This window comes from Chiloscyllium plagiosum, unplaced genomic scaffold (genome assembly GCF_037043375.1).
Source record: "Chiloscyllium plagiosum isolate Xiang-an unplaced genomic scaffold, Cpla_swu_hap1 HiC_scaffold_17, whole genome shotgun sequence".
Taxonomy (NCBI): Eukaryota; Metazoa; Chordata; class Chondrichthyes; order Orectolobiformes; family Hemiscylliidae; genus Chiloscyllium; species Chiloscyllium plagiosum.
Genome location: NW_028270155.1, coordinates 29,884,847 through 29,939,967, shown reverse-complemented (window position 1 = coordinate 29,939,967; position 55,121 = coordinate 29,884,847). Strand labels below are relative to the sequence as shown.

At 41.0% G+C, this 55,121-nt stretch overlaps 1 protein-coding gene across 1 annotated transcript; it reads left to right on the top strand.

Annotated features, from left to right (window-relative positions):
* Positions 1 to 15,171: 15,171 nt before the first annotated feature.
* terf2 (telomeric repeat binding factor 2) lies at positions 15,172 to 54,210 on the top strand. Its single transcript, XM_043706704.2, has 10 exons — positions 15,172 to 15,382; positions 25,273 to 25,350; positions 27,616 to 27,728; positions 32,650 to 32,736; positions 35,292 to 35,426; positions 36,396 to 36,547; positions 40,718 to 41,131; positions 45,491 to 45,585; positions 47,764 to 47,819; positions 52,044 to 54,210. Exons 1-10 carry the CDS (start codon positions 15,172 to 15,174, stop codon positions 52,200 to 52,202), a joined length of 1,500 nt encoding a protein of 499 aa, XP_043562639.2. The 3' UTR covers positions 52,203 to 54,210.
* Positions 54,211 to 55,121: the final 911 nt, after the last annotated feature.

Below are 55,121 nucleotides of genomic sequence, written 5' to 3'. Positions count from 1 at the left end.
ACTGACGTCACCATGTTTCTCCTTTGTCTGTTCTTCTCCCTTTTAAAAGTGCTATTGTTTTGACTTTCTTCTCCAAAGTTCCAAAACAATGCAATAGCATGTAAAAAAATAATTGCTGCTCCTGGAATTCAAGGAAAACACCTCCAACACCTAACATACCTCAAAAAAGGAGCAGCTGTTACGGCCAGAAGTAAGTTAATGAAACATGATTTCTCCATTGAAAATCATTGTCAACTGTGCCTGATTACCTTAATTTATCTAAATGCCCTGCTATAACTAATTTAATAATAGCTTTTCACACTTTCCAACAACAGATGTTAAGCTAACTGGCCTGTTTTCTGTCTCTCTCCTTTTTTTAATTAAGGACCTACACTCACTATTTCCAATCAAATAAAAATTTCCCTAAATGAAGAAAATTTTGGAAAATTGATGAGTGAATTGTCCTCCAGGGAGACATTCTACAGATGAACCCTATATTCCCTCACAGTCAGAAGAACCAACAATGATCTTATCAAAACTTAAAAAATTCTTAAGGGACTTGACAGGGTAGATGCTGAGAAAATATTTTCCCTGGCTGTGGAAATTAGACCAAACATTCTAGATTGATGGAAAGGGGTGTTGATAGGACCTGTTTACTGAAACTGCATGGTCAGCATCGGAAGTTGTGAGATGGATGCAGAGATTTTCAAGATTAACTTCCATGTGACAGGCTGTGGGCTGGAAGGGAAGGTTAACAAGTGAGAAGCACTGCCAGTTTTCTATTCCTGTATCCAAGTCTTTGACATATCTGGTGAGAAGCTGATGTCTCAACACAGAACTCTGGGGAATACCAACTGTCACATGCCACCAATACCTCTGGATTTTGTTGATGTATATTGCTGACTCATGACTCTCAACCATTACCAATCCCATTCCACAAAACACCTGAAAGTCACGAGATTTCTCAACATTTGTGTATTTGTTGGCTTGTTGCTCTCTCTAGGTGATTCTCCTTTTAGCTTAACACAGGCAGAACATCACTGCCGACCAATTATCCACCTGCATGCATGACCAACATTGATACATTCAAGTAAAGTTAATTGAGCTAATTCACCTACAAATAACATAACTTGGGGAAATCTACCTTTGAAGATAACTTTGAAACTTCACACACTATCTGCCCTTCACACACGCTCTTACAGAGAGGTCAAGCGAACAAATATCATAAATGTGTAACATATTATTTTGAGACAGGCATACTTGAAAGCCTGCTAACTCAGAAGAAAGTGTAAACAAAGGAAAAAGAAGCAAAACCAAGTGAATTATTTTTTAAAAAGCATTGAGCTTCAAATAATTTAAATGAAACAATATACTATGAAAATGTTTGTTATGATACTTTTTGAAGGAAGGGAATATTCCTGATGCCAATGGAAAGAAAATTGATGTACATAATTTTCCTTCTTAAAACATTCACAATAATAAGCTAATTAAAATTAACATATTCAAATAAAAAGATGAATTTCACTTTAAATAAAAAAACTTGTTTTACAAAGATAACCCTCACATAGTAACAAATCACTTGCACACAGATGTGGCACCGCATGCAATCCCACAGTCTTTCCAACTCAACCTCTGGCATGGACAATCGATCACTTTCCACTCAATGGAATGACCTTTGAGTCAAATTCACAAGTACTTACATTCTATCTGAGATCCCCAGATACAATTAACATTGACAATGTGCATATAGCTGGACCTTCTTTCAAACGGATCATAACAGTATTGGTTTTCACAATTTTGTTTTCAACTGATGAACCAAAAGCCTGGTTTATAGTCTGGTTTCCGATAGAACCACTTTGTCTGTTAACAACCCTGAGCTATCCACACCACTTCTAGCATTTCGTTCCTTTTGGTTTGCTTGTACTTTGTTTCACCAGAAGTTTTTTGAGATGTATTTTCCTGGAAAAAGAAAATTGATCTATATGCAGAGCTTTGCTTGCATCCTGTCACACAAGTTCTCTGTGGTAAACTGTCCAACTCTTCTCCCCATTGAACATTGTACACCAGGAAAAGAAGTGTAATTTGATTTCCAATTACCTTTCTACATACTTCTCCAAAACAAAGTTCATCCCAGTAGTGATCTCCGGTCACCTCGGCATTTCCTGTAACAAATCATGTTCATTCGGAAGTCCAATTATGGTGCTTTCAAAATACTCCCCAGCTTGACTTTGGAATTAAAATGACATTTCTGAAAAAAAAAGATTTTCTCCAAAGCACACAGGATGCCAAGTTATAACTTAAAACAGAACAGATCTCCAAAGATTATTTCATGTTCTAAAACAGGGATGAACATCCTCTTTTGTGCTGAAAAAATATCTAAAAAGAACCTTATATAAAATTATCAGGAATCGCAAACCAAAACTTTGACATTTCTAAATTTGACATAGGCAAATCGGCAAATAAAATGCATAAGTTGCATGCATAATAAATAAATTGCGTGGACCGAATTTATGTCCTAATAGATAAAAAAATTAAAACAAAACTTGACCAACTATGAATTATCAGTGTTTTTGACTTTTTTAACTATAATTTGTCAGTAAATATAATTCTGCAAATACAAACTCACCCCATAGACTTATATGTGTATGTCTGTGTGTGTGTCTGTGTGCAAGCATGAGAGAGAGTGAGTGTGTGCACGTGAGTGTGAGTGCACGTGAGTGAGTGCGTATTTGCTTGTGTGAAAGCTTGGTAAAGTGTGTGTGTGGATGTGATGGAGTATAAGCCTGTGAGAGGGTGTGTGACATTGGTGAGAGTTTGGGGGTATATGTGTGTGAGAAAGAAGTTCTGCATGAGTGTGTGAGTATGTAAGAGTGTGTGTGTGAGAGAGAGTATATAGTGTAGTAGGGTCACCTGTCGTGTGACATGAACCCAAGGTCCTGGTTGAGGCCATCTTCATGGGTACCGCACCTGGCTATCAGCCTCTGCTTGACCACTTTGCGTTGTTGCCTATACCCAAAGACCCGAGGCTGAATGTCCCTGACAGCTGAAGTGTTCTCCGACTGGGAGGGAATACCCCTGTATGTTGATTGTTGTGCGGTGTCCATTCATCCATTGCCGTAGCGTCTGCTTGGTCTTGCTAATGTACCATGCCTCAGGGCATCCTTGCCTGCAGCGTGTGAGATAGACAACATTGGTCAAATCACATGAGTACATGCCGCGTACACAGTGGATGGATGGTGACCCCACGAGTAATGGTGGTATCCATGTCAACACTTTGACACGTCTTGCAGTGGTTGATATGACAGGATGGTACAGTGTTGTCCTGAAGGCTGGGAAGCCATGAGGATGGCCTCAACGGGGTCCTTTGGGTTCATGTCACACTACAGGTGACCCCGCTACACTATACACTCTCTCTCGCACACATACACACATACTCTTACATACTCACACATCCATGCAGACCCTCTATCATACGCATGTACTTTCTCATACACACACACACACACACCCAAACTTACAGCCACACGGACACCCTCTCACAGGATTATATTCTATCACACATACACTTTACCAAGCTTTCACACACGCAAATAAACACTCAGGTGCACTCACACTCACATGCACACACTCACTCTTTCTCATGTATGCATGCATGCATACACACACAAACACATATAAATCTATGGGGTGAATTTGTATTTGCAGAATTATATTTGCAGATATATTCTATTTTGCTCAAAAATGCACAATCTGCAGGCAGTCAATGCATGTAATATTTTGTAAATTCCACTTTGGAAATAGAGCTGAAAATGTGTTGCTGGAAAAGCGCAGCAGGTCAGGCAGCATCCAAGGAACAGGAGAATTGACGTTTCGGGCATAAGCCCTTCTTCAGGAATGAGGAAAGTGTGTCCAGCAGGTTAAGATAAAAGGTAGGGAGGAGGGACTTGGGGAGGGGCGTTGGAATTGCGATAGGTGGAGGGAGGTCAAGGTGAGGGTGATAGGCCGGAGTGGGGTGGGGGCGGAGAGGTCAGGAAGAAGATTGCAGGTTAGGAAGGCGGTGCTGAGTTTGAGGGATTTGACTGAGACAAGGTGGGGGGAGGGGAAATGAGGAAACTGGAGAAATCTGAGATCATCCCTTGTGGTTGGAGGGTTCCCAGGCAGAAGAGGAGGCGCTCTTCCTCCAACCGTCGTGTTGCCATGGTCTGGCGATGGAGGAGTCCAAGGACCTGCATGTCCTTGGTGGAGTGGGAGGGGGAGTTAAAGTGTTGGGCTACGGGGTGGTTGGGTTGGTTGGTCTGGGTGTCCCAGAGGTGTTCTCTGAAACGTTCCGTAAGTAGGCGGCCTGTCTCCCCAATATAGAGGAGGCCACATCGGGTGCAGCGGATGCAATAGATGATGTGTGTGGAGGTGCAGGTGAATTTGTGGCGGATATGGAAGTGACCCTTGGGGCCTTGGAGGGAAGTAAGGGGGGAGGTGTGGGCGCAAGTTTTGCATTTCTTGCGGTTGCAGGGGAAGGTGCCAGGAGTGGAGGTTGGGTTGGTGGGGGGTGTGGACCTGACGAGGGAGTCACGAAGGGAGTGGTCTTTTTGGAACGCTGATAGGGGAGGGGAGGGAAATATATCCCTGGTGGTGGGGTCCGTTTGGAGGTGGCGGAAATGACGGCGGATGATACGTTGTACATGGAGGTTGGTGGGGTGGTAGGTGAGGACCAATGGGGTTCTGTCCTGGTGGCGGTTGGAGGGGCGGGGCTCAAGGGCAGAGGAGTGGGAAGTGGAAAAGATGCGGTGGAGGGCATCGTCGACTACGTCTGGCGGGAAATTGCGGTCCTTGAAGAAGGAGGCCATCTGGGTTGTACGGTTTTGGAACTGGTCCTCCTGGGAGCAGATGCGGCGGAGACGAAGGAATTGGGAATATGGGATGGCGTTTTTACAGGGGGCAGGGTGGGAGGAGGTGTAGTCTAGGTAGCTGTGGGAGTCGGTCGGTTTGTAGTAGATGTCCGTGTCGATTCGGTCACCCAAGATAGAAATGGAAAGGTCTAGGAAGGGGAGGGAGGAGTCTGAGACGGTCCAGGTGAATTTGAGGTCGGGGTGGAAGGCGTTGGTAAAGTGGATGAACTGTTCAACGTCCTCGTGGGAGCACGAGGCAGCGCCGATATAGTCATCGATGTAGCGGAGGAAAAGGTGGGGTGTGGTGCCAGTGTAGCTGCGGAAGATGGACTGTTCCACATATCCTACGAAGAGGCAGGCATAGCTGGGGCCCATGCGGGTGCCCATGGCTACTCCTTTGGTTTGGAGGAAGTGGGAGGATTGGAAAGAGAAGTTGTTCAGGGTGAGGACCAGTTCAGTCAGTCGAAGGAGGGTGTCGGTGGAAGGGAACTGGTTGGTACGGTGGGAAAGAAAGAAGCGGAGGGCTTTAAGTCCTTCGTGATGGGGGATGGAGGTGTACAGGGACATCCAGTCCCTGTGGAGGTGTACCGGGACATCCAGTCCCTGTACACCTCCATCCCCCATCACGAAGGGACATCCAGTCCCTGTACACCTCCATCCCCCATCACGAAGGGACATCCAGTCCCTGTACACCTCCATCCCCCATCACTAAGGGACATCCATTCACTGTACACCTCCATCCCCCATCACGAAGGGACATCCAGTCCCTGTACACCTCCATCCTCCATCACGAAGGACTTAAAGCCCTCCGCTTCTTCCTTTCCCGCCGTACCAACCAGTACCCTTCCACCGACACCCTCCTTCGACTGACTGAACTGGTCCTCACCCTGAACAACTTCTCTTTCCAATCCTCCCACTTCCTCCAAACCAAAGGAGTAGCCATGGGCACCCACATGGTCCCCAGCTATGCCTGCCTCTTCGTAGGATATGTGGAACAGTCCATCTTCCGCAGCTACACTGGCACCACCCCCCACCTTTTCCTCCGCTACTTCGATGACTGTATCGGCGCTGCCTCGTGCTCCCACGAGGAGGTTGAACAGTTCATCCACTTTACCAACACCTTCCACCCCGACCTCAAATTCACCTGGACCGTCTCAGACTCCTCCCTCCCCTTCCTAGACCTTTCCATTTCTATCTCGGGTGACCGAATCGACACGGACATCGACTATAAACCGACCGACTCCCACAGCTACCTAGACTACACCTCCTCCCACCCTGCCCCCTGTAAATACGCCATCCCATATTCCCAATTCATTCTCCTCCGCATTTGCTTCCAGGAGGACCAGTTCCAAAACCGTACAACCCAGATGGCCTCCTTCTTCAAGGACCGCAATTTCCCGTCAGATGTAGTCGACGATGCCCTCCACCGCATCTCTTCCACTTCCCGCTCCTCCGCCCTTGAGCCCCGCCCCTCCAACCGCCACCAGGACAGAACCCCACTGGTCCTCACCTACCACCCCACCAACCTCCATGTACAGCGTATCATCCGCCGTCATTTCCGCCGCCTCCAAACGGACCCCACCACCAGGGATATATTTCCCTCCCCTCCCCTATCAGTGTTCCGAAAAGACCACTCCCTCCGTGACTCCCTCGTCAGGTCCACACCCCCCACCAACCCAACCTCCACTCCCGGCACCTTCCCCTGCAACCGCAAGAAATGCAAAACTTGCGCCCACACCTCCCCCCTTACTTCCCTCCAAGGCCCCAAGGGATACTTCCATATCTGCCACAAATTCACCTGCACCTCCACACACATCATCTATTGCATCCGCTGCACCGATGTGGCCTCCTCTATATTGGGGAGACAGGCCGCCTACTTGCGGAACGTTTCAGAGAACATCTCTGGGACACCCAGACCAACTAACCCAACCACCCCGTAGCCCAACACTTTAACTCCCCCTCCCACTCCACCAAGGACATGCAGGTCCTTGGACTCCTCCATCGCCAGACCATGGCAACACGACGGTTGGAGGAAGAGCGCCTCCTCTTCTGCCTGGAAACCCTCCAACCACAAGGGAAGAACTCAGATTTCTCCAGTTTCCTCATTTCCCCTCCCCCCACCTTGTCTCAGTCAAATCCCTCAAACTCTGCACCGCCTTCCTAACCTGCAATCTTCTTCCTGACCTCTCCGCCACCACCCCACTCTGGCCTATCAACCTCACCTTGACCTCCCTCCACCTATCGCAATTCCAATGCCCCTCCCCCAATTCCCTCCTCCCTACCTTTTATCTTAGCCTGCTGGACACACTTTCCTCATTCCTGAAGAAGGGCTTATGCCCGAAACGTCAATTCTCCTGTTCCTTGGATGCTGCCTAACCTGCTGCGCTTTTCCAGAAACACATTTTCGGCTCTGATCTCCAGCATCTGCAGTCCTCACTTTCTCCACTTTGGAAATAGAAACAGTCTGACTAAAGATTGGGATACAGACAGACTTTAACCTCACACCATTAATGCATTGCCTGAGTTGAGATGTCATCTTTTCTTATAAAAGCTTAAGTTATCTTGAAAAGGTGACTTAAAAGAAGTTCTGGGATTCACATATTAATGAACGGACACCTGCAACTCATTCTAAAAAATGAAAGATTTAACTATCATACATCATGCTTCAATATGTCATTTCAGTTTAAATCTTTTGTTATAAATTCTGTGTCTTATGATCTCATACTGATGAAGGAGCAGCGCTCCAAAGCTAGTGCTTCCAAATAAATCTGTTGGACGATAACTGATGTTGTGTAATTTTTAACTCTTTCAATATTGATTCTCATAATCCAAAAGCTTCTAATAGGCCATTCAGCTACATTAGAAATAATAATGATCACAATCAGAAAACTTTGCCTTGAGCTAAATAGTTCATAATCACGGTTGGACACACATTGTGAATTATTTGGAAAGGGTTGACAACTCTCAGGAATGGTTGAGAGTTTGCTAGAATCAGCATTGGTCAACTGGTGGCCAAAGAAAGCAATGCAGGAGATTTAAAAGTAATATTTTAAGCACATCATCTAAAAAAATTCATACAGAAGATCAGAGCTTCAAGGTCATCAAACTGTACATTCTTACATTACAAGATTACATTTAAGTCAGTGAAATCAAACATTATTACATAAACTAGCACTGATGCATATGTACTGCATTCATACTGCATTTCTGAATTTCACTTAGTTTTCTCTTTGGTGCCAAGCTTCAAGGGAATGAAATGAAAAGTGCAGTGGCAGGCATTTGAAGGAAAATTGAGGTAAAAAGTGGTGCTGTCATGGCTCCAAATCGAGGCAGTAGTGACCATAATTCGGTTATGTTTACAATAGTAATGGGCAGGGATAGGTATATACCACAGGGAAAGAGATATAATTGGTGGAAAGGCAACTTTAATGTGATTAGAACAAAGAACAGAGAAAATTTACAGCCCAGGAACAGGCCCTTCGGCCCTCCAAGCCTGAGCCGATCCAAATCAACTGGCTAAACCTATTACCCAATTCCTAAACATCTGTATCCCTCTGCTCCCCACTTACTCATGCATCTGTCCAGACGCATCTTAAATGAATCTACCGTGCCTGCCTCTACCACCTCTGCTGGCAACGCGTTCCAAACACCCACCACCCTCTGTGTGAAGTATTTGCCGCGTACATACCCCTTAAACTTTCCGCCTTGAAAGAGTGACCTCTTGTTATTGAATCCTTCACCCTGGAAAAAAGTTTGTCTCTATCCGCCCTGTCTGTACACTTCATGATTTTGTAAACCTCAATCAGGTCCCCCCTCAATCTCCTTTTTTATAATGAAAATAAACCTAACCGACTCAAACCTTCTTCATAGCTAGCACCTTTCATACCAGGCAACATCCTCATAAACCTTCTCTGCACCCTCTCCAAAGCGCCCACATCCTTTTGGTAATGTGATTAGGCAAGATTTAGGATGCATTGGATGGGGAAAGAAACTTCAGGAGATGAACACTCTTGAAATGTGGAGCTTATTCAAGGAACAACTACTGAGGATTCTTAATAAGTATATACCGATCAGGCAGGGAGGTAGTTGTCGAGAGAGGGAGCCATGGTTTACTAAAGAAGTTGAAGCTCTTGTAAAGAGGAAGAAGACTTATGTGAGGATGATTTGGAGATGCCAGTGTTGGACTGGGGTATACAAAGTTAAAAATCACACAACACCAGGTTATAGTTCAACAGGTTTAATTGGAAGCACACTAGCTTTCGGAGCGTCACTCCTTCATCAGGTGATAGTGGAGGGCTCAATCCTAACACACAGAATTTATAGCAAAAATTTACAGTGTGATGCAATTGAAATTATACATTGAAAAATTGATTGTTAAGTCTTTCATCTGTTTGATAACCATGATAGTTTCACTTCTTTCATGTGTAAATCACAAAACCTTATTTTTAAAAGTTGCATTCTCAGGTTAGCTGTTAACAATGGGTGATAGCTAGACAATATGTTGAAGGTGTTAGCCCCCCGGTGTTCTCTGTCTATGCCATGATGTTTAGATTGATTCTAATCTAAAAAGTGAGATAATGGAGTTTTACATGAATGCATGCAGTTTTTAAGCAAAGTACAATGTAATCCTGCAAGTACAAATTCATCCCACAAAATATATATGTCTGGGTTGGGGGTTGTGAGTGTGACAAAATGTGTGTGTGTATGTAGTGAGTGTAGAGTGTCTTAAGTCTGTGAGGGGGTGCATGTGTGAGTGTGGGTCAGGCCTCACTAACTTTACTGAGTTCTTCGAGAAGGTGACAAAACAGCTGGATGAAGGTAAAGCGGTTGATGTGCTGTATATGAACTTGAGTAAGGCAATTGATAAGATTCCACATCGTAGCCTATTGCACAAAATACGGAGTTTCGGAATTGAAGGTGATTTACTGGGTTGTACCAGAAATTAGCTAGCTGAAAGAAGACAAAGGGTTGTGGTTGATGGGAAATGTTCATCCTGGAGCTCAGTTACTCATGATGTGCCGCAAGGATCTGTTTTGTGGCCACTGCTGCTTATCATTTTTATAAATGATCTGGAAATGGGTGTAGAAGGATGGGTTAGTAAATTTGCAGATGACACTAAGGTAGGCAGAGTTGTGGATAGTGCCGAAGCATGATGTGGGTTACAGAGGGACATAGATAAGATGCAGAGCTGGGCTGAGAAGTGGCAAATGAAGTTCAATGCAGAAAAGTGTGAGGTAGTTCAGTTCGGAAGAAGTAACAGCAATGCAGAGAACTGGGCTAATGGTAAAATATTTGGCTGTGTAGATGAACATAGAGATCTCGATGTCCAGGTGCATAAATCCCTGAAAGTTGCCACACAGGTTGATAGGGTTGTTAAGAAGGCATATGGTGTGTTGGCGTTGATTGGTAGGGGGATTAAGTTTCGGAGCCACGAGGTCATGCTTCAGCAGTACAAGACATTGGTAAGGCCGCACCTGGTGTATTATGTGCAGTTCTGGTCACCGCATTATAAGAAGGATGTGGAAGCTTTGGAAAGGGTTCAGAGGAGTTTTACTGGGATGTTGCCTGGTATGTAAGGAAGGTCTTACGAAGAAAGGCTGAGGGAACTGAGACTGTTTTTGTTGGAGAGAAGAAAGTTGAGAAGTGACTTAATCGAGACGTATGAGATAATCAAAGGGTTAGACAGGTGGACAGTGAGAGCCTTTTTCCTCGGATGGTGAAAGCTAACACAAGGGAACATAGCTTAAAATTGAGGGGTGATAGATATTAGGAGTAATTTCTTCACTCAGAGTAGTATAGGCATGGAATGGCCTGCTTGCAACAGTAGTAGACTTGCCGACGTTAAGGGTATTGGTCATCCATATAAATAATAATAGAACGGTGTAGGTTAGATGGGCATCAGATTATTTTCACAGGTCAGCGCAACATCGAGGGCCGAAGTGTTTGTACTGTGCTGTAATTTTCTACGTTCTGTGAAGTTCTTTTGTTGTGCATTGATTAAACTGATATATCAATTAATTAGATCAACATTTTCAGGGTTAAAAAACACCTGGAATGACTTCCCACAATTGGCATCCCTTTTTCAGCATAACACTGGTTTTCAATTTAATAATTGGTGGAATACCAGCAATAAAGGAGTAATAACTTGGCAGACACGGCCTAAAAGACAGCCAAGAAAGAGGAAATGCATATAGTCCAGGTGGTTGCATTTGGCCCAGAAGAGATAAATGTACAACAGTTTAGGCAGATAGAAACTGCAAAGATAAAATAAAATAAGACTGGGGCTACTATGGGCAAATACATAATTTGGAGAAAGGGTTGTCAGCAATGGTCCCAAATTGTATACAGAACACACTGTTGAAACTGTATCATGAACCAGACAACAACAAGCTTGGCTGTATGGTCAGTAAACAGCTTCAGAACGGGTAGTAATCTAGCATTGGGAGGGATGTACCAAATAATGTTAGAGATGTATCATTTCTGCCCAGTATAATCCTGGCAAACCAATCAAAGTAAGATTATCACACCAGCCATATCCCAAAGGTTCATGAGAAAACCTACAGATATATTTTATAGGTTTCCTTCTCAATAGTACAGGAAAGTACTGTTTGGTTATAATCAATCAGTTAGAATTAGAATCCCTACAGTCTGGAAGCAGACCCTTTGGCTCAACAAGTCCACACTGACCCTCTAAAGAGTAATCCTGAACCATTCCCCTATCGTATCATCCTATATTTACCCCTGACTAATGCCCCTAACCTACATATCCCTGAACATTATGAGCGACTTAGCATAGCCAATTCACCTAACCTGCACATCTTTGGATTGTGGGAGGAAACCGGAGCACATGGAAGAAACCCATAAAGACATGGGGAGAATGTGCAAACTCCACACAGTCACCCAAGGCTGGAATCAAACCTGGGTCCTTGGCACTGAGGCAGCAGTGCTAACCACTGAGCTAACATGCCACCCAATTCACCAGGTAGGCGGAAGCTTTCTTCACCAGAGACAGCAGTGCCAACATGGTTGCAAATATGCTTGTTTTTGGTGGGGAAGCCCTTTACAGATGGAATTGGATCATGGAACATATTTTACAAGCAGTATTATGAAAAAGATATCATACACTAAAGTTTAGGGAGCTGCTGCCAAAGTGCAGTGAGGAAAGACCACACCCTAAGGTCTTTCTGCCAAAATATAACTTTTGAGGTACCCTTATAACCATAACAAAAATGTAAATAGTTTCCCTTCATGATTCGAAAGTGCGCTTTGGTAACAACTGGATTGAAGCTCTAATGTAGAAAGTCAAAATTTCACAATATTTTCTGCAAAGTCTGTACAGACCTGTGATGTATTTGTTTTATTTACTTATAAATTTATGAATAAAACATATTTTTTAAGTAAAATTAAAATTATGAAAAGAATGTGTGAGCTTCTCAGGATGAAACAGAAATTCCATGCACCTTACCTCCCATAAACTTCAGGAATGATAGAATGAGTATATGAACTACACATTAAAAATGCTATTGGGTAAGCAAACAAGTAGAGGATGGATGGATGTACTCCCCTACATATTAATGCAACTGAGGGTTACCTCTAACCAGACAACAGGGTTAATTCCTTATGAGTTAATGACCAGAAGGGCAATGCATCTGCTGAAGCTATAACCAATATAAGTGAAGAAATAGGATCCATTTGAGATAAAATTAAAACTATATTAAACAATTAGATGCACAGCTGAAGGAATTATGATAAAAAATGAAGGACCAATAGACTATTAAAGATTCAGAAGAGAGGACAAAAGGGGCATGTCACCACTGGCTAAGGTTGGGGGGAAATTGTTTATTTAAATTGTCCAAAAATGAACCACAATGTACAAGTTACTTTAACCGGTAATTCATGTTCTTGAGTTGATGTGAAGGAAAAGGTAGGTGGAAACATTAGTTGCAATTGAAGAGACATGATATGAGTAAGAAAGACTGAATTACAGGGCAGGATGGAAAACGGATGACAAGCAGTCTACGCTGTGTTAGCCATGTGGTTAGAACCCCCGGACAGATGATATCTCACTGTCATAAATCAGAACAAAATATCCTGGAGATGATCTTGTCCGGACATGACCCTGGACCACTATATACAAACAGTGAATTATCATATGATAATGTTAAACATGAAATTGTACCTGTAATTGTGAACTTGGCAGAGATACAAATGCCTGAGTATTGCAGTAATCAAGTGTCCTATGAAAATTACACAAATTATTAAATTAAAAATCACACAACACCAGGTTATAGTCCAACAGCTTTATGTGGAAGCACTAGCTTTTGAGGCGGTGCCTCTTCATCAGGTGGTTGTGGAGCAGGATCAAAAGACACAGAAATTATCGTAAAAGGGTCATGATGGGGAGATGCTGGTGTTGGACTGGGATGTACAAAGTTAAAAATCACACAACTCCAGGTCATAGTCCAACAGATTTAATTGGAAGCACTAGCTTTCGGAGCGGCGCTCCAAAAGCTCGTGCTTCCAATTAAACCTGTTGGACTATAACCTGGTGTTATGCGATTTTTAACTTAGTAAAAGGGTTACAATGTCACAGAGTTGTAATGATATATTATCAAATAGATTAAATCTTGCACCTTTTAGGATAGCATATGCTGGTTTAGGCTCTTTAATACGGAAATTCGAAAACTGGTTTTAAGTTACATTCTCAAGGTGGTTTCAGTTTATCTAACAATATGTATTATTTTAGCTGAGACAATGTATGAAAGGAGTAAACGTAACGTCTGCCCCAATGTTGAGTCAATTTTATTTCTAAAGTAGGACTGTCAGAATCTTACATGGATTTATGTAGTCTTTGAGCAAAATAAAATGGAATCTTTCAATTTTGCATTCTATTTTGCTCAAAAACTATATAAATCCATGTAGGATTCTGAAAGCTCCACTTCAGAAATAAAACTGACTCAACATTAGGGCAGACTTTATGTTCACATCTTTAATACATTGTCTGAGCTAAGGTAACACCTATTGTTAGATAAACTGAAGCCACCTTGAAAAGGTAACTTAAAAACAGTTTGTGAATTTACATATTAAAGATCCGAAAGCAGCATATCCCATCCTAAAAGATGCAAGACTTACATAAGTTTGGTTAGTATATCATTACAACTCTGTGGCCCTGTAACCCTTTTGCTATAACTTCTGTCTTCTGGTGCTGCTCGACAGCTACCTGATGAAGAGACAGCTTCTTGAAAGCTAGTGCTTCCAAATAAACCTGTTGGACTATAACCTGGTGTTGTGTGATTTTTAACTTTGCCCACATCAGTTCAACACCAGCACCTCCAAATCACAAATTATTAAGTAAGGCTGTGATTAAGCAGCCAATTATTCAGCCGATGACACAGGCACCTTTAAATTTAGGTACAGACGTAGAACAGGGCAAGTCTCAGTAAAGCCTTCAAAGCATAGGTTTAGGGTGAGAGGGTAATGATTTGAAAGGGTCAATGTTTTCATGCAAATAGTGGTGTGTGTGTACACAGAGTGAGCTGCCAGAGGAAGTGGTGGAGGCTGGTACAATTACTAAATTTAAAAGTCGTCTGATTAGGTGTACAAAAAGGAAGGGTTTAGAGGGATATGGGCCCAGTGCTGGCATATTGGACTAAATTAAGATTAGGTATCGGCTTGGACGGGTTGGATTGAAAGGTCTGTTTCCATGCTCTACATCTCTATGACTCTATATAGGGTGCACGATTGCAAGGCAGGAAAGGGCACTAAGTCAAAATATTGAGAGAGCTGGTGCAAAAAACGACAGACTGGCCTCCTTCTATGCTTTGACAATGCTCTAGTTTTTGTTAATATCAACCAATAGAAAAAAAAAGTTGGGAGCCGCAAATGAGATGCTGAAGAATTATTCTTTCACAAGCAAGAACATTTTCTCCTAACACCTATATTTAGACTCCTCAAAATTTTGAAAACTATCAAACTTCCCCTCATATTTTTATCTGTTCTGCATTCCATCAGTAAACTAAGCAACAGTAATGTATAAATGTTTTACATATTGCATAATGCAGCTATACTTAATATAATGCAACTAGTTCAATAAATAATAAGTGCGAAACGAAAATGCAGTTATTTGTCCAAAAATTGAAATGGTATGAGGAGAGTAATACACATCAAAGATCTATTCTTCAGTTGAACCCTCCGTTTGAACTTTTCACCTTCACAAGATGGCGGTACATTAGCCAGGTGCATCATGGGTTGAGGGGCAGCAGACTGCCCGTGGAAACGCCATTTCCGGTCTATTTTGTTTGAGGAAATGGCGGCGTTTTCGAGATCGCCGCAGACGGAGGTGAGACCGAAGCTGTTATGCACGAGGGACCAAGTGGGTGATGGTACTGAAGCTGCTTTCCCGGATCTCGAACGAGTAGTGAATGGTTGGACACTCGAGTTTAACTTGCACTGTTCGTTCAATGCACTCCGAGCTGGGCAACATGAGCAGTTTTGCGCCATTCTGAATGTGATAACAGGTGAGGAGAAGGATGGAGTTGTAGGCACACTTTCGTTGTCTACTAAAAACCCAATGCAAACGTGGCCAGGGTTGTCAAAGAGGTATTGCCGGTAGAACCGTTGAACGAATAAGAGCCTTGAACATTTTGTGTGAAGTATTTGGGAGTAAATACTGTTTAAGCTGTTAAGTATCGTAATTTTATGATCGGAATCTCCAGAAAAAGTGAAATCGTCAAAAAGTAAGCAAAAATCCTTTTTATTTTGAAGTATTCTTATATTAATGTTTGAAGCGGAACATTAGTTTCGAACGACAGGCTGGATAGCTGCCAGTGCTTCTCATTCACAGTTTGAAAACTCCTGAGAGTTCTGAGCAATCTTAACAAACTGCAGGAATCTGGCTAACAGTGGTTTGTTGGCGCTGTTGTAGTGAGCAGTTGTATAACGCCAGTTAACTGAGTTGGTTGACGGCTGCTTTGCAATGCAGAATGACGACAGTAGCGTACACTCAATTACCGGCTGAGGTTGCTACCTTACCAACCTCTTCCCCCGCCTGAGGCATGGTGACCCTCTGGTTAAACCACCACTAGTCGTCTCTATCATATGAGAGAGCAGAGCTGTCGTCCTCTGGGACTATGGCAACTTTATCTTTAAACCCAACGTGATTGAGCTCCCCCAAAAAAATTTTTCTAAGCGAGGAAGTGTGTTTCCAAGTCTCTCTCCACTGGAAAAAAAAGTGAGTGGAGGTAAGGCAGGATAACAAGAGTTGCATGGTTCCAGTGAGTGCTTTATTATTTCTGTAGTTTGTCACCTTCCATGAATTAGAGTCATAGAGATGTACAGCATGGCAACAGACCCTTCGGTCCAACCTGTCCACGCTGACCAGATATCCCAACCCAATCTAGTCCCACCCGCCAGCACCCGGCCCATATCCCTCCAAACCCTTCCTGTTCATATACCCATCCAAATGCATCTTAAATGTTGCAATTGTACCATCCTCCACCACATCCTCTGGCAGCTTATTCCATACACGTACCATCCTCTGCGTGAAAAAGTTGCCCCTTAGGTCTCTTTTATATCTTTCCCCTCTCACCCGAAACCTATGCCCTCTAGTTCTGGACTCCCTGACCCCAGGGAAAAGACTTTGTCTATTTATTCTATCCATGCCACTCAATTTTGTAAACCTCTAAAGTCACCCTCAGCCTCTGCTCCAGGGAAAACAGCCCCAACCTGTTCAGCCTCTCCCTATAGCTCACATTCTCCAACCCTGGCAACATCCTTGTAAATATTTTCTGAACCCTTTCAAGTTTCACAACATCTTTCTGCTAGGAAGGAGACCACAATTACATGCAATATTCCAACAGTGGCCTAAGCAATGTCCTGTAAAGCTGCAACATGACCTCCCAACTCCTGTGCTCAATACTCTGACTGATAAAGGAAAGCATACAAAACGCCTTCTTCCCTATCCTATCTACCTGCGAATTCACTTTCAAGGAGCTATGAACCTGCACTCCAAGGTCTCTTTGTTCAGCAACACTCCCTTTGAACTTACCATTAAGTGTATAAGTCCTGCTAAGATTTGCTTTCCCAAAATGCAGCACCTCGCATTTATCTGAATTAAACTCCATCTGCCACTTCTCAGCACATTGGCCCATTTGATCCAGATCCTGTTGTAATCTGAGGTAACCTTTTTCGCTGTCCAATTTTGGTGTCATCTGCAAACTTACTAACTGTGCCTCTTATGCTCACATCCAAATTATTTATATAAATGACAAAAAGTAGAGGACTCAGCACCGATCCTTGTGGCACTCCACTGGTCACAGGCCTCCAGTCTGAAAATCTACTCTCCACCACCACCCTCTGTCTTCTACCTTTGAGCAAGTTCTGTATCCAAATGGCTAGTTCTCCCTGTATTCCATGAGATCTAACCTTGCTAATCAGTCTCCCATTGAAGTCCATGTAGATTACATCCACTGCTCTGCCCTCATCAATCTTCTTTGTTATTTCTTCAAAAAACTGAGACATGGTTTCCCACGCACAAAGCCATGTTGACTATCCCGAATCAGTCCTTGCCTTTCCAAATACGTGTACATGCTGTCCCTCAGGATTCCCTCCACCAACTTGCCCATCACTGAGGTCAGGCTCACCAGTCTATAGTTCCCTGGCATGTCTTTACTGCCCTTCTTAAACAGTGACACCACAATTGCCACCCTGCTACAGGGTGGTTGGGTTGGTTCGTCCGGGTGGCCCAGAGGTGCTCTCTGAATCGCTCCGCAAGTAGGCGGCCTGTCTCCCCAACATAGAGGAGGCCACACCGGCTGCAGCATTTCAACTCCCCCTCCCACTCCACCGAGGATATGCAGGTCATTGGACTCATCCACTGCCAAACCACAACAACGCGACGGTCGGAGGAGGAGCGTCTTATCTTCCGACTGGGAACCCTCCAACCACAGGGGATGAACTTGGACTTCACCAGTTTCTTCATCCCCCCTCCCCCCACCTTGTCTCAGCCGAATCCCTCCAGCCCGGCACCGCCTTCCTGACCTGCAGTCTTCTTCTTGACCTCTCCGCCTCCATCCTACTCCGACCTATCACCCTCACCTTGACCTCTTTCCACCTATCACATTTCCAACGACCCTCCTCCAAGTCCCTCCTCCCTACCTTTTATCTTCTCCTGCTGAACACTCTCTGCTCATTCCTGAAGAAGGGCCTGTGCCCGAAACGTCGAATCTCCTGTTCCCTGGATGTTGCCTGACCTGCTGTGCTGTTCCAGCAATAAAGTTTCAACTTTGATCTCCAGCATCTGCAGACCTCACTTTCTCCTCGAAGATTTATCCACCTTTAACTGCTTCAAGACATCCAGCACTTCCTCCTCTGTAATCTGGATATTTTGCAAGATGTCACCATCTATTTCCCTACATTCTATATCTTCCATATCCTTTTCCACAGTAAATACTGATGCAAAATATTCATTCATTTTCTGTGGCTCCACACAAAGGCTGCCTTGCTGATCTTTGAGGGGCCCTATTCTCTCCCTAGTTACCCTTTTGTCCTTAATATATTTGTAAAAACCTTTTGGATTCTCCTTAATTCTATTTGCCAACGCTATCTCATGTCCCCATTTTGCCCTTCTGATTTCCCTCTTAAGTATACTCCTACTTCCTTTATACTCTTTTAAGGGTTCACTCGATCTATCCTGTCTATACCTGACATATGCTTCCTTCTTTTTCTTAACCAAACCCTCAATTTCTTTTGTAATTTCTTTAGCATTCCCTATACCTACCAGCCTTCCCTTTCACACTGACAGGAATATACTTTCTCTGGATTCTTGTTATCTCATTTCTGAAGGCTTCCCATTTTTCAGCCGTCCCATTATCTGCAAACATCTGCTTCCAATTAGCTTTCGAAGGTTCTTGCCTAATACCATCAAAATTGGCCTTTCTCCAATTTAGAACTTCAACTTTTAGATCTGGTCTATCCTTTTCCATCACTATTTTAAAACAAATAGAATTATGGTTGCTGGCCCTAAAGTGCTCTCCCACTGACACCTCAGTCATCTGCCCTGCCTTATTTCCCAAGAGTGGGTCAAGTTTTGCACCTTCTCTAGTAGGTACATCCACATACTGAATCAGAAAATTGTCTTGTACACACTTAACAAATTCCTCTCCAACTAAACCTTTAACACTATGGTAGTCCCAGTTGATGTTTGGAAAGTTAAAATCCCCTACCATAACTACCCTATTATTCTTACAGATAGCAGAGATCTCCTTACAAGTTTGTTACTCAATTTCCCTCTGACTATTAGGGGGTCTATAATACAATCCCAATGAGGTGATCATTCCTTTCTTATTTCTCAGTTCCACCCAAGTAACTTCACTGGATGTATTTCCGGGAATATCCTCCCTCAGCACAGCTGTAATGCTATCCCTTATCAAAAATGCCACTCCCCACTCTTTCTATCCTTCCTGTAGCATTTGTATCCTGGAACATTAAGCTGCCAGTCCCTGAGCCATGTTTCTGTAATTGCTATGATATCCCAGTCCCATGTTCCTAACCATGCCCTGAGTTCATCTGCCTTCCCTGTAAGGCCCCTTGCATTGAAATAAATGCAGTTTAATTTATTAGTCCTACCTTGTCCCTCCCTGCCCTGACTGTTTGATTCACTTCTGTTCTCAACTGTACCAGTCTCAGATCGATTTCTTTCCCCACTACCTCCCTGGTTCTCCCCCCCACCTTACTGGTTTGAATCCTCCCAAGCTTTTCGAGCAAAGTTCCCTGCCAGTATATTAGTCCCCTTACAATTTAGGTACAATCCGTCTGTCCTTGTACAGGTCACTTGTACCCCAAAAGTGATTCCAATGATCCAAAAATGTGAATCCTTCTCCCATACACCAGCTCCTCAGCCATGCATTCCTTTACTCTATCCTCCTCTTCCTGCCCTCACTAGCTCGTAGCACTGGGAGTAATCCAGATATTACTACCCTTGAGGAACTACCCTTTAATTACTACCCTTTAAATTTCTGCCTAACACTCTGTAATCTCCCTTCAGAATCTCAACCTTTTCCCTTCCTGTATCGTTGGTTCCAATGTGGACAATGACCTCTTGCTGGCCCCTCTTCCCCCGTGAGAACATTCTGCACCCTCTCCGAGACATCCTTGATCCTGGCTCCAGGGAAACAGCACACCATTCTGCTTTTTCTCTGCTGGCCACAGAAACATCTGTCTGTACCTTGGACTGGAGAATCCCCTAACACAATTGATCTCTTGGAAGCCAACGTACCCCTCGTTGCATTAGAGCCAGTCTCAATACCAGAAACTTGGCTGTTGGTGCTACGTTCCCCTGAGAATCCATCACCCCCTACATTTTCTAAAATAGCATACTTGTTTGAAATGGGTATATCCACAAAAGACTCCTGCCGTAGGTGCTGACCTCTCTTGCCCTTCCTGGAGTTAACCCATCTATGATACTGTATCTGAGACTTTCCCCCCTTCCTATAACTGCCATTCATCACATACTGTTGATGTTGCAAATTCCTCATCGGTTCTATCTGTCTTCCAACCGATCTATTCGATCTGCTAAGATTTGCAACCAACAGCATTTATTGTATATATAATCTGCAGTAACTCTTAAACTCTCTTCAAACTCACATCTGCTAAGATTCGCATCCAACAGCATTTATGGCAGATATAATCTGCAGTAACCCTTAAACTCAATTTAAACTACCATATCTGACAAGAAGTACATATCATTGCAAAGGCTATTTTTGCTCCTTCACAATCGAAAGACCCAGAAAATAACACTGACTTATTCCTCTACAAAACACGGCACTAGGTTAAATTAAGAGCTATGGCTTATATTTTAAGTTTAACCAAGAGACGTATCTCCAAAAACATATAATCAAGAAAGAACCCACTGTACTCACTAATACAGCCTTTCTCTTGGACAGATTTAAAACAACAATTAACTTATCTGATTCTGTGTTGTGAACTTCGCCCAAACCGGTTCCTCCAAGATTAGTTGTGAAATTCACTGTTTGTTAATTTTCCCAGATGCACTCTGATGTCCAGCAACACATGAATTCAAAAACAGCAAAGGCAGTAACTGTGCAGGTTCTCTCTCTCTCTCCTGCACTGTCCTCACCATGTTGTCTTCATGATGTGATGGGCAGGTTTGTGCGATATGTTTGGGAGCTCTACACTTGAGCCTAAATAGCCACTACCCTCTGGTTCAAACACTGTATTTGTATTCTGCTCTAGTACACTGATGTACCTATGTAAGGTATGATTTGGCTTGTTAGCATTCCAAACAATACTTTTCACTCTCAGTACATGTGACAATAACAAATAAAATCAAAACTCTTCTCTCCAGTCATCAAAAAGTATGGTGCTGGAAAAACACGACTGGTCAGGCAGTATCTGAGGAGCAGGAGAGTTGAAGTTTCGAGCATAAGCTCTTCATCAGGAATGCGTCTCGAGCTTACACTTGAAACTATGACTCTTCGGCTCCTTGGATGCTGCCCTCACCGGCCGTGCTTTTCCAGCACCACATTGACTCTGATCTCCAGCATCTGCAGTCCTCGCTTTCTCCCAGTCTTCTCTCCAGTATATAAACGAGGTAAGTCTCCAGTATATAAGCCTGTTACTCCCACCAGTCTATTTATAGTAGCAGAAGGCAATTCAATCAAACATACTTCATGAAGCTCAAGGAAGGCTTGATGCATTTGTAAATTGATTTCAGCATCCATCTTTAATGGCAAGTTTACATCTTGTAGGAGCAAATTACTGCAGATGTTGAAGTTTATACTGAAAACAACAAATGCTGGAGAATATAGCCGGTCAGACAGCATCCATGGAGAGAGAGCAAGCTAACGTTTTGAGTCCAGATGCATTTCATCAGAGCTGAAGTGAAGTGTAGAGGGGACAGCATGTATGCATTGTTACATTCTTATAAATAATAAATGCATTGAAACTCGATGGTTACTGATGGTCAAAGGCCAATTGTATTTTTCACTTTCATTGTTTTGCCTTTTGCTCAGCACACAATTCAACATTTGCGATGCTTGCTTGTAACAATTTATTCATTGTCTCCAATCAAAACCTCAGCAAATATAAGACTGAAAAGCACATAGAAATTTTCTGATGATAGACTCCATTTTGTTTAAGAATGTCCTAACTAATTTCATCATCTGTGGGTCATCATTTGATTTAAGTCTGATGTAGGACATCCCTAAGCTGACAATTGATGTCAGTCATTATTAGTGCTTGTGGGAACCTCTGCAGATGTGCCACATATCCTCAGGGTTAAATGTTGCAAACTTTATGTAGATGGTCCTTGAAACATACTGAATCAAATTTCAATGCTGGCATCTACTCAGAACAGTCAGCTGCAGTGTTTTCACAAGAGAAATGTTCTGCAGAATTTTATAAGATTTTTTTTCCTCAAGATGTTCTTTATTGCTTGCACTGACCAGCTTGATGCCACTTATTCTGAGACAGTTTCTCATCAAAGACTCCTTTGCGGGATTCTGTCATCATTCATTCAGGAAATGCGACCTGATCATCTAAATTGCATTTCCTGGCGGTCCTCATGCTGTTGAGCCCAGCATAATGAAGGTCCTCATTATTGTGACTTTTGTCTTGCATTGAGTTGACTCAGTGGATCTCAGGAGTCTTCACTGGAAGAGTTGCAGAGCAGAAGATTAATGTTGAATTATACCAGGCAATTCTCCTTGTGACTGTTGAATTGTGTAAAATTTTGAGTCTGTGCCTTGCAGAAGAGAAGTGACAACAATGGTCTGATCTGCTTAATGTGGAACAATTGCAGAAGAATGATGTTCAAACCTGAATGGCAGCCATGTACAGTCCACTCAAATTAAGAAATTGAATTACTATTTTGTTGTCTTTTTCAGTAACCGAAGTTGTACAAGGCATTTTTTGTTTATAAAATGCACTGAACTGGCTGCATTCATTGACGCGGGAGACCTGAGACTTCCATGCTGAATCAAATTGACACATTTAAGATGTCAAATACAATAATTCTTTAATGTAATATTAAGGAATGTTTTGCATTAGGAATACGTTATAACCTCCATCCTTCTAGCCAGTGAACCTCTGCCCGTGTTCTCATCGCACAAGTGGCAGGCAGTGCCTATCTCTAACAAATATAATAATGTACTCATCTCATATTTAGTTTCAACATTACTGTTATTGAAACCTCTGTCACCAAATTTCTGTGGGCTACCAGTGACCAAAAATTTAACTAGACCATGTGTATAACTCCCATGTTGAGGGTGTGGTGCTGGAAAAGCAAAGCAGGTCAGGCAGCTTCTGAGAAGCAGGAGAGTTGACGTTTCACGCACAAGTCCTTTATCAGGAATGAGGCTGTGAGCTGAAGGGTGGTGGGCTGGGGGAATGTAGTTGAGAGTGTGATAGGTAGATGGAGGTGGGGATAATCGTGATAGATCAGAGAGGAGGGTGGAGTAGATAAGTGGGAAGGAAGATGGGGAGGTAGGACAGGTCGTGAGGACAGTGCCAAGTTGGAAGGTTGGATCTGGGATAAGGTGGGGGGGGAATTGGTGAAATCCACATTGATGCCATGGGGTTGGAGGCTCCTGAGGCGGAAGATAAGATGTTCTTCCTCCAGGCGTCGGGTGGTTAGAGAGTGGCCATGGAGGAGGCCCAGAATCTGCATGTCCTTGACGGATTGGGAGGGGGAGTTGAAGTGTTTGGCCACAGTCTGTTGAGTTTGGTTTGTGTGGGTGTCCCAGTGTTGTTCTCTGAAGCGTTTTGCGGAGGTGTTTGGTGATGGGAGGTGAGGTTGTGGTCGAGGGAGTGTTTTGTTCGAGTTGGCGCCTAGCTTCAGTGGTGTAGAGCTCGGTGTGCAAAATTTCCATTGCACCGCCGCTGCGGCCTCCCCCCCGGTCCCCTGGTGAGGTTGGGGTTGTAGCGAAGGGAGTGGAGGGCTGCAAGCTGTGAGGGTGAGAGATTGGAGTGAGTGAGGGGGATAGACAGGTTGAGGTGGTCAATGTCGTGGTGGCAGTTGGAAATAAGAGATTAAGGGTGCCTAACAGACTGGCATGGGCTGTCCAGGTGTATGGGCTGTGTTGGAGGCGGGCAAAAAGGTCCTCGGAAGGTGGGCAGGAGTCTTGATGGGAAAAGTAAGCCTTTGAGGTGCAGGCAGCAGAAGAAGTGTTCGATGTTACAATGTGTGTTGAATTTGCTGATCCGGGGAGTGGAGGGGGATGAAGGTCAGGCCTTTGCTGAGGACTGATTCTTCATCCTCAGTGAGGGGGAGGTCTGGGGTGATGGTGAAAACTCGCCAGGGCTAGGAGCTGGGACCTGATAGAGGGCTGGAGCCGGGAGTGGAGTTGGAGACTGTGACTGGAGTGGGCATGATAGTTGAGGGATCAGGGTGATGTCATTTGTGAAATGACATTCAACTGGGGCGTTGGGGGTGGATGTAGTGACAGGGATCTGCAGTGGGTGTGTTGGCAATGTTCAGGTGAGTGGCATCAGTAGTGACGGAAGTGGTCGCAGCGGCGGAAGTGGTGAAACGCTTGGCGTAGGTAATGTTGGTGGGGACGGAAGGTGGCAACAAAGGGGGTGGAAGTACCATGGTTGAGAGTGTGGTGCTGGAAAAGCACAGCAGCATCTGAGGAGCAGGAGATGATTCCTGATGAAGAGCTTATGCCTGAAACATCAATTCTCCTGCTCCTTGGATGCTGTCTGACCTCTTGTGCTTTTCCAACACCACGCTCTCGACTCTAATCTCCATCATCTGCAGTCCTCACTTTCCCCTAGTATAAGTACCATGGCTACAAGAACAAATCAAAGATTAGAAATCTCAAGTAACTCACCTCCTGACTCTCCATAGCCTGTCCACTATTTACAAGGTATGTATCAAGAGTATACTGCAATATTGTCTATAGTTTTGTGAACATAGCTGTCAAAATTCATGAAGCTCAACTCCACCCAATAAAGCTCTTGATTGACACTCCAACCACCATCCTAAAATTCATGAGTAATTTCACGATCACACGCTGGCATTGGTACAAGCTGTTTTCAAGATGTACTTCAATGATTTGCCAAGCCTCCTTTGACCATATCTTCTAAAGGCACCACATATAGCGTTGAAAAGGAGAAGGGCAGTCATCACATAATGCTGCTACCTGCAAGTTCCCCTCTAAGCCACACCATGTTCTAAATCAGAACCATATCAATATTCCTTCACCTTTGCTAGGTTAAAAACTCAAAGCTAACTTCTCCAAAGGAATTAAAATGATCAACAAATCATGATTTAATTCTTAGATTAATTTGTGGACAAAAAAAGCTGAACCACCTCATGATGAAAGTGAATGTTATCTACTTCTGATTTAAATTTGATTTTTTTTTCTTTTTCCCATCTCAATTATAGCTATCTTAAATCGACCATACGTTGACACAGATGAGATTGGAAAGAAACTTCTAGCAATACAATTTCTATCCAAATTTGGTAAGTGAATGTAGGAAAGTTAAATCAATTGATCATTAAGGTTGTAATTGGACAAATGGATAAACTCAAGATAGTCAGGAAAATTCATTGTTATTTTGTGAAAGCAAAATCATGTTTGACCAACTTATTAGAACTCTTGGAATGAATGATTGTGTACTTTGGATAAGGGGGACCATGTGATGTACTGTACTTGGATCTCCTGAAGGTATTGGATAAGGTTCCACAAGCCATTATTATGCCAAGTAGGAGCTCCTGGTATTCGAAGTAACATACTAGAATGGATAGAAGATTGGTTGGCAGAAAACAGAACACTCATAAAGATGTCTTTTTTAGATTAGCAGGATGGTATGTCTGGGATCACGCAGGGATCTTTTATACTAGACAGTTAGATTAGGGGATTGGAAGCATAGTGGCTGACATTGCAGATCAGGCATTTGGATGGGTATATAAATAGGAAGGGTTTGGTGGGATATGGGCCGGGTGCTGGTAGGTGGGACTCGATTGGGTTGGGATATCTGGTTCGCATGGATGGGTTGGACAAAAGATGGACATGCTGTACATCTCGATGACTCTAAGTAGGAGTGTCTTTTGTGAAGATGGAATCACAAGGACGTATGGACAGGTGAGTGAATGAGCAAACGTCTGGCAGATGAAGTATAATGTGGGAAAATGTGCAGTTGTTCATTTGTGCATTAATAATAAAATAACATAGTATTATTTGAACAGGACAACTGCAGAACTCTGACGTAAGTTAGTGCATGTATACTGCAAAATGTTAGTACATGTATACTGCAAGTAATTACTATTCACAATATGCATTATGATGTAGATGAGGATATGAAATATAATATCTCCATGTTTGCAGACAACAAAGCTGGGTGGAAGGATGAACTGAGGATGCAGATCTGCTTCAGTGTGATTTGGGCAAGTTGAAAGAATGGGCAAATGCAGAAGTACAGTGTGGATGAATGTAAGGTTATCGACTTTGGTAGCAAAATAGCACAGCAGATTGGGCAATTGATTGGGAAAGGGGAACGTGCAATATGATCTTGATGTCCTTGTGCATCAGGTGCTGAAAGTAAGGATGCAGTTGCTGCAGGCAGTGATGAAAGCCAATGGTATGTTGACTTGTCTAGTGAGGATGAGAGAACAGGAGCTAGGATGTTTTACTGCAATTGGACAGGATGTTGGTGAGAATACATAGCGAATATTATGTTGCGTTTTAGTCTTATTATATTATAGACTGGATTATATTCACTAACGTTGAGAAGAATGAGGGCAGTTCTTTTTAGAATAGAGATGAGAAATATCTTCACCCAGAGATTGGTACTCATGTGGCATTCTCTGCCACTTACAGTAGTTGAGGCCAAAACACTGAATGTTTTCAAGAAAGAGTTAGACATCATTCCTAAGGCTAAAGGGTATGGGAATAAAGTGGGAGCAGTACTGAGTTAGATGATCAGCCATCCTCCTGTTGAATGGATAGGTTTAAAAGGCCAAATGGCCAGACTCCTATTTTGTATGTTTCTATGTTACAAAGGCTAATGCAATGCTATCCGTTATTACAAAAGGAATTGGACATAACATTGAGGAGGTCATGCTTCAGTTATAGATCACTTCTTGAATAATATATACATTTTCGTCTCATTATTTCAGGAAGTATGCAAATTAATTGAAGGAAGTTCAGAGCTAGTCTATTAGATTGATACTTGGAATTTACAGTGTCTTTTGAGGAAGATTCAACCGACTGGACTTGTTTTCATTTGAGTTTAGAAGAGAGATAGTTGATATGCAGTTTAAAAAAATCTGAATGGCCTTGACAAGGTGGATGTAGAAAAAATGTTAACTTGTGGGTGATCCAGAATTAAGGGACACTTTTAAAATTGGGGTTGGCCTTATTGGACAAAGATGAGGGGAATTTTGTTGAAGATTCTGCAACTTCGGAACTTTTTGCCTCAGAATGCTGTGGATGGATCATGGGATATTTTTAAGGCAGAAGTAGATATAGGATAATAAAGAAGTAGATAGGAAATTGGAATTCTGAGCACAACTCGATCAAGCGTAATCTTATTCAATGGCAGAGTAAGCAATGGCAGAATATAATGGCATATTTCTGGTCCTAACCTGTGTGTATGTACATATTCCTATTGTCAAAACATTGTCTTCATACATAATCAAAGCATTTAAATCAGTATAGCTGGTTTATTTTGTGCATAGTTGTATGTGATCAGAGTGAATTTAAATGCAACATGTTTTCATTTACAGAGAATGATGCCATATCATTGGAATCTGTTTTAACAATTCTGGATCAGATGAAGGCAGAGTTCTCACTGAGTGAGGATTTGTTCCAAGAGGTCAGAGGAGCTGTGGTGCAGCAGGTTTGTTCATTACACTGATTTTTAAAATAAACTTGTGCATTCAAATTTCTTGAAACAGCAAACATGGCAGGAGTAATTATTCGCTTCTGGGCCGCTCCTTTTATTTACTCTTTTGTTTTTTCCCCAAAGGCAGTTCACAACTATGCATCATGTCACGATATGATCAAAAAAGAAACTGAAATTTTCTGTTTTTGTTTAACCTCCCCAGCATCCACAGTTCTTCGTTGTTTTACTGTCAGAAATAGATCTGTCAAAATTTTAAAATCACAATTCCTACATAATGTTTTCTTCCAATTACGCTTTTGTACAGATAAAATGTTACAAGTTCAAAGATTCTTCTTCAGATCGAAACAGGGACACAAAATTTGTGGTTTATGCCGTTGACAAAGGAGGTGGAGGAGTGAGTAGATCAGATGGTCAGGGTGCCCAAAGCAAAAGACATATGAGTGCTTATAGTGGTAAAGGAGAGATTGTGATGTAAATAAGTGAAAATGGTATGTTTGAATAGGAGAAAATAGGTCAATCTTGCTGAAAGCACAGCAAGTAAGACAAACAAGAAGTGGGTAGGGTAATCAACATAGAATACAGTGTTAATGTTCTGATGTTGTTGATCTCAATAATGAGCCCTGAAGGCTGTAAAGTGTCTAAGCAGAAAATGAGGTTCTGATCTTCCAATTTTCTGTTGAACTTTACTGTAACATTGCACCAGGCCTGTGTTGGAATTCTTGGCGTGAGAGCAAGATGGTTTATTGAAATAACAAGGAATTAGAAGGTGGGTAAATTCTTACAGATAGAAGAGGTATTTTGCCAAGCAATCATCCAGTCTGTATTTGGTCCCACCAGTGTAAAGAAGACTGCATAGTGAGCAGTGAATACAATTGCCTAGATTGAAAGTAAATTGTTGCCTACTAGAAGATGTGTTTGAAGAGTGAGGAGGGAGGAAGATAAAATAGCAAGTGTTAGATCTTCTTTGCATCAGAGGTGCCATGAGATATGGGGGTGAGCTAAGAGATCATTTGGAGTGATAGAAGATTGGACAAGGATGTTGTGGAGGGGATGATCCCTGAAGAATGCTGACCTGGAGGGGAGTGGAAGATAGGTTTGTAAGTGGTGTAAATGGCAGAGGATAATCCTTTGAATGCAGAGGGCAAGGGAATCTTATTGTTCTGTTAGGGAGGGAAGAAATGTGGGTAATGGATTGGACATAGCGCTCTCAGCCACGTGGGGGACAGGATTTCTTGATTGAGGAGAAAGGACCCCAGTGGAATGTGGCATTTTAAGAACACATGGCAGAAACACTGGGAGAATGGAATGGAATCCTTTCAGGAACCAGAGCTGTAGGGAAGTCTACTTAAAGTAACTGAGAGACAGTGGATTTATTGGAAATTGGCCAACAGCCTATTGCCAGAAATGCAATCACTGGAATCAAGGAAAGCACGGGTTCAGTCTAGGATGGGCTAAGGGAAGGATAGAAGCTGGAAGCAAAACTGATGCATTTTTCAATTCTGGACAAGAGTGGGAAGCAGCACTGATGACATCATCATTGTACGAGAGAAAAAGTTGATTTATTTCCTCCTCCTGTTTGAACATACTAGTCTCGCTTATTTTATATCTCAATCAATCCTTTGCCACCATTAACATTCCCATTGTCTTTTGCTTTGGGCACATTCAGTCTGATCCATTCCTGCTTTCCCTTTGTCAACACCATAAAACCCATTATTTTCCAGCTCGCTTCAGGTACTCTAGAAGAGTAAGTGGATTTTAAACGTTAATGTTGTTTCTCCATCCATAGATGCTGCCACACCTGTTGAGTTTGTCCAGTTTTCTGCTTTTGCTTGGTTCACTTTATCATGTTGACTAAAAAGTCTAAATGCTCTCGCTTTATTTTCTCGTTGATTTTCCCAGTGACTAAGTATGATACGAAGTAAAACTCAGTTACTCAGAAGCCATAATATCTAAATGTTGAACTTTTGCACAATGCAGGTAGACTCACCAAAGAGTGTTACATGTTAGAGGTACCATCTCTTGGATGAGTTGTTGAGGTGAAACCCTGATTGTCATTTCAGGTGAATGCAACCAATCCTGTGGCACTGTACAGGAGAACAAGGGAGTTATTCTGGTGTTCTTGTCAAAATTTATCTTTTGGCATATGTCACCAATATTTTCTGATTACTCATCTCATTTCCATTTATGGTACTTTGTTACTGCAAATGATACTTAATTTTCTGTGAAATTCTTTGGAGGATCCTGAGGACTTCACATAGACGGGTTAACTCCAGGAAATGTGAGAGAGGTAGGCAGTATTGCAGGAGTCTTCTGTGGCTATCCCCATTTCAAACAAGCATGCTATTTTGGCAAATGTAGGGTATGATGGATTCTCTGGGGAACGTAGCACGAACAACCAAGTTTCTGGTATTGAGATTGGCTCTAAGGTAATGAGAGGTATGTCTGGTTCCAAGTGATGGATCGTGTGAGGGGACTGTCTAGTCCAAGGTATAGACAGACGTTTCTGTGGCCAGCAGCAGCAAATCAGAATGGTGTGTTGCTTCCCTGGTGCCAGGGTCAAGGATGTCTCGGAGGGTGCAATGTTCTCAAGGGGGAAAGGCGCCAGCAGGAGGTCATTACACACATTGGAACCAACAACATCGGAAGGGAAAAGATTGAGATTCTGAAGGGAGATTACAGAGAGTTAGGCAGAAATTTAAAAAGGAGATCCTCATGAGAAGTAATATCTGGATTACTACTGATGCTGCGATCTAGAGAGGTTAGGAATAGAAGGATAGAGCAGATGAATGCATGGCTGAGGAGCTGGTATATGGGAGAAAGGTTCACATTTTTTTTGGATCGTTGGAAGTTCTTTTGGGGTAGAAGTGACCTGTACAAGAAGGACAGGTTGTACCTGAATTGGAAGGGGACTAATATACTGGCAGGGAGATTTGCTAGAGCTGCTCGGGAAGATTTAAACTAGTAAGGTTGGGGGGGGGGGGAGAAACCCAGGGAAATAGTGAGGAAAGAGATCAATCCGAGACTGGTACAGTTGAGAACAAAAGAGAGCAAACAGTCAGGGACAAAACAGAGAACAAGGTAGGACTGATAAATTAAACTGCATTTATTTCAATGCAAGGGGCCTTACAGGGAAGGCAGATGAACTCAGGGCATGGTTAGGAACATGGGACTGGGATATCATAGCAATTACAGAAACATGGCTACAGAATTGGCAGCTTAATGTTCCAGGATACAAATGCTACAGGGAGAATAGAAAGGGAGGCAAGAGAGGAAGGGGAGTGGCATTTTTGATAAGGGATAGCATTACAGCTGTACTGAGGGAGGATATTCTTGGAAATGCATCCAGGGAACTTAATTGGGTAGAACTAAGAAACGAGTGAGGGATGATCACCTTATTGGGATTGCATTATTGACCTCCTAATATCCAGAGGGAAATTGAGAAACAAATTTGTAAGGAGATCTCAGTTATCTATAAGAACAATAGGGTGGTTATGGTAGGGGATTTTAACTTTCCAAACATACATTGGGACTGCCATAGTGTTAAGGATTTAGATGGAGAGGGATTTGTTAAGTATGTACAAGAAACACTTCTGATTCAGTATGTGGATGTACCAACTAGAGAAGGTGGAAATCTTGACCTACTCTTGGGAAGTAAGGCAGGGCAGGTGGCTGAGGGGTCAGTGGGGGAGTTCTTTGGGTCCAGCAACCACAACTCTATTAGTTTTAAAACAGTGATGGAAAAGGATAGACCATATCTAAAAGTTGAAGTTCTAAATTGCAGAAAGGCCAGTTTTGATGGTATTAAGCAAGAACTTTCAAAAGCTGATTGGGGGCAGATGTTCGCAGATAAAGGGACGGCTGGAAAATGGGAAGCCTTCAGAAATGAGACAACTAGAGTCCAGAGAAAGTATATTCCTGTCAGGATGAAAGGAAAGGCTGGTAGATATAAGGAATGCTGGACGACTAAAGAAATTGAGGGTTTGGTTAAGAAAAAGAAGGAAGCATATGTAAGGTATAGACAGGATAGATCGAGTGAATCCTTAGAGTATAAAGGCAGTAGGAGTATACTTAAGAGGGAAATCAGGAGGGCAAAAAGGGGACATGAGATAGCTTTGGCAAATAGAATTAAGGAGAATCTAATGTGTTTTTACAAATACATTAAGGACAAAAGGTTAACTAGGGAGAGAATAGGGCCCCTCAAAGATCACAGGGTGGCCCTTGTGCGGAGCCACAGGAGATGGGGGCGATACTAAATGAGTATTTACTGTGGAAAGGACATGGAAGATATAGAATGTAGGGAAATAGGTGGTGACGTCTTGAAAAATGTCCATATTACAGAGGAGGAAGTGCTCCTCTGTCTTGAAAAGCATAAAAGTGGATAAGTCCTCAGGATCTGATCGCGTGTACCCTAGAACTCTGTGGGAAGCTTGGGAAGTGATTGCTGGGTCTCTCAACGAGATATTTGTATCATAGATAGTCACAGATGAGGTGCCGAAGACTGGGGTTGGCTAACGTGGTACCACTGCTTAAGAAAGGAGGTAAGGACAAGCCAGGGAACGATTATGGGCACCTTACTGAAGACCTTTTGAAAATCTGGGATACGTTAAATCTATTGCACTACCACTTGTTATTCTCTGTTAGTTCTTCAAAAAAGAAAATTTGTTGAAATCTTGTGACATTGCCACTTCAACAGTCTTAAGTGGTATCTCCACACTTTTTTCCTTAAAATAAGCTTCTGGGTTGAACCAGTGAACTTTGTAAATGATGCCTCAGTGGTGAAATCTATAACAAGGATGCTTACTTCCTCTGAGGATTGTGCCCTGTTGAGTGAAAGTCTGATTCTGGCGATCGCTGTCTCAAATTTAGTCAGCTACTTTTGTCATTTGAAATTACTTTTTGATCTCTCTTTCTGAAGGCTGTAGTTGAGTCCATTAAGAAAAACTGTTTTCTAGAAGCTTCTCAGATCTTGGAACGGCATTTCAAAGAGGGCAGTGTTGATGAGGTATGTTTATGGCTGTTTAATCTGGACTAACAAAATCTGATACTTTTGTGCTGGGCATTTTTTTTCTGAGTACTAATATATTCCTTACAGTTGTCAAATTCTTTTTAAATAATATAACCTTAAAGGAATTCTGAGGGAATGGGTATTATACAAACTTGTAGAAAAGAGCAATGTGAGCTAAGGTCCTCTGACAGACAATAGACCACATTTGCTTGTATCTAAGGAACCACCTATCAACAAAGACAGGCGTAGATGGAATTCTTCATTGCTTCCAACATTCAGCTTGATGTCCAGTCAACTCAGCAAAAAGGTATATGAAGATCAGTATCTCAGATTTGAGATTAAGATTATGGTTTACTGGGCAACCATGATCCAAGCTCTCCTAAATATTTTAGAGATTGGATAACATTCTCTGGCAATTCAGAATACTATCAAAGCACCACTAGTAGTGTTTCTGCAAGATCCTTCAAATCCACTGGCAAGAAAGTCCTGCCAAGTAAACATGCATAGTATCAAAATTGGCTTGGTCCTTTTATTCCACATTTTGGCCTTACTTTCCAAAGGCTATGTTTGAATCGATTACAAAGAACTATTTTCAAGAGGTTTCTGAGAACCTTGAATAGCATCTCAAAAAGCACACCTTTGACTGAGTGCTGTAGCTACTTAACCACAAAAGATCCTCGATCCCAAGAGACTGGCCTGGATGGAGAAAAGCCATAGTACTTCGTTGTTTTCCATTAATCTTTTGTGTAATAAAATGCAAGTGTAGTTAGTATATTTACAAGTTATTAGAATGTTTTAGAAATAAGTAATCAATGTGATAGGATATAATAATTGACTCAATTTTTTAAAACTAGAATAGGGAATATTTGGTTGAATTTGAAAATGCTAAATGTGTGTCCTTTCTGAAGCTCGACCAATAGAATGATCTGTAGTGCTAATTCTTGATTAATCATTATTTGTACCATTTGTGCATATATGAATATATATATTTTTTTAAGCACTGAAATCTAAATGAATTGGTGCTTAGACATTGGTAGCTTTTAATCTATTAACAATTGCAGTAATGAGGCCCTGATCTCATTCCTAAATGATTGGCTTGATTTAAATGGTATCAATCAGTCATCTTTTAAAAATCCACTAACATGACCATGAGCTATACTTGCTCTTTCATCCATGCAACCTGCTATTTGTGTGGGAAATCATGTCTCACGAACTTGATTGAGTTTTTTGAAGAAGTAACAAAGAAGATTGATGAAGGCAGAGGAGTAGATGTGATCTATATGGACTTCAGTAAGGCATTCGACAAGGTTCCCCATGGGAGACTGATTAGCAAGGTTAGATCTCATTGAATAGCCCTACACATGGCATCTGATGGGAGAACTAGCCATTTGGATGCAGAACTGGCTCAAAGGTAGAAGACAGAGGGTGGTGGTGGAGGGTTGTTTTTCAGACTTGATGCCTGTGACCAGTGGAGTGCCACAAGGATCGGTGCTGGGTCCTCTACTTTTTGTCATTTACTTAAATGATTTGGATGCGAGCATAAGAGGTACAGTTAGTACGTTTGCAGATGACACCAAAATTGGAGGAGTAGTGGACAGCGAAGAGAGTTACCTCAGATTACAATAGGCTCTGGACCAGATGGGCCAATGGGCTGAGAAGTGGTAGATGGAGTTTAATTCAGATAAATGCGAGGTGCTGCATTTTGGGAAAGCAAATCTTAGCAGGACTTATACACTTAATGGTAAGGTCCTAGGGAGTGTTGCTGAACAAGAGACCTTGGAGTGCAGGTTCATAGCTCCTTGAAAGTGGAGTCGCAGGTAAATAGGATAGTGAATAAGGTGTTTTGTATGCTTTCCTCTATTGGTCAGAGTATTGAGTACACGAGTTGGGAGGTCATGTTGCGGCTGTACAGGACATTGGTTAGGCCACTATTGGAATATTGCGTGCAATTCTGGTCTCCTTCCTGTCGGAAAGATGTTGTGAAACTTGAAAGGGTTCAGAAAAGATTGACAAGGATGTTGCCAGGGTTGGAGGAGTTGAGCTATACAGAGAGGTTGAATAGGCTCGGGCTGTTTTCCCTGGAGCGTCGGAGGCTGAGGGTGACCTTGGAGGTTTACAAAATTGAGGGGCATAAATAGGATAAATAGACAGTCTTTTCCCTGGGGTCAGGGAGTCCAGAACTAGAGGGAATAGGTTTAGGGTGAGAGGGGAAAGATATAAAAAAGACCTAAGGAGCAACTTTTTCATTCAGAGGGTGGTACATGTATTGAATGAGCTGCCAGAGGAAGTGATGGAGGCTAACACAATTGCAACATTTCAAAGGCATCTGGATGAGTATATGGATAGGAAAGGTTTGGGGGGATATGGGCCGGGTGCTGGCAGGTGGGACTAGATTGGGTTGGGATCTCTGGTCGGCATGGATGAGTTGGACCAAAGGGTCTGTTTCTGTGTTGTACATCTCTGTGGTTTTTTGAAAAGGAATAAGCTGTGATTACTTGGATTGTGCTTTTGCTATTGTAATTTAAAACTGTTATCCTATTTGATTGTTCTAGAAATTGCTTTCCGCAGTTCGAGAGAAGAATTCATCCCATCTTGATCTCCATCTGTTTTCATACAGCAATTTGAAAGGGAAGATGCTGCTCTTTGCGGAAAGCTTAATTGACCATTCTGAACCATTTCTTCTTCTCGTATGTAATCTTATTTGCTTGCTCTCTCACATTATATTCCAAGTGTACTTATTCTACAAATGTGTCACTTCACAACATTTATATTCTTGTTTATTCCAAGATTAGTCCATCTGTTCAGACATGTTATGGTGTACCTCTGGAGCAGGTGGAACTTTTATCTGGGCCTTTTGGTCCAAAGGTAGAACCACTGCCATGGTGCCACAAGATCCTTTAGCTTATTCATGCTGTTTTCCCATCCACCCAATTATCATTCAGAATTTTTTGTTGAGTGAAGCTTTTTCATTAATATCTATTAATGTAGTACTTCCTCAGGGGGTCTTATGATTGCTTATTTTTAAATTAAGGACAAATAAAATAATTGATTAATGTAAAATAAATGCATATTCCTTATTCTTGATACTTGAGTTCTCTTAAATTTACATCTTTTCAAATGTTACAAGTATGCAAAATGCATCAAAAAAATGCAAAAGGCAGAAGTTGTATTTATAGAAATGCTTTTTTAAAAAACTGAAAACTTGTGTGGATTACTCATTTCAAGTTTCCAGCCATGAGCTGTGCTGACTTGTCTTTAACATTATAGTGAAAAATTCTCACTTTTTGTTGCAAGCTTGTAGTAAATGTTTATTTAGGAATTTGTGCTTTTTGACCAAAGTTACTCAGTACTAATTGTTTTAAACTGTTTTCATCTGGGTTATCTCAAAACATTTTTTTATCCTGTAATTTCTGTTGTGTAACCATTTTTTCAGCCATGTCAAGTTTTTTTTTTGCTTTCCTTGTGCACGTAGTACTACAGATACAGTAGTAGAAAAAAATCTGTTTGACTTTGATATAAAACGGCAGTCTTCTTTCCATCAGGACTGAAATGTGCAAAATACAATAAACAGATCAATTATGTACACCTGAGTAGGTTTTTTGAGGGAGATATTACAAAAATAAAATAAATAAATATTGGAAAATTGTGTCTTTCAGAGTGCAAAAACCTCCATATCAAGATCAGCAGAAGTCCACGATGAGGAATTAAGAATGGACTGTAGTCAAGAGGTGCATCAGGAAAGGCAGGCTTCAGAATGGAATAAATCCACATCAAATCCAATAGATAAATGTTGTATTTGTTCTAATAGGTGATTGAAACTTTTACTCAATTTGAGCTATATTTCAAATTGCTGAAGTATCAATGTTTTCAAAAAAAAAATCTCTAGCCATACATTAATTTGGTGAAATAAACTGGAGTCCACTTTGAACTTCACATTTCAGTAGATATTCACTGTTTATGTCCAATGAGAAAATGAACTTTCCATCTAATGGTATCAACATTTTGCTTAGCTGTTCTGTAGTAAGATATGTTCGAATAACATTTCAACAAGTGTACATATGACCTGATAATTTATGATGCAAAAAGCAGAACTAATACTTGATGTAGTAGTTCAAAGTTTGTGAGATTTGTAGCTCGGGTGCTCGTTGCTGTGGTTCTGTTCGCCGTGCTGGAAGTTTTTGTTGCAAACGTTTCGTCCCCTGTCTAGGTGACATCCTCAGTGCTTGGGAGCCTCCTGTGAAGCGCTTCTGTGGTGTTTCCTCCGGCATTTATAGTGGCCTGTCCCTGCCGCTTCCGGTTGTCAGTTTCATCTGTCCGCTGTAGTGGCTGGTATATTGGGTCCAGGTCGATGTGTTTGTTGATGGAGTTTGTGGATGAGTGCCAAGCTTCTAGGAATTCCCTGGCTGTTCTTTGTTTGGCTTGCTCTATAATGGTAGTGTTGTCCCAGTCAAATTCATGTTGCTTGTCGTCTGCGTGTGTGGCTATTAGGAATAGCTGGTCATGTCGTTTCGTGGCTAGTTGATGTTCGTGGATGCGGATCGTTAGCTGTCTTCCTGTTTGTCCTATATCGTGTTTTGTGCAGTCCTTGCATGGATTCCTTGCCAGTCCTTGCCAAAAACGGATATCCTCGCAATTTCATCAACAGATGCCTAAGGGAAAGACAACGGAACGAGGACATGCCGCAACCCAAAGGACTAGCCACACTACCATACATCAAGAACATCTCTGAAATGACAGCCAGACTACTGTGACCACTAGGACTTATAACAGCACACAAACCAACAGCCACACTCGGACAACAACTCACCAGAACGAAGGACCCGATACCCAGCATGAGCAAGACGCATGTAGTGTACAAAATCCCATGCAAGGACTGCACAAAACACAATATAGGACAAACAGGAAGACAGCTAACGATCCGCATCCACGAACATCAACTAGCCACGAAACGACACGACCATCAACAAACACATCGTCCTGGACCCAATATACCAGCCACTACAGCGGACAGATGAGACTGACAACCGGAAGCGGCAGGGACAGGCCACTATAAATGCCGGAGGAAACACCACAGAAGCGCTTCACAGGAGGCTCCCAAGCACTGAGGATGTCACCTAGACAGGGGACGAAACATTTGCAACAAAAACTTCCAGCTCGGCGAATAGAACCACAGCAGTGATGTAGTTGTTCTTTTAATTCACTTGTATTGCAGTTTCAAATCAGAAGAACTTTGCGTTTAAAATCCATTCATGTCAATATTGAATTGATTAGTTTTGATTTGGCTCTTTGTTTACTTCCCTGGATGAGCGTTACATTGGCAAAACTGAAGTTTTAATTCATTAACTGGGTGGTTCAGTGGTGAGCACTGCTGCCTCAGCACTAGGGACCTGGATTCAATTCCAACCTTGGGCGGCTGTCTGTATGAAGTTTGTTGCTCCCTATGAATGCGTGGGTTTCCTCCAGGTGCTCCGGTATCTTCCCACAATCCAACGATATACAGGTTAGGTGGGTTGGCCATGCTAAATTGCCCATAGCATCCAGGGGTGTGCGTGTTAGGTAGGTTAGCAATGGGAAAATGCTGGATTACAGGGGTGGACAGTGTGGGTCAGGTCTGGGTAGGATGCTGTTTGGATGTCAGCATGGACTTGATGCACTGAATGATCTGTTTCCACACAATAATGATTCTATGATTCTACGCTTATTCCAGTCCCAGAAAGTGATTGTGTGCCTTCCCCTTAACTGTTGCATTCCTTGTGGTAGTGGCATTCCAAAACTGTAAAGTAGAAAATTCCATATACTGTATTCACCTTTGGTGATGAAGGACATAAGTACTATACGTACAGATCAATATTCTACTTAAAAGGGAACTTGGTGTAGTCTGAATAAAATGTACACTTAAAAATATTTATTGACAGAAGAATATTTGTTTTCACATTTAAAAATAATGTTTCAGTCTCTATTAAGCATTCATTGAATTTCCTCATAGAAAAAGTCTCACTCTCTGTTTCAGTAATGATCTATTCCAGCAATCTTTGCATTTAAATATCCTCCCAAGAATTTCTTTCAACTTTTTTAATTTTTAAAATTATTTTGTTTGTGAAGCTCATTGTCATGTTAATTAACCAACAAAAATGTTCCACGTAGCTGTTGCAAAGCCTAGCTATCTGAGAGATTATCTATTAAGATCTTCAGATATAACAGTATGTATTCTCAGTATGATCTTTATTAAAAGGGCATAATGATTATATCCTTTTGCAGACCTTTAATATTTCAAGGTTTGTAGGGAAGGCAAAATGGTATAGGGATGATCTCACCTTTTGTGGTTTTTAATTAGTTTCAAAATGTCCAGAAGGGCACAAATGATGGCGTTCTCTTTGCATCTGTCTGGCATCAATCTATTAATTTCTTTGCAGAATGTGTTATGGTGAGATGACACTTTGAATATACAATGTTGTTTGGGAGAGTTGAGCTATTTCAGGGATGGACAGATGTTGGGCTTTGCCATGCTGCAGACATTTTATTGATCCACTGTGATAGTTTAACTTTTATTATATTGTTGAAATAGTAAAAATTCCTGAACAGATAGAAATTGTATTATGAGGGAAAGATCAAAAGTTGCACCTGCCTAGTTTGCAACTTGCGAAGCATTAGATTTGTATAGTATCCTGATGTAAATTTCAGAGTGCTTGTCAGGGTGTAATTCGGATTAGACATAATCCTAATGCGTTTGAGGTTTCAAGCTAAAATCAGCTGATTCAACATTTTCTTCACATTAATGGTTTCTGATTTAGAAATACATGGTCTTAAATGTTTTCAAACAAAAACTCCCATTCTGTTTAAACTATCTCTTTTAAAAAATGCCCTTTTCTCCATTCTTGGTTTTACCGTGAGGTTTTTTTTTCACCATCTAGAGTTTAATAGGTAAGTAGTATGTTTTGTACAAAAGTGCTATTTTTCAAGCTCGGAATTTTTGTGGATGCAAGACTTCAATCAATCTTGCAAGCTGAAGAATCTAGAATCATAGAATCCCTTGTGTGTAAGCAGGCCCTTCGGCCCAACAAGTCCACACCGACCCTCCGAAGAGTAACTCACCCAGACCCAGTCCCCTAACCTATTACTCTACATTTATCCCTGACTAATGCACCTAACCTACACCGCCCTGAACGCTATTGACAATTTAACTTGGCCAATTTACATAACCTGCACATCTTTGGATTGTGGGAGGAAACCCATGCAAACTCCACAAAGATAGTCACCCAAGACTGGAATTGAACCTGGGTTCCTGGTGCTGTGAGGCAGCAGTGCAAACCACTCAGTCACTGTGCTGCCCATATGGTATGCATGGCACTATTTTCAAGAACAAAACCAAATTTGCTTACCACCAACTCTCAACCCCACAGTAGCATTTCATTCTTTGTTCTGAGATGAAATGGTAAATGCTCGTGGATAATTTGACAAGGGAGGAGCATTTGTATGTTAGGTCATATAATCACATCTTTAGGGTGGCAGTGGTTAGCACAGTTGCCTCACAGCGCCAGGGACTCTAGTTCAACTCCCGCAGGTGACTGTGTGTATGAAGTTTGCACGTTCTCCCCGTATCGATGTGGGTTTCCTCCGGGTGCTCTGGTTTCTTCCCACAATCCAAAGATGTGCAGGTTAGGTGAATTGGCCATACTAAATTGCCCATGGTGTTCAGGGATGTGTAGGTTAGATGCATTAGGCTGGGGTGAATGTAGAGTAATAGGGGAATGGGTCTGGGTGGATTACTCTTCAGAGGGTTGGTGTGGACTTGTTGGGCTGAAGTGCCTGTTTCCATACTATAGAGATTCAGTGATCCTGGTGAGGGTTCAGGCATTGAAATGTTGGCTAAATTATTCCTTCCATCCCCTCACCTCTCCTATATTCAGGGGTGGGATAGAAAAGTGTATCGTGTTCATTTTAAAACTACAAATAATCGTTTTTAAAATTTTTTTTCTAGAATGGAAATTCAGCCTGGTCATCCAAACAGCTATGTAGCCCTACAAACAGCATTCTGCATCCTCCATAAATTAGAAGCAGATCCATTGACAGCTTTTAAAGAAATAGATGTATTGGATTTTGAATTGGTTGGAAACAGCAAATTACAAACTATGACAAGACACAAGAAGCAGACGGTTGAGGAAAATGCTATTCAACGATCTGATAAGCCAGCCGCAAAGTGCATACAGGCTGTTTCTCGGTTTATTACCGATCCAGACAGTCAGGATGAGGTAGAATGTCTTGATACAGTAAACAAGTCTGAAAACAGATTGGGCTTTCACCAAGACAATGTGAAATCTATACAAACACGTGAAAGGGATGGCAGTCTTAAAGAAATTTCACCGAAGGAAACCACCTTGCGACGAGGCAAATGGTAAGCATTGACTAAATATATAACTTCTCAAGTTCATGTATGTTTTCCAAAAAAGTATGGAATTAAGGGAATAGCTGCTGTAGGTTAAACTATACTGGTATACACATTGAATTCTAGTGCATTTTAAAAATTATTGACTGTTCCCCTTTTTCATTGTTACAAAGCACTGTCTTTTGTTGGAATGGGCATCTGCAGAGGAACAGCAGCCATTTGTCACCTAGTTTTAAGCATTTTTTAAATTAATGAAGCTGAATTGAAAGTGTTGCTAGATTATTTGAACTTGGTCTCGTAGATGTATTTTCTCACCCCCTGCTATCCCCTCAAAATGCGTGCATTTCGTCCCTAGATTATATCCAGGAATGGGAGCCCAGCTAATTATGTTTCTTGTTTCCTTCTGGCTAGTTATGACACCTTTACCTCTGGATCCACAAACATTGTGATATACAAATATTGAAACAAGGCACGCGAGTAAGCTATTCTACCCATTGAGCTTGCTCGGCCATTCAGTATGATCGTGATTGACCCTTTATCTCAATGCCATGTTCTCGTTTTCTGCTTATCCCTTGATGCCTTTAATATCTAAAAATATATCTATTTCTCTCTTGATTTTATTCAGCGATTTGGCTTTCACAACCTTCTGTGGTATGGAATTCTACAGGTTGTTGAAATCTGAAAATGTTGTATTTGGTTCCCTCATCTAGTTCATTTAATTATATTGTGAATAGTTGGCACCTCAGCACTGCTCCTTGTGGTGCCCTACTAGTCACTGCCTGCCACTCAATAAAGGACCCATAAAGGACCCATTTATTCCTAATCTGTTAACCCTCTGTCAAACTATTCTCAATCCATGCTAATATGTTACCCCATGTGCTTAACTTTGCCAATTACCACTTATGAGGGACCTTGTCAAAAGTCTTCTGAAAATCCAAATAAACTAGATCCACTGTTCTCCCTTATCTATTATAATTTAAGCATGTTTAACCATTTGTGAACCCGACCTGACTTTGTTCAATCCTGTTAATGTTTTCCAAATGTTCTGTAATTTGTGCTATATTTATAATAGACTCAAATATTTTCCCTACTGATGTTAGGCTAACTGGTCTATAATTCTCGGTTTCCCTCTTTCTCCCTTTCTAAATAGTGGGGTTACATTTGCCACCCTCCAAGCTGTTGGATCTGGTACAGAGTCTGTAGAATTTTGGAAGATGACCACTAATATTTCTAATTCATCCAGTGTTTCCAGGACCACCTTTTTGTAGTATTCTAGGATTATTAGCCCCTGGTGATTTGTCAGCCTTTAACCCAGCATAATTTCTCCAGCATAATTTTCTTCCGAATATTGATTTCCTTCAATTTCACCTCGCACTAGATCTCTGGTCCCAAAATATTTTTGGGAGGTTATTGTGCCTCTTGTGTAGATAGAACAAAAGTAAATGTTCAATTTTTCTGCCATTTCTGTTTCCCAATCATAATTTCTCTAGCTTCTGGCTGTAAGGGACCGATATTTGTTTTTGCTAAATTAGAAAAGAATTTGGCAGTCTGTAAATTTGTCATCATCAGCTTAGAAATTGTTTTGCAAGAGCCCAAACTCTTGTGGAATAGATTTTTGCTTTGGAACAACAACCATTTGTCACATAGTATTTGTATTATAAAGAGTAACTCAACTGACTATTTCAGTCGAGTGATTTCATCTATGCTATCTGAACCTAAATAATGGTTGCTATTTAATCTTGCTGTGAGAGGTCAAGAACTTGAACTATTTTTAAAAAGGACTCTCACTTGTACATTTTCTCATCTAATCTATGTGGGAAAACTATTTAACAATACTTGGATGCAGACCATTCTGGTAGGGCATATTTAACTTTCAAAATACCAATGTTTGTTAAAAATATTGTAGAAATCTTTCATTTAAAAGGCAGAAGTATGGACTTGAATTTTTTTTCAAAAGGCCACTAAAAGGATAATTTGAGCATTTTTAAAGTAATATTTACTGTAAATTGTGTAGTCATAGTCGTGTAGCACAGGAAGAGACCCTTTGGTCCAACCAGACCATGCTGACCATTATTCCAAACTAAACTAGTCTTATTGCCTGCACTTGGCCCATATCCCGCCATACATTTCTTATACACTCACTTATGCAGAATTGCCCTTTGTCTTTTTTTTAATCTTTTTCTCCTCTGACCTTAAAAATATGCCCCCTAGTCTTGAAACCACTCCCTCCCCTCCCTGGGGAAAAGACACCTGCCATTCACCTTATGTATACCCCTCATTATTTTATAAACCTCTATAGGGCCACCTCTCAATTTCCTATGCTCCAGTGACAAAAAGTCTCAAGCCTATCCATCTCTCCTTATTACTCAAACACTCTATTCCCAGCAACATCCTGGTAAATCTCTTCTGAATCCTCCCCAGCTTAGTAATATCCTTCCTTTAACAGGCAGACCAGAACTGGACGCATTACTCCAGAAGAGGCCTCACCAACGTCCTTTTATTTAAGTCCAAGTAAACAATGTCTACCACTCTGCTGTCATAATATTCTTGGATACTTCCTCAAAAAACTCAGAAGTTTGAGAGACATGGTTTCCCTGGCGCAAAAACATGCTGACACTCTCTAATAATTTCTTGGCTCTCCAAATGCATTTAATTCCTAATTTTCATAATCACTTCCACAAATTACCCACCACCAAAGTCAGACTTGCAGGTCTACAATTCCTAAGCTTGTCCTTGCACCTCCTCTTAAACAAAGGCACAACGTTAACAACCTTCAGTCATTAGGCACCTCACCTGTATTTTTTAGATCCAGATATTTCTGCAATGGGCCCCACAATTTGTTCCCTAACTTCCCACAAAGTCCTGAGGTATTTTCAAGCTCAGGTTCCGGAGATTTAATCACCTTTACATTTTCTAAGACCTCTAGCATTTCCCTTTTTGTGATGCGAATTGTTTGTAAAACATCAGTATTTATTTCTTTGAGTTCTCTGGCCCCCTTTTTTTTCTCCATAGTAAAAACGGACACAAAATATTCACTTAATATCTTGCCATCTCCTGAGGTTCAACACAAAGATGACCTCATTGATCGTTACGGGGGCCTACTCTTCCAGTTGCTCTCTTGCTCTGAATGAATTTGTAGAATCTCTTTGGATTATCCTTAACCTTATTTGTCATGTCCTCTCTTTGCCTACTTGATGTACCTCTTTAGAATTCCCCTTTACTTTTTATGCTGTTCAAGAGGCTCATTTGAACCCAGTTCATATATAATACATGATTTTTAAAAAATTCTTGAATAGAACCTCAATATCTTTATTTCATGCATTGTTCTCTAATCGTAACAGCCTTACCTTTCCCCCTCTCAGGAACATACTGACTCTGAACTCTCGTTATCACGTGTTTTCAGCTAACCATGTGGACCAATTTATTTGAAGTCCTATATCTGAGGTTATGGCTGTGTGGAGTTGTGGCTATTTGAGGTTGCTTTTTGTTCATTTGAGGTCGAGCCAACTAAGACCGAAACTACCCAAATTCTACTACTCCCACCTTTTTGGAAAAAAAAATCCTTCTTGAGTCTCTAGTGTGACAGCTAGAAAAACTGAAGCATCATCGTCTCTTGAGAAGCTTATAGAAGATGTTCTGTTGACATCCCCTGAACAAATTGCATTTGTCATGACACATGTATACATGTATACCAGGTCCATATAAAAAGCCATCTAGAACATCTCACATCTTAGTAGATTTTCTTCAAGAATCAACAATTTTTTTTTAATCAAAGCCCCAATATCTACAGAGAAAATGTGTTTTTTTTCCCTTGATGTGTGTACAATTGCATATTAGGGGTTGTTCAGAAGGATATATGTTTATTCTGTCATATTGCAAACTGTGTTAATAAATTGTGCATCTTTATTGAATAAGTCTTGTTTTATATTGAATCAGTAGTTTTGTTGCTTATTGAAAAAACTTGGTTGGTGGATTTCTATTCTGAAACCAATAGATTGGTATGTATAATGGGCCAGAAGTAATAAATTATTATTAGTATTTTTGTATAATAACCCCATTTTTGGGATATGATAGAAACAACTACAGAGAAAGCTTGATTATCCAGCATTTGATTTTCCGAATTTCGGATTATCCGAGCAAGATCGCATGGTCCTGATGCTTGGCTAAACTGTGTTATCCAGCATTCGATTATCCGAACAAAATACTCCCCACCCGTGTCGTTTGGGTAATCGAGGTTCCTCTATTTAGTCTGAGAAATAGTGATTCAAGTCTTCTCCATGTGGAAAGATCCTATTTCCAGGCCTCTTTCAAAGACAACAACGCTATTATTTGTATGATTTGAAATCTAATATTTTAAATCACCAATAGGTGTAACCAGGTGAATTATCCTGGAGGCATTGAGGGCAAGGAAGAATGGAGTGATGAAGAATTTCTTTTTGATGTCCCTAAAAAAATTTCCATCCGTAAGTAAAATAGCACAGCATTCTAAATATAAATGTTGACTTGCATAACAATGCAATATTTCAGCCAGACAACTAATAACTAACTTCATTCTTGTTTTTAAAGTTGTCCACATTCAGAGAACAAAACTGGTCGGGCTGTGTTTATTGCTGATGTTTTGTTAGCTTTAGCATGTCTTTGACATGCTGGATGTTTTATGGGTAAAAGTGTTAGATAGGGAATTCTAGAATTCTGCCCCCATGATAATGAATAGCAGGTTACATGTATGTCAAGAGACTTGGTATGAGATTTGGTGACTGAGCCGGTTGGAAATGGAAAGGCATTGTTGTGGAGAAGCGCGTGGGGAATCATAAAATGAGTTACTTGCTTTGGAATAGTCCGTTTTTTCCCTTTCTTGTCCATATTGTGTTGATATATCAGATCCAGTTCGTATTTGATGATGATAAAATCTTGGATGTTGAAGTTGAAAGTTTGGGGTAGTGGCACTGATAAAGGATATGGAAGGGAATTTGGTCATTTTATGTTTGACATCTAGGTGATTTTATGGTCTGCATGTTATGGCCCATTTCTCATCTCAAGTCTGTGTCCTACAGTTCACTGGCTCGGGAAAATTCTGTTAATGTAGGGGTTGCAATGTTACTTGTTGTAGAGTCAGTTATGAACAGCCTTGTGTCTGACCTTAGGATAAGGCTGATCATTGCCAAAGCAGCTGACATTGCAACTGGCTCATCCAGGGTTACAATTATCAAACATAATTGATTACTGAAAATAAAGAGGGGAAGCTTAAAGAATTCTTACGGTTGGCTAGTGAGAGTATGAAGAAGGAACAGAAAGTGGCATAAGACGAAATAATGAATTTTACAAATACAAGTAGTAGCACAACAGAACAGAGGTGATTAAAGCTGATGAAGAAATCTAGTGGGGCTGATGGACTAACAAAAGGAATCCATTGACAATGATCTAGTGTTGGATCGATTTAAGTTAAGAAGCAGTTAACAGATTGTTTTTCCACTGTTGAATTCCAATGTTGGCCAGTTTTCTGGAAAGTAGTTTATTAATATTACAAGTCAGTGCTAGTATGATCTTTAAAACCAATTATTTTGTCTTGTATTAGTCTTGACATCTCCTCATATGCTCCATTGAAAATTATACTGCATTGATCCAAGTCCAAGGATAAGTATACTGTTAATGGCAGGACCTTGAATAGCATTGATGTATAGACGGATCTTGGGGTTCAAGTCCATTGCTCCCTGAAGGTGACCACGCAAGTAGATAGGGTGGTGAAGAAGGCATATAGCATGCTTGCTTTTATTGGTTGGCGAATTGAGTCTGGATGTCACGTTGCAACTTTATAAGACTTTGGTTAGGCCACATTTAGAGTATTGTGTTCAGTTTTGGTTGCCACATTTCAGGAAGGGTGTGGAGGCTTTGGAGAGAATGCAGAAGAAGTTTACCAGGATGTTGTTTGGATTAAAGGGTATGAGCTATAAGGAGAGGCTAGAAAAATTGTTGTTGCTTTCTCTGGAATGGTGGCAGCTGTGGGGAGACTTAGTAGAAGGTTATAAAATTTTAAGATGTGTAGATAGGGTGGACGGTCAGAGCCTTTTTCCTAGAGTTAAAATGTCTAATACTAGGTGGCATGCCTTTAGGGTGAGAGGAGGAAAGATCAAAGGAGATGTAAGGTACATGTCTGGAATGCACTGCCAGGACTGGTGGTGGAGGCAGATATGATAGATGCATTTAGGGACTTTTAGATAAGCACATGAATATGCAAGGAATGGAGGAATATGGATCAAGGCAGGCAAAAAGGATTAGTTTAATTTGGCATCATGTTCGGCACAACATTGCAGGCCAGGGGGCCTGCTCCTGTGCGGTATTGATTAGAGCGTAAGCATTTTCTTGCAGGATAGGCTGAGATGTTGCAAAACCGAGTCATTGCACTGCACCATTGGTAAGAAAATATGACAAGATGTGAAATTAAAATTGGAAGCTTCCATTATAACATTGTGACAGGAATTTATAATGGGAAGCATGTGCAAACAAGTAACAAATGAAGTCTTTGTAAAGTAACAGCGAACACTATTAGATTCACTCAGAACAAATTACAGCCCATTTTATTTCTTGCAAAACTTATGATCATTTTTATCATAAATATTAGTAACTGGTTATTTCTTATCTAGGAAATGGAAGAACTTCACCAACAGAGAGTAATTTTTCCTGTTCATCTAAAAGACAGGTAAGTTCCTTAATGTTGAAACCTGAACATGTTGATGTGGTAATATGTGAACTGAAGTTAGCTTGTAGATCCGTTTACCCATTTGCCCAGTTTGAATTTTAAAAATTACGGTAGTGTTTTAATTTTTTTGAAGATGGAAAAGGAAGTAATATTTAGATTAGTAAATAAAACAACATTGTAGTTGATTATTTGATTTACCATTCACTGACTAAAATATTTAGTTTCAGACTGATTACAGCCATTGGCCATATTGTCATATTGTGTCTATTCTGGGTCCTGAAGAGCTATTTAGCTGGTTCCAAGCCCTGCCTTTTCCCCTTTGCCTTGGAACTTTCTTTCTCCAGCCAGTGCATCCCAGAGCACAATCACTTGCTGGATTTCTTCCCCCCCCCTCAAGTCTCTGATTTATTTACCAGATGTTTTGGTCTGTACCTTTTTAAGTCTTGGCATATTCATATCTACCCTGGCTAGATTCTCATGATTTTGACCACTTCTTTCAAATTTCCACTCAACTTTGTCTTTAAAGAGAAGATCTCCAGCTTCACCAGTTTATCCTTGTTACTGAATGCTGTCAGCCCCAAAATAATTCTCATAATTTGTTTGTGCACTCACCAATGTCTTCATGACCTGCCCAGAATTAACCACAATTGTCTCGTTAAGGCTAAAGAAGAGTTTTGTAGAGTTTCATTATTACCTCCTCATTTTGAATGGTAAATCTCAATTTATGAAGCCCTGAATCTTGTATGTTTAGTGAATCACATTCTCAACCTATCCAGCTATTCCCCTGTTCAGCATCTCCTTTAGAATTGTATATTGCCTTTCCTTGTTTTTTTCTGCCAAAATATATCCCTTCATGCTTGTCTGCATTAAATTTCTCCCAAAGTATTCACCCATTTCACAAGTCTATGTATATTCTTTTCAGTCTTTCGCTACCTTCCTCACCACCCGCAATACTTGGAAATTTTGTGCAACTGCACATTTTGAAATTGAACCCTTCACACTTGAATTTAGGTCATTAATATCATCACGTTAAGCTGTAGCTGTCGAACCAATCCTGGGAAACCCCACTATGTGCTTTCCTCCAGTCCAAAAAGCAATCCTTTGACACTACTTTGTCTTGTCACTTGGGAAAATTTGTACACATGCAGCCACTATTGATTCTGTTCTACTGGTTGCATCTTTGATGAGTCCAGTATGTGGGGTACTTCTTCAAAAATCTTTGGGCACCCACGTGCATCATCATAACATCATTACTCTCAGCACCTTTCTGTTCCTTCACTTAAAAAATGCAATCAAATTAATTAAACAATATTATTCTGAAGAAGTCCAGACAAGCTTTCTTTAATTAATCCACACATGTCCAAATGACTGCAAATATAGTCTGCAAGTATTATTTCTAAGATCATTCGTGCCACCTGGGAGGACAAGGAAAGCAGATCCTTGTCCACTTGCAAGCTCTCTTTTAAGCTATATACCATCCTCATTTGGAGTCATGACACTATTCATTCATTCACCAGGTTAAAACTCTGAATCTCTCTCCCTAACAGCACTGTTGGGCGTAGATTAAATTAGATTCCCTACAGTGTGGAAACAGGCCCTTTGGCCCAACCAGTTCACACCGACCCTCCGAAGAGTAAGCCCCCCAGACCCGTTTCCCTCTGACTAATGCACCCAACAGTATGGGCAATTTAGCATGGCCAATTCACCTATTTGCAGATTTTTGGAATGTGGGAGGAAACCGGAGCACCAGGAGGAAACCCACGCAGACACTGTGAGGATGTGCAACCAGACAATCGCCAGACAGTCGCCAGAGGCTAGAATCGAACCTGGGATCCTGGTGCTGTGAGGCAGCAGTGCTAACCACTGTGCTACCATGCCGCCCCTAAATTTCAATAGCTCATGGACTGCTGTGGTTTAAGAAAGCAACTTACACCACACTCTCAAGGCAGTCATAGGTGGGCAATAAATTCTTACCGAAACAGTGACTCTCTGTTTGATTGTCTCTTGTTGAAATTACTTGTCACTTGTCACCCTGAGCTAAAATGCTGTTTGAGTCTACAGTTCGATTTAGACATCCATATTTGAAGAGTAATTTTCCCTGTGTGTTTTTGGAGTCAGGTGCACAATAGAATCACAACATCATATTCTCATAGGTAGAGGAGCATCAAGCCGTTGGCAAACAGATGCCATTGGATGTGCACAGGTTATGAGGCAGAAGTAAGTGCTTAGGCCCTTTGCTATCAGAGATGTTTGGGGGGGGGGGGGGGGGGGGGGGCGGGTGCTGATGTGGGTAAGGCTTTCTGACATTGGGTGTTTGGTTGGACATACAGAAAGCACCAAAATGGCAAGCGATGGGAGCCTTACCCTTAGATTTCAATGCAATGGCAATGAAGAGCAACATATTCCATGGAAAGGACAGAGCTCTGGACATGAGAATTTTGTGAGCTCAGAAATAACTCTTCCTTATTTTAAATATAATACCTTGTATCTCCACCCAGTTGAGCAGAACTGTGTGAGTGTCCTCCATTGTCTGAGGGGTCTGCTTTCAGCTGCCTCTGTCTTTCTCAGTTGCTCACTTATGTATTCATCATTCAGTATCATCCTATCCTGTTACATGCAAAGACCCAGAAAGGCAACTGTATCTCAACTGGTGGAATGCATGCCTGTAAGATTTGACAGGTGGCACTTGCTCTTGTGGAGACACAGGAATCTGTCTTCCTCCTCAAATTGTCAAACTGTAGAATAAATAGGATCTGAGAACTAGCTTTTGACATCAGAAGCTTCCACAGCACTAAATGCACTAGGTCTTTGGCAATATGCACTGCAGTTTCGTTGTCCACTCTTTGCAGTATCAACTCCCCCTCTCGAATAAGAATGAAAACCGAAAGAACTGCAGATGCTGTAATTTGGAGATAGAAGTAGAAATTGCTGAAAAACTCAACGTATTTGGCAGCAACTGTGGAGAGAAATCAATTAACATTTTGGGTCAAGTGACTCTTCCTCAGGACTAATAAGGATACTGCCTCATTTTATCATGATCAGGTATCTGACAATCTCCATCCCTTGTCCCTCCATACCAGTTATATTGTATAAGTTAGGCAGTTTTTCTCCAATGGCAGTTAGTGACTTTCCTTAGGCATTATGGGCCCTTTACTTATGCGAAAGACAATGAACGATAAGTAAAACACTGCTTGTTCCTGTGGCTAGGGTCATCAATTCATTGACATAAAATGCATGCTGTCAGTACTGACAATTAATCTTCAGCATTATGCCTCTGAGCCTTGCTGAAGGGTCAATACATGCCCTAGCTACACACTTCCGTGTCAAGAGCAACATGCATTTTTTGACTACTCAGTTGCTGATGGCTGAGTGAGTTGCCTGTCATGAGGGCCTGGTATTACATTCACCTTGGCAGAAGAGTACGTTCATTGAATTTTTTCCAGCACCCAACCCAGTTCCTTCTGATCACATTTCATCAGTTCACATTCTGTTTGCCACCTCTGTGTGTGCCTGCTTTTCAGTGTGAAGGTGTAGGTCAGTTTATGTTATCCAGAATTGAAAATTATAATTCCCTGAACCCAGATAAAACTGGGTATAATATATGGATTTAAAGTGAATGTTTTACTCCCTTGATGTTGACAAAGCCTATGCAGATGTACCTTATGGATTGGAAGTCCTTGGGTGTGATTTGTCTTTGCTGAATGAATTGATCCAGAAAGTTGCCACAACTATCATATTCCAAACTCTAGAAAAGTTGCTAGAGTTAAGTCCTGATTGCTTCCCTGTATTGTGTGCACGCTTGTGGATATCTTGTTAGTCTGATGCACCTTTCTCACCATTCTCCCACCCACACCCACCCACAAAAATCAATCAAACTGCCAATTTACTGTTACTCTAAAGAATGGCACTTGAGCAAGGTTTGCTTTATTTTGATAAAATGTATCATTTTTATGAACATAAGGTTGAACCGCTGTGCCAAGTGTGTCATTGAAAATCACTAAAGATCACTAGTGCTCAGCTGCTTTGAAATAATCTGTAATCATGACCTTTTCCATTAAGTCTTGATTTATCTATTCTGTGGCCTAATTGGTGAATGGGAAACTAATCTTCTGGCCGAGCTCGTCCAAGCCTTTAAACATTGTACTTATTATGCTTAGTGCAATTTATGTTATGTCCAGTCATGAGAATGTTTCTAATTTGCATTATTTTAAAATCATGTTTTAGAAATGGACAGTTGAAGAAAGTGAATGGATTAAACTGGGTGTAAAAAAGTTTGGATTAGGAAATTGGCAGAAGATCCTGAAACATTACCCATTTTGTGATCGCACAGGTATCATGATTAAAGATCGATGGCGAACAATGCAAAAGCTTGGAATGACTTAAAATGCGTTATTGAACTTTTTAAACAGTTGCCCTAATTGCCTTATGTGATATGTAAAACACAATGGTCTTTACTTTCGAAGAATATTGAATATCTACCTAATGTTAGATTGTGTGGAAAGCCAGGCCTTTTTCTGTTGGAATTAGTGCCCTCAGGTACCTTCCTTGCATTCAGGAATTGTGGTCTCTGGAAGTTTTTATCTTTGTGTTTCATAAATGACATTGTTCAGTACAACTAAGGTGATTGAAGAATTAAGCAAATTTTTATTCTTTCCAGTGAAATATTTAGTCTTTGTTCTTTGTTTGCTTTAATATTGTGTATTGTATTTGGCTCTTAATATTTCAAATGCAATTGTACACAATACTCTGACGTTAACAAATAATCATAAGATAATAAAAAGTGCAAAATCATCCACCAACTTCCCTGTAATCTTTGGACACTAGTCATCTTCTATGGATAAATATCAACAACTTCATCTCCAGAATAAGTGAAAATCCAGCTGTACAACCTTAGCACCAGATTTATATAAATTTGCATTAAAAAAAATTCATCCTGACTTGGAACATTAAAAGTTTTATGATGGTTAGTTGATCTGTAAACAATCCTGGCATTAGTTATGGAGTGAGGGGTTTACTAAATCATGATGGTTGATACTGCTGGTGAAGAAATTAAGTTTTATTAACCATATTTACTTTGCAATGAATCATTGTAGCATTTGTGCGAATCTGTCTTACTCACAATAATGGCAGATACATTGGTAACAAATTTCTATTGTTAATATTAGACCCTGAAAATGTTCCTTGAGGTACTTGATTGGGAGACGGCAAGGGAATATAATTTCATTACCAGCTACCAGGAAACCTCCAAAAAAAGCTATGGTGATGCTTGGAAAAACTGAATAATTAAGTAAAATTCATATTTTTTGCATGTTCAAGTTTTACAATAATTTTATCAATGTTTTCAAGCCATATTATGGCATTCTGTTCGTCTTTCCATAAAAATCATAAATGGCGACCATGTTTATGATTTCTCATTTAGAACTTCTGGTGCAAGAGTAAAGTGGCAGCAATTTTTAAACCGTGCATTTGTTTTTGAAAATAGTTTTGATACAAACAGTACTGTGTGTCTCATTTTTTATTGCAGATAGCTTTAATCATGCCAGTACTCTGCCGGAGTTGCTACCCGTAATTATAAAATGTACAAATAGCAGTTAGCTGCTTTAGTTATTTCCAGCTTACATTTTATGAAACTAACAAAATTATCTTTTGTACAATGATAGCAATGCAGATAATAATACTTAAATTTCTATAATTTAGCATTGCTTTGAACAAAAATGTTTCACATTTTTAACTAAAACATGTATAGGCCACTTGGACGGTATCTGTATATCTTTATCTGAAAGATTGCTTCTAATCTTTGTGGCGTTGCCAGTGGAAATGTGGAAATCTTTTGATTTTTTTAAAATCAAAATATCACAATTTTTTTTTTTAACAAATGAATTGCAAGTCATTTTGCGTTCAATGATTGCTCAACTGATCTAAGATGCACAATTTTCACCATTTTAACCCAGTGAAATGATTTGGGCATGTTGCACCCAAAAAAATGTTTCCACACCATTGTCTTTTACAGGTAACTTTGTTTACAAATATTAAACTACCTTTTCAATTTTTTTTCGTTTTGAAATGTTTATATCGAGGTCATGATTGGAGACCCATTGAAAATAAATTATATAATTTCACATTGTTGATGCATGCCTTTATTTTGTCTTAGATCAAGTTACAGTGATAGTAATTAAATCTGTGTATTTCTTGAGTTGGTGGTAATTTGATATTGATCAAAATGATAAAAGGAAAGCGAACTGAAGTACTTGTTTTTACATGGTGCTCTATTGTCTCTTCAGAAAACCCCAAAGCACTATGAAGTTTTAGAATTACACTTCAAAGCAATTGCAACTCTAGTTTGGGCAAATCAATGACTGATGTGAAATATGGAATAAATAGCTTATTTGTATTCATTGACCGAGTGCCTTGACTTCTTTAGCAAATGCAGTCACAGTTGGGTCATTCCACCAGCTACACTTTCCTGCCTGCTTGTAAGTAATTTCACTTTCCACACTTTGTATCAATTTTTCTATGGCTGAGTGTATTATGGGTATGGCCAACATTTAATGCTCATCCTTAATTGTCTGTAAGAAGTGGTGGCAAGCTTCCTTTTTAAATCATTGTAGTCTAAGTGGTATCATTGTTGGGGTAGTGGAGGAAGTGTTGTATGGTTAAGAAACAACAATATACCTCTAAATCAGGATGGTGAATAACTTTGATCAAACTTTGTAGGTCACCTGTGAATCTATTTTTCCTTCATAGGATGTATGTACCACTGACCACATCAGCCATTTATTTCAGATGAACAATATTACTGCATGTCTGGATGTATATCCATAGACAAGTGTGGCAGATTTCTTTCCCTGAAGGACAATAATGAATCAGATGTATCTTTTACACAGTATAGTTTCCTGGCACCATTATTGAGACTAGCTTTATATTATAGATTTATTACTAATCAAACTTAAATTCCATCTGCTGCCATGTTGGGATTTGAGCCAATGTCTTCAGAGCATTTGACTGGGTCTCTAAATTACTAGTCCGATGGCATGACCACTACCATTTTCCCCTTTTGAAAAAAAAATTCTGCCTTTGTTCTTGCAAGTTATAGTTTTAGCGGATGTTGCAGGAACCTTTGGCAAATTGCTGCATCTTGCAAATTTGCTGCTGTGCTCTGGGCTTGGATGGTATTAATATTAATAGTTTTGATTGGCAACCCATCCACATGGGTTGCTTTATTTTGAATGGTATAAAGCTTCTTGAGCATTCCTGTAACTGCAGTCATCTAAGCAAATGGCAAGTACCTGTATACTGTTTATG

Excerpts from the sequence above, each read along its gene's own strand:
- terf2 (XM_043706704.2), top strand. The coding sequence starts at position 15,172 with ATGGCGGCGTTTTCGAGATCGCCGCAGACGGAGGTGAGACCGAAGCTG. Across the intron at positions 25,351-27,615 it reads ACAATTTCTATCCAAATTTG|AGAATGATGCCATATCATTG; the intron begins GTAAGTGAATGT and ends TTTCATTTACAG. Across the intron at positions 36,548-40,717 it reads TGTTGTATTTGTTCTAATAG|AATGGAAATTCAGCCTGGTC; the intron begins GTGATTGAAACT and ends TTTTTTTTCTAG.